This window comes from Taudactylus pleione, unplaced genomic scaffold (genome assembly GCF_031769625.1).
Source record: "Taudactylus pleione unplaced genomic scaffold, aTauple2 ptg000212l, whole genome shotgun sequence".
NCBI classification, from domain to species: Eukaryota; Metazoa; Chordata; class Amphibia; order Anura; family Myobatrachidae; genus Taudactylus; species Taudactylus pleione.
Window position 1 is genome coordinate 4,740,674 of NW_028284614.1, and position 72,089 is coordinate 4,812,762.

The following is a 72,089-nucleotide window of genomic DNA, read 5'->3' on the forward strand; positions in this document are numbered from 1 at the left end:
TAACCGCACCTTGGCTACACTATTGGTGCTTGTGACACTGCTTCAAGACCACAGAAAATATGGAGGGCTGTCACATGACAGGAGAGCAAGGCCAAGAACCACATGTTGTAGCTGCCGCCAGGAGTCAGGATAATGCAAGGCCGTCAATTTCCTTGTCCTCTATGAAGGCCCATACCCCAGGGCTTAAGTCACGCCATGGATATGGTAAAGCTACTTTTACTGTAGTAAAGTAAAAAAAAATCGAACGGCAAGTTGCCTTTACATAAACAAAATATTGGCAATATGCCATTCACTACACGAAGTGGCAAGGAAAGGATAAGGCCTTGGCCTTTTTTTAATGTTGACTGCTGGTTCTGATAGCCCTTCCGCTTGTAGTAGTAGTGGTGGTGGTACCATTAAAAAATGTAAAGTTGTTAAGAAGAGTAAGACAGCTCCGGAAAAACCAACTGTGTGCCCTGAGAAATCGAAATCACAAATCCCTGAGGAGTGTAAGTGTGTCCGCGGTTGACATGTGTGAGCCAGACCTAAATACTGGTGTACTGGTGAATCCTCCAAGTTCCAACATTTGTGTACCCTCTGTAAATGTGGGGAAGGGCAGTCAACATCTTGCAGACGTAGTCAGTGAGTATGCTTCTGTTGAATTGCACATGGAGGAGGAGGATATTTTGTAGTTGAAGGCGCTAAGGATGATGAGGATGTTGATGATGAGGATGTTGATGCTAAGCATGTCCTTTGTGTAAGTAAGGCAACAGCTGTTGCCCATGGATTGAAAAAGCCAAAGCCCATTGTTGTCATGCCGGGGCAAAAGACAAAAAAAATCCACTTCTCACGTGTGTAATTATTTCCACCCCAATCCGATCAAGCCATATGTAACCATTGCCAAGCAAGGGTGAGTAGAGGGAGGGACCTAAACCACCTAGGAACCTCCTCCTTGTTACATCACTTGGAGCACATTCATGAAATATCAATATATGTCGCCAAGTTCCAAAACTCAAAACGTAACAAGTCCAGTGTCACCTACCTGCTCCCTCTCTGTGGGATCCAAGCGCCTTCGATCTCCACCACCAACACCTGCATCATCAACATCCTCATTCATCATCGGGAGTACTGCTCCATCCAATTTTGTTATTCGAAGCATGATTGACTCCTCCCCTATACGTGATTCCTCAGAAGGATACTTGATTACTACGCCTGTTGCTGCTGCTGTTGCTGTGAGTGGATCTTCATCCCAGAAGGGGACCAGTAAGAAGAGTACTTGTAGCATATCCTACAAAAAACAATTAACTGTCAAACAATTGTTTGCAAGGGCAAACAAGTATGACAGCAATCACCCATTTGCACAGCAGATTACTGACGCCATAATAGCTATGCTGGTATTAGATGTACGTCCAGTATCCGCCATTACTGCAGTGGGTCTTCAACAGTTAATTGAGGTCCTGTGTCCTCGCTACCAGATCCCTTCTAGATTTAATTTTGCTAGAACAGCAATTCCAAGTCTGTACAAGGACATTACAAAAAACCTTATTAATGTCCTCAGAAATGCCATTGTACCCACTGTCCACTTGACCACTGATATGTGGACAGGGCAAACTAAGGATTACATGACTGTGACAGCTCACTGGGTAGGTGTATTGTCTACAACAGCAACAGCAGCAGCAACATCTACCAAAAGACAGCTGATACAGAGGCAGGCTACTCTTTGTATAACTGGTTTCACTAAGAGGCATACCACTGAGAACCTCTTAGAAAAACTCAGGGAAATCATTGCTAAATGGCTTACCCTACTAGGAATCTCCTTGGGATTTGTGATTTCGGACAATGTCACCAATATTGTGAGAGCATTACATGTGGGTGAATTCCAACATGTCCAATGTTTTGCTCACACAATTAATTTGTTGGTGCAACATTTTTTAAAAAATTACAGAGGCATGCAGGAGATGCTCTTGGTGGCCCAACAGACCAAAATCTAAAACTATGCAAAGAGCTGTTGGTAAAAAAATTGTCAGTTGTAGCCGCTCGTGAAACGCCATCATCTCCTTCAGTTTCTGCAGCTGCCAGGAAAAAACTACATTTTCCTTACAGAATGCCTGCTGGTCATGCAGGTCGTTCACCAAAAAATTACATCTGGTCGGGCCTGAGAGAACTGCCTACTAGTGACATGTCTTCTACCGTGACTATATGTGATACGGTCTCCATTCACAGAATGGTGGAGGACTATTTCAGAGATAACACCCTAATAGGCATGTCAGACAGTCCCTTTCAGTACTGGCAGGAAAAAGAGGCAATTTGGAGTCCCATACACAAACTGGCTTTGCATTACTTTAGTTGCCCACCCTCCAGTGTGTACTCCGAAAGAGTTTTCAGTGCAGCTGGCAACCTTGTCAGTGATCGGCGTAGGAGGTTACTTCCTCAAAATGTGGAAAAGATGATGTTCATTAAAATGAATTACAAATTCCACGAGGAAGACCTCTACCAACAATTACATAAAAAAATTACAGAGGTGCCTATGGTAGATTCCAGCGGGGATGAATTAATTGTGTCAAGAAGAGGATGTACACACTGGTGAGGATGACGAGGATGAGGAAGAAGACAACTTGTAATGTAAAGCCAGTTTGTGTATGGGATCATTTTTATTTCCATATCCAGTGCACATTGCCAGCTTGTTTTATGGGGGTCCAAAACAAACTAATAATTTCAGCCACAGTTGGCAGTCCTTGTCGCTGAAATGATTGGTTTGTTAAACTGTGAATGTCATGTTTCGTATACAACATAAAGGTGGGTGGGAGGGCCCAAGGACTATTCCATCTTGCACCTTTTTCCTTTTCATTATGTGCTGGTTGGGGCATTGCTGCCTGATATTTTAAATTAATGTTATGGTTGGTTTAGGAACCAATGATTTGTTTTTAAATTAATTTATTATCAATTTTACAGTCAGGGGCTGCACCAATGAATTTCTTTTATTAACTATTCAGCCAGCGGCTGCACCCAATGAATTGTTTTTTATTTTTGAATTTAATTATTATTAATTATTCAGCCCGGGACTGCACCAATGAATTGTTTTTTAATTAATTTATTATCAATTTTACAGCCAGGGGCTACACCAACTATCAACTATCAATTCTTCAATCCTCAAGGGTATCCCAACCATCATCTTTCCATAGTCCTCAACTCTATTAATAATTATATCAATCAGTTTTGAGCCAGCAAGCTGGATGCAATCTTTTGGCCCTTTAACTCAGTGTTCTCCCCAGGCTGTTTTCTGCAGGCGCATCGCCTGGCAGAAACAGCCTGCCGCCCGGCACTTTTCCCCACTGAACCCCGCCGACCCCCGCTGTGGAACACTGGCCTCTGAAGTGACCGGAGGCTAAAGAAGACTGATCACTTCAGAGGCCAGCGTTCCCAGTGATGCACTGCCTGGGTGACGTCATGACGTCACCTGTGACATGAGGAGCCTGCCCCGCGCGCCTGCTGGATCTAGTTAGATCCAGTCAGTGCGCGGCATCAGCAGCGGCAGGCAAGTAAAGGTAAGTGCTGGGGCCGGGACCAGGACCAGTCTGGGGGCAATATTTAAGTCTGGGGGCACTGCATAAAGAGGCCAGCCTGGGGGCACTGCATAAAGGAGCCAGCCTGGGAGCACTGCATAATGGAGCCAGCCTGGGGGCACTGCAAAAAGGGGCCAGCCTGGGGGCACTGCATAAAGGGGCCAGTCTGGGGCACTATTTTAGCCTGGGGGCACTGCATAAGGGGCCAGCCTGGGGGCACTGCATAAGGGACACTTTAAAGCTGGGGGCACTATTTAAGCCTGGGGGCACTACATAAGGGACCAGTCTGCGGCACTACATAGGGGCACTACTTCAGCCAGGGGGCACTGCATAAGGGCAAAGCTAAACTACAGGGGGCACTGTATAAAGGGCACAAATACAGGGGGCACTGCATAATGGGCACTTGTGACTGAGCGCCAGTGGGGGAGCAGCCTGAGAGCATAATTGCGAAGGCCCCAACCCGGCTACTTTTTGATGCCACCCGGCTGGAAAAGCTTTCTGGGGAGAACACTGCTTTAACTAGATGAAAAAAATCAATATTGTGAGCTGTGAGGTGGTCAAAATTGACTGGAAACGAGTGGAAATAAATGTTATTGAGGTTATTAATACTGTAGGAACAAAAAAGGCCCATTTTATGTGATTTTAGCTTTTTTTTTATTTTTTAAGGAAAAATCCAGATCCAAAACCCAAAAACAAAACATGGAGGTGAGGTTTTGGCAAAGCCAATCCAGATCCAAAACCAGGGGAGATCCAAAACCAAAACACGGGGGTCGGCGCACATCCCTAGTAATAATAGCTAAGTGTTTTATAATGCCGCCTAGTCCTGGACCTTACCAATGGATCATCTCCACCAAATAAGCAGCAGCCGTGTGAGTGCTGCACTGCTCTGTCCAGGCGATCCCTGATGTGACTGTTCTGTGCTCCATGACGGCTCTTGTTGCTCCATGGCCTTCTTCCCACCGCCATACAGGATGGCAGCCAAAACATTCCCCATGTATCACCTGTGTGATAAGTGTATTGTACCGATAGTTTATATTATATTTTTAAATATTTTGGATGCTGCAAACGAACATAAGAATAAGCTATGTGGTTGGGCATGGGATATTATGTTGCCATTCACAATGTTGATCGACATTGATCAAGGCAACATTTTTCCAATGTCAACATTAATCTTAACTCTAACCCTAACTCTAACGCTAACTCCAACGCTAACCCTAAATCTACCGATAGCTCTAACACTTACTCTAACCTTAACCATAATGCTAACCCTAACTCTAACCCAAACTCTAACCCTAAGGGCAACCCTAACGCTAACTCTAACCCTAATGCTAACCCTAACTCTAACCCTAACCCAAACCCTATCTCTAACCCTATCTCTAAGTCTAACCATAACTCTAACCATAACTCTAACCCTAACTCCAATGCTGATCCTAAATCTAACGCTAACCCTAACTCTAACGCTAATTCTAACCCTTACTCTAACCTTAACGCTAACCCTAACTCTAACCATAACTCTAACACTAACAATAACCCTAACTCTAACCCTAAGGGCAACCTAACTCTAACCCTAATGCTAACCCTAACTCTAACCATAACTCTAATCCTAACTCTATCTCTAACCCTATCTCTAACCCTAACTCTAACCCTAACTATAACTCTAACCCGGACTCTAACCCTAAGGGCACCCCTAGCACTAACCCTAACCATAACGTTAACCCTAACTCTAACCCTAGCTCTAACCCTATCTCTAACTCTAACCCTAACTCTAACCATAACTCTAACCCTAACTCTAACCCTATCCTTAACTCTAACCCTAACTCTAACCCTATCTCTAACCCTATCTCTAACTCTAACCATAACTCTAACCCTAAACCTAATGCTAACTCTAACCCTAACTCTAACCCTATCCCTAACTCTAACCCTATCGCTAACCCTATCTCTAACTCTAACCATAACTCTAACCATAAACCTAACGCTAACCCTAACTCTTACCCTAACTCTACCCTATCCATAATTCTAACCCTATCCATAATTCTAACCCTATCCCTAGCTCTAACCCTATCTCTAACTCTAACCATAACTCTAACCCTAACTCTAACCCTAACTCTTACCCTAACTCTAACCCTATCCCTAACTCTAACCCTATCCCTAACTCTAACCCTATCTCTAACTCTAACCATAACTCTAGCCCTAAACCTAATGCTAACCCTAACTCTAACCCTAACTCTAACCCTATCCCTAACTCTAACCCTATCGCTAACCCTATTGCTAACCCTATCTCTAACTCTAACTATAACTCTAAACCTAACGCTAACCCTAACTCTTACCCTAACTCTAACCCTATCCCTAACTCTAACCCTATCTCTAACCCTAAACCTAACGCTAACCCTAACTCTTACCCTAACTCTAACCTGAACTCTAACCCTAAGGGCAACCCTAACGCTAACCCTAACTCTAACCCTAACTCTAACCCTAAAGCTGGCCACACACTAGACCAACTTGCATCCAACCAGCCAACTTGTTGATTGGTTGGAATGAAAATCTGGTAAGGAATGAAAGCAAATGACAATCAGCAATTTGCTCCCAATCACCGGAAAATTAACAAAAACAGTAGTTTGAACAAATTGTTTAGATCAAACATTTAACAAACTTGTCTGATGACCATTTTCATCTGTTTTCTGGCATTTAGGAGCAAATTGCTGATCATCATTTACTCCCATTCCTTACCAGATTTTCATTCCAACCAATCAACAAGTTGGCTGTAAGTTGGTCTAGTGTGTGGCCAGCTTAACTCTAACCCTAACCCTATCTCTAACCATATCTCTAAATTTAACCCTAACTCTAACCATAACTCTAACCCTAACTCCAACGCTAATCCTAACTCTAATGCTAACTCTAATTCTAATTCTAATGCTTACTCTAACCTTAATCCTAAGGCTAAGTCTAACCCTTACTCTAACCTTAACCCTAACTCTAACCCTAACCATAACCCTAACTCTATCTCTAACCCTATCTCTAACCCTAATTCTAACCCTAACTATAACTCTAACCCGAACTCTAACCCTAAGGGCATCCCTAACTCTAACCCTAACTCTAACTCTAACATTAACTCTAACCCTAGCTCTAACCCTATCGCTAAATCTAACCCTAACTCTAACCCTATCCCTAACTCTAACCCTATCTCTAACCCTATCTCTAACCAAAACTCTAACCCTAACAGTAACGCTAACCCTAACTCTAACCCTAATCCTAACTCTAACCCTATCTCTAACCATAATCCTAACTCTAACCCTATCTCTAACCCTAACTCTAACCCTAACACTAACGCTAACACTAAGTTTAACCCTAACTCTAACCCTAACTCTAACCCTAACTCTAACCCTAATGCTAACGCTAACTCTAAACCTTACTCTAACACTAACGCTAACACTATTACTAACACCTTCGCTAACTCTTACTCTAACCTTAACCCTAACTCTATCCCTATCTCTAACTCTATCTCTAATCCTATCTTTAACTCTAAGGGCAACTCTAATGCTAACCATAATGGCAACTCTAACACTAGCCCTAACTATTAAGTTAGGCCGGAATCGGTATGTATTACGGCCGGACCTAAGCCCTGCGGATGAAATACAGACGCCGGAAGGCTGGCAGATGAAGATCCCGACTGAGGTGGTATTTACCCTAACCCTCCCCTCTCCTCCCCTAACCCTAACTCTCCCTTAAGGGTGCTTAACACTAACCTCCCCCCTAGTGCCTAAACCTAACCCCCCCTCCCCGGACCCTAAACCTAACCTTCCCGGGGGGGTGCCGAACCCTAACCTACCCCCGGTGGTGCCTGACCATATTTCCCCCTTCCCCTAGCCTAACCTTAACCCTCTTGGGGGGATGCCTAACTCTAAGTCCCCCCAGGAGTCCATAAACCTAACCCTGCCCTCCCGCAACTATGAGCTCCCAACGCCCGGTTTACCTATGTTCGGTATGCCGGGTGTCGGGATTTCGGTATGGAGCTAATTATAGGCGTCGGTATTTAGACACCTATCATTAGTCCCATGCCAGGCTTTCACTGTCGGGAAGCCGGTGGCCGGCATTTCGACCGTGGGCTTCCTGACTACATCACAGTTAACCCTACCGCTAACCCTAACCCTAGCAGTAACTCTTACCCGACAACACTATTTCTTACCCTAGCAGTGACCCTAACGCTATCCCTAACCCTAGCAGTAACCCTAATGCTATCCCTAACCTTAGCAGTAGCCCTAACGCTATCCCTAACCCTAATAAAAAACATAATGTTGCCATTTTAACCATGTCGACATTACCAATGTTGACCTGCTGACTGCATACCCTTAGACACCCCCTGTCGCTAGTCCTGAGTGTGTCGCACCCATTTCCTGGGTGTACTGAAGCCAGTGGCTGGGTCCTTGGATACAGGTTCACTGGCTTCAGCAGCATCAATTCCCCGGCCATCCTGGAGTAATATGAGGGTTAATCAGATGACCGATGCTCACATAGATGATCTGATGCTGCATCTCCAGGCGCAGTAGCAGATCAGAGAAGGCAAACAGAAGGCGTCTATTTAGACAAGACGCCTCCTGCTGCATTAGCATATTATCACACAGCCGCTGCATACAAAGACTGTCTCTGAATCAGGCCCTAAGCACTTTCCCCAGTGAAAACTCTTTCACTGTTAGCGTAATCACTTTGTGATTGAGCATTGTCCTATAGTAAAGCTCAGTATGGACAGTGGTATCTGCTGATAACTAGGTAAACATCTGAGAAATCAGTCGTTTCTCTAGGTTTAAGGTTTTTAACATACCTCCAGTGGTCGAAGTGGGAATTTTGAAGTGGTGGTATGGAAAATGTAAGGTTGTAGGGGGCATGCCCACGCTGAGGGGCGTGTCCACAAGACACGCCCCTTTTATTCAATATAGTGCACCACACTCTAGTATCCCTTAAACACAATATGCTATTCAGTAGCAGTACCCCTTATACATTATGCCCATTGAATTCTCCTCATAGGGTATACATTAAAAAAAACACACATTAAAAGAAAAAAAAAGAAACAAAAACATAGAACATAAAAAATAAAACACATTGGCTTCACATGAAAAAAAAATCACACACACACACATTGTCATCGATAACAAAAAAACCAAACACGTTACCCACAGGGAAAACACACACAGACATAGGCCCCCACTGGAATAAACACACAGGCCCCCCACTTGAATAATTACACACTCACAAATAGGCCCCCACAGGTCACAAATAGGCCCCCACAGGAAAAAACACACTCACATATAGGCCCCCTCGCAGGAATAAACACTCACATATAGGCCCCTTCACAGGAAAAAACACACATATAGGCCCCCCCCACAGGAAAAGACACACTCACATATAGCCCCCCCCAAAGGAAAAACAAACTCACATGTAGGCCCCCCCACAGGAAAAAACACAATCACTTATAGACCCCTCCATAGGAAAAACACACTCATATATAGGCCCCCCCCACAGGAATAACATACTCACATATAGGCCCCCACACACAAAAAACACACTCACATATAGGACCCCCACAGGAAAAACACATTCACATATAGGAACCCCCACAGGAAAAACACACTCACATATAGGCCCCCCCAAAGGAAAAACACACTCACATATAGGACCCCCGACAGGAAAATACACTCTCACATATAGGCCCCCTCGCAGGAAAAAACACTCTCACATATAGGCACCCTCACAGGAAAAAAACACTCACATAAGCACCCTGGACAGTAATATTCACCAGGTGCTTCTATAAACAGTCAGTAGAGCTGAGGAAACCTGACCTGCTCCATGTAGAGGGATCCAAAAGCCATGTAAGACAGTCACAGAAGGAGTGGAGATGAGAAGGGGAGCAGGGAGCGGAGTCCCGACCATAGATAACCCGGACGCAAACCCGGGGAAGCCGGAAGCAGCAGCAACGTGAGGAGCAGGGGAGGTTAGGCACAGAGGGAGTGAAGATGTGGTCGGGAGCAGGGACTTCCATCCAGTGGCAACCTGCACCAACACAGGGGCCATGTCACGTCTGAGACTGGAGAAGAGGACATGGTGGGCATAAGTTGGGGAAAGAAGCGGAGACGAGGGGCCTGGATGTACGTTCTCCTCATCCACAGGTCTTGAGTGTTGGCGAGACCTGGGCAAAGGTGCGGAGTCTAACCCACAGGATGGTGTTCGCCAGTGACCCCCCCAATTGGGATATGGACTTAGCTGCACCCCGTGAGCAGGTCGCGGTCCTTTGACCAGGTACCCAAGCCCTGCAGGGATAGAGACACTACAACCGTGGCCCAGCGAGGATATGCCTGCTTAGGCACCAAACAGTCCCTTAAAACACTGTATAGAAAACACCTTGACACGAGGATCAAATGTCAATAAGGATTTCAAGTGGGAAGCAACTCACGGTTACTTGAGACATCACCAGAGATAGAAGGCACACGGGTAGAGGTGGTATACGTTGTAGCACGGATGTTCACTGAAGACGTAAGGCACACAGGTGGGGATGGTAACACTGCTGCACGGGTATTCACCAGAGACGTATAGGCACACAGGTAAAGGTGGGTACACTGCTGCACGGGTATTCACCAAAGACGTAAAGGCACACAGGTAAAGGTGGTAACACTGCTGCACGGGTATTCACCAGAGATGTATAGGCACACAGGTAAAGGTGGTAACACTGCTGCACGGGTATTCACCAGAGATGTATAGGCACACAGGTAAAGGTGGTAACACTGCTGCTGTACGGGTGAATAGGAACCTGGACCGGGAACTCACTAAAGCACGCTAGGAGACAACCGTTGTTCAGGCAATTTCCCATAACCTGTGGAACAGTTTTATACCCAGGGGAACCCTTAGACAGGTGCACAGCATCAGCTGAAAACGGGCCTATCAGGGAGAAGGGTCCAGTCACATGGGCCGACTGTCATGGCGGCGCCCATGTCCGGATTTGCGATGCCAGACACCAGCCCTCCAGGAAGCCACAGCATGCGGGGAGAATACTCAGCTTCTCCCCCGCCGTCGCGCAGGCCGACCGACCACCCAGGATGAGAGGGGAAGCCGGCGGTGCGGTAAGCGGGCGCCGATCCCCGGCTGAGCCCTGACAGGCCAGGACCAGGGGGAGGCACATGGGGAGATGAGAAGGGGAGTGGGGGCAGTGTCCGCATTTCCGACCATCACTAATCTACAGCTCCGTGGCAGTTGAGCAGCAGTCAATTGATGAGGAAGGGAGGGGACAGATGGAGGGTGTGCTGATGACGAGGGAAGGAGCGGGGACCGGAGATCCATCCAGCCGCAGCAGCAGCAAACCAGGAGCAACAGTAGCGGTAGTCAAGGGCCATCCAGCCTCCAGCCAGCAGAATTTACAGTGGGACACAGCCTTATACAGGATTGCGGCACTGCAAGGGCTCCGGAGTGTGTGGCTGCGTGAGTCACAAATGCAGTGTTAAATCCTCTCACCCACTGTACAGACACTTCTGGGTCAGCGCAAATCGAAGTGTCGGTATATCATACCGCCGTATACCGGCAAACTTCGACCACTGCATACCTCCCAACCATCCCACTTGGCTTATCCCAATTTGCAGAGGGGTTTGGGATAGTGATGTGCGGTTTGGCTTTCCTGAAATACGAACACACCCAAACTTATGGGTTCTGAGTTGAATCGAGTCCCAGTTCAGAATCACTTTGGGGTCCCGAGTGGAAACCGAGTCCTGGTTGGTTTGGAACTCGGATTTAAAAACCGATCTTGGGTTTTGGGCTGCATGTAAACTGGTCTAATTACATGAATTTTGTGGTTTTATCGATTTTTTTTTTTTTTTATGTAATCTGTTTTTATTGAAAACGAAAACAGCACAGTACATATATGGCCTACAACGGCCCACAGAAACATCAAATAAAGTCAAATAACAATATGAATTCAGTGGACAAATATACTCATACAACATGAAATAAAGGAGCAAGTAAGAATAAGTCTTAAGTCGCTTAGTTTTGAACGTGCTGTCAAATATTACTAACTGAAATAGAATGAAAAACAAAAAACAATATAAAAGCAAAAATCAAAATAACTAATCAAATAAAATAAGAAACATAAGAATTTAAGAAAGAAAATAATAGAGAGAAAGAAAGATAATAAAATAATGGGGAAAAGTAAAAGAGGATGTCGCCACATCCTAAGAGGCACTTAAGTATTTGTTTTGTACTCAGCAGTCTCTTTAAAGTTCAGCCAGCAATACCAAATGTCAGTAAAATCTAGGGGAGATGATTTAGACAATGAGAGATCTTCCATATACATATACTGATCTATTCTCTGGAACCATCGAGAAATGGGAGGACAAGTCGAAGACCTCCAATAACATGGTACAGTAGCCCTCGCAGCATTCACCAGATGACGCAACACAGATTTTTTATATATGGATATTGGAAGGTCAGATACATTTAGCAACCAAAATTCAGGTTTATCAGATAAAGGAAGACCAATGATCAATTCCGATAATTGTCAAACCTTCCTCCAGAATTCAGCTATCACCAGGCATTGCCACCAAATATGGAAAGGAGTGCCCACTGCCTGTTGACAACGCCAGCATAAATCAGATAAATTTGGAAACATCCGGTGGATGTGAACAGGGCATCTATACCACCTTGCCAAAATCTTATATTGGGTTTCTAGAACTTGGAGTGAAGAGGAACTAGCAAAAGTAAAATCAAATATTTGTGACCACTGATCCTCAGTTAGGTCCCTCCATAATTCACTATGCCAAGCAGAGACATAAGAAGGTAGAGATGGGTTAGAGCACTCAAGACATATTTGATATATGGAAGAAATAAGGTGTCTTGGGGGGTCTACTGCCATACATAAAACTTCAAATTTAGTTGGAGTCCAGCGAGCTTCACTAGCCTTAAGAGAATTCACATAATGTCTTAGTTGGAGAAATACCCAAAAGGAACGAGCTGGGAGATTATATATTTGCTGGAGATCTGTAAAGGATCGTATTCCACTAGGTGTCACTAGATGGAATATACGAGTAATACCTTTTGTGGACCAACTAGATAGATTAGATGCCATAAGGCCTGGGGGAAAATCCGGGTTATCTACCAGCGGAGTAGGTAATGAAGCGCATGGGCTAAACGAGGGAGGTTTCTAAATTTATTCCAACAGCGTAGAGTGGGGCCTAGTGTCGGGTGAGATAAAGGCGGACATTTAACAATCCAAGGAAGGACATGAGGTGGTTTACCTACTGTGTGACCTACTACACATGTCCATTGTTTGGTTGCAGATAGACGAGACATTTCAACAATCCTAGACAAGTGGACTGCATGTTAATAAGTAAGGAAGTGGGGTAATTGCAAACCACCTCTCAAACGGCTTTGCGTTAATACAGCCTGTGATAGTCTGGATCTACTTGAGCCCCAAACAAAATGTCCCACTAAGCTTTGCAATTCTCGAAAAAAGGAAACTGGTATGGTAATAGGCAACACTTGCATCAGGTATAAGACCTTAGGTAAAATAGACATCTTAACCGTATTAATTTTACCCAACCAGGATAGCTTCAATAGAGACCATCTCTGGAAATCTGTCTTAAATTGTTGAATAAGAGGGGGAAAATTTAATTGGTACAAATTATTATTTGAAGGGGATAGAAGAACACCCAAATATTTAAGACTAGAAGAAGTCCAAACAAAGGGAAAAGCATCTCTAAGACTTGTCACAGTGCTGTCAGGTGCTGATACATTCATGGCAACGGATTTGGAATAATTGACTTTAAAATTAGAGATCCCACTGAATCTATCAAACTCACCGGCAAAGAGATAGTAGCAAGGAGATCGTCAGCAAATAGTGCCAATTTGTACTCATGGTCTCCAATCTGCACACCTTTAATATCCCCGTTACACCGGATAGCCCTCGCCAATGCCTCCATGCAAAGTACAAATATAAGAGGAGACAGTGGGCATCCTTGACGTGTACCATTATTGATCGGGAAAGGCTCTGAAAGGGCCCCATTGACCCATACTCTGGCCGTGGGAAATTTATAAAGGGCTAAAATACGATGAAAACAGTGAGAGCCTAACCCCATATATCGAAGAAGGCCTTCCATGAACTGCCAATTAATCCTGTCGAAGGCCTTCTCTGCATCTGTTGAGAGTAGGATAACAGGGGACCCAGTACCTCTAACAAAATGGATTATATCAATAATCTTAGAGGTATTGTCTTTAGCCTCTCTACCTCGAATAAATCCAACTTGGTCTTCGTGTATCAAGCCAGGGAGAAGAGAACCCAGCCTATTTGCCAGCATTTTAGCATATAATTTTAAATCATTATTTAATAAAGAAATAGGCCTATAGCTAGCACATTGGGCATGGTCCTTCCCCTCTTTAGGGATTATTGAAATATGTGCTTCAAGTGTCTGAGGGGAAAAACCTACCCTATCGGAAACTTCATTACAGGCTTTCAAAAAAAGGGGCAACAGCAACAGCATAGCTCGAAACGTCTTATAGTAACTTACAGGAAAACCATCGGGGCCAGGGCTTTTCCCAAGAGGGGTATTTGATCTAGTTCCTCGTAAGTAAAGGGGCGATCGAGAGAAGTCAGATCACTCTCATCAAGTTGTGGGAAATCAACCAAAGAGAGGTCATTTCTGATCGCTTCATGAGGCGTTAATGAATGGGTAGGCGATTGTTCCTTATGTAAATTATAAAGTTTCAAATAATAATTTTGAAAGGCAGCTGCAATCTGAGGAAAGGTATGGACACATTCCCCCCTGAAACCCGAACATTAGAGACATAAGATTTTAACCTCTGAGTTTTTAAAGCTCTAGCAAGCATTTTGCCAGGCTTATTTCCACATTGATAAAATTTATGCCTGCATTTCTGTAAATCCAATTTAGTTTTATCCTGAAGAAGCTTATTAAGAGCCTGTCTTGCTTCAGTAAGTTCTCTCAATGTAGTTGCATCTAAAGAGGATTTATGGGATGTTTCCAGGGACTTAATACGGGCTAGAAGTTGTTGCCGTTGAGCCATCCTTTCCCTTTTTAATCTAGAACCCAGCTGGATACAGTGTCCTCTAATCACACATTTGTGTGCCTCCCACACCATTATCTTAGACACATCTGGAGTGTCATCAATATCGATATATTCAGTGATGGCTTTGAGAAGATCGTTTTTAGTACAGGGGTCATTAAGTAAGATCTCATTAAAGCGCCATGTCCATGGTCTGGGTGTCGAGTTAGGAAAACATATATTTGCAAAAATTGGGGCATGGTCAGACCAGGTAATATGACCTATTTGACTATAGGGAAAATATTGAAGGTTTCTATGATCTACAAGAAAGTAATCAATACGTGAATATACAGATTGCGAGTTAGAGTAAAACGTATAATTTCTAACCGTTGGATGTTGAGTCCTCCATAAATCTATCAATTGGTATTCAGAAAAGAGTTGACGTACTCTGCGATGGTCCCGCAAGGAGACTCGGGGCGATCCCAAAGAACAGTCTAACACAGGGTCCAAAGACCAATTAAAGTCCCCACCTATTATTACAGATCCCTCTCTCAATGGTTCCAAAAGTTTCAAGACCTTGTTAAAAAATTGCCTCTGTTTCTGATTGGGAGAATAAACATTTACAATAGTGTATACTTGATTATATAACTTACATTTCAATATCTGGCATCTGCCTTCCATTAGAATATGATGAGATATATCTGTAACGGCGAGCCTACGAGAAAGAAGTATAGCCACTCCCAGAGATTTACTCTGAGAGTTATTACTACAAAACACATGAGGATAATAATAATTCCCAAGCTTAGGAGCAACTAGCTGTTTAAAGTGTGTTTCTTGCACAAAGGCTACATCTACTCTCTCTAGGTGAAGTTCTCGCAGTAAAGTGGACCATTTCTCAGGAATATTAAGACCTTTAACATTAAAGGAACATAATTTTATGTTTTCTGACTTAAGGGAGTGGCTGTGGAAGAAGTTAATCATAGATAAAGAGTGAGGCATTATATGAATCTTATAAAGGTTTACATGGGAAATAGAGATGTAGCGACTAAAAAGGGAAAAAATAAAAACAAAAAGATTAAAATAAAAACAAGAATAATAAAAAAAAGAAATAAAATAGTGCAAGAGAAACAGAAAGAGAGTCTTATTAGAAGAAACAGAGAAATATATCCATGAGGAAAAATTTCTGCTATTGGAGCAAGCCGGAGACGATGGTCTTCCCATGCTCCAAGGTCGAAAATGCGGAATGACCCAACTGGGGTAAGGCAGCTATAACCACCCCCCAGGAATAAAGAACTAACATATAGCCTGTAAACGGTAATATCAAAGAAAAAAAAAATCCACATAATAAGAATAACAGTACCATCTACATTAGTATCATAAATGTATGAGGCACATCCATAGAACAATTCTAGAATTTTGTAAAGAAACTTACTAAAACATACACAACCTTACAAAAATCTGCTGTGTGGTGAGAACAAAAAACATAAATAAATTCTTTCCTTTCGTATAAATGACAAATAGAAAACATTAAACTGTTACGTAAGAACCAAGACAATTATAAGAATCTATAATCATCAAATGATCAGTGAGCGAACTTACCCCCAACAATATCAAAAGGATACAATTCCGGACATGTATCCTGTCTGCCTAAGCTCAACAAAGAGGCAAAAAATATCGCAAGTGGTCAGGTGCCCGAGGCTGTCCTTTCAACTCGCGGAGAAGTTGAATTATGCCTCTGCCCCCTCACTGTTGTCCAAGGAGCTTTTGCAACAGGTGAGACGGGTGGGTCTAGACGTGAGAACAGGTGGAACCAATCTTGGAGAGGAGGTATTGAAATAGAGAGTGCGTCACAGAAATTATCCAGGTCTTCCGGTGTCTGTAAGACGAGTTGGCAACCATCATGCATGACTTGGATACTCAGAGGAAATCCCCAGCGAAAATGGACACCTTTCTGTTTAAGAATGTCAGTAAGAGGCTTCAGAAGACGCCTTTGATGGAGTGTATTCCAGGAGAGATCTGGGAAAATTTGAACTTTACTGCCGTTAAATTCAACACCATCCAGTTTGCGTGCTTTGCTGAGAATCTCTTCCTTAAGATGATGGTAGTGAAGTCGACAAATAATGTCTCTGGGAGCCTCAGATTGGAGACCCTTTGGTCTTAGGGCCCGGTGTGCACGATCGAAAAGAATTATATTATCTGGTTCTGCATCTGTGAGTTCATTGAACATTTTGGTTAGTGCATCAACGATAGCAGGACCTTGGACATCCTTCGGGATTCCCCGGATACGTAAATTATTACGGCGGCCTCTATTATCGAGATCATCTAGTCTCCGCTGCATCATTCTCATCTCTTGTGCATGCGTAGATACAATGTCCCGAACTTTTTGTTGAAAAGAACTAACTTCCTCCATGTGTGTCTCCATGTCAGACACCCGGTGAGCAACATGAGAAATTTCCTTTTGAAGAGTAGCAATTTCCGCCTTGACTGTGGCCCCAATTTTCCTATCAAGGTCTAGAAAGTCTTGTTTCGTAAGTGCGTCAGAACCTCAGCCATAGTGGTATCTGATATATCTCTGGAACCAGTATGAGTTGGTGACTCCATAAGTCCAGTATTATCAGACAACGTAGATGGGTTAGAATCAGAACGTGCGTTATCTTCAAAAGCACCACTGTCAGGGGTAAGATAGCGAAATAGATTAGTTGCAATGATGTATCCGCAGTCTTCTTTGCACTAGGTGTCCGCACTGTCTTCCTAGTTTTTCCCATCAGAGAGATAGAGACAGGAGAGACAAAAAATAAAACACACACATGGAGAAAAAGGAAAGAGCAAGCACAGCAGATATGCAGTACAAAAATATTAATACATGGATAGCCTCAGAAGGTACATTCCCAGGATGCGGTCACCACGTACCAATCCCCATAGTATACGGGTGAATCAGGGGGTCATGGCCATCTAGTAGCATACGTGTCAGCCCAAAGAAAACAACATCTATCTTCACAACGATATATAGGAGATATAATAGTAATATTAGGCAATACAATATGTTATAGACACCTGCTATGAGATCAATCAGGAGGACTTTTGTAAATAGGGAGGTGTGAAGTTACAAACGTGGCCACACGGGGGAGCTCCAAGCTCAAATATGTTATAGTATCAATATACACTCATAGGAATGAAAGGAGATATATTGGAAGAAAGTAAAAACATATGGGTTTGCTACTTTGCTTGCACAAGGAATATATCTGTTATCCGACAAAGTGGCACAATATTTTTTGTTGGGTACTTTCCACTGGTTCTCTTTCTTTGTGGTGAGCAATCACAGTTCCTGCAACATATCAGCCCAGATGTCGATATCTCCTCACAATAAAATAATGCAGTCAGTAGTCCCAGTGACCAAACGTAGGATATTAGACCCTTGTAGTAGCTTCAGCGGTCAGTCAGGGAACATATGCATAGAGAGGGAGTCACAGTGAGCCGTATCCCATATGGAAGCAATGCAGCACCTCTCAGGACAGTGGCCTCACCCTCCGGCAATAAGCTGGGGTAGATAGGAAAGGAAGCCAGAGCACCAATAGCGGGGATGTACAAGGGCAGCCGCCACCCGGTTACCGCTCAGAAAGTAGGCGTCTGTCACCTAAGGCAGAGGGATACAGGCCCCGTCAGCAGCTGAGATAGCGTCCTCTGTAATAAGGTAAGGCTGCAAGCAATCAGCAGTCTTAGTGACCACAGTGGGATGCACTGACTGAAGGTGAATAGAAGCGCGCGTCAGCGCTGTAGTAGCGGCGCTCCCATCAGCAAACACCGCCGGACTTGCAGGGAGGATGCGGTGAGAAGGGTAAGCAGTTGTATGCTGAGTATGTGCTGTGGGTCACGCGGTGGGGAGCATCTCCGGTGTCCAGCCGACTTCCGCGGCAACGCTGAGGCGGCAGCGGGTGACGGCCGAAATGGAGGCCGCGGCTTTTGGCGCGGACTAGGCCTCGAGTCTTTAGAGATCAATTCCAGGCCAGCGGGGTTTCCAACCACTCTATGGGAGGGTCTGTGGGGGACAGGGGACTGGCAACCTAAAGTATAAAGTCGCCAATGCCCCTAGTTAGATAAGGAAGATGCTATTTCTGGGCTATATGGCTGGAGCCCTCAGGAAGCACGTCTTGCCCATTCTGCAGTCAGGCCACGCCCCCACCCGATTTTTTTTTTTAATCGATTTTAAAGGAATCCAGAACCTAACCAAAACCAAATCCGAGCCAAAACACTTGAGGGTGGTTTTGCCAAAACATGATGATGAATAAGAACCAAAACTAAAACACAGGGGTCTGCGCACATCTCTAGTTTGGGAGGTGTTGCACTGCTGCACGTTGTACAGCACGGCCATGATGCCCACCATTTTGTAAAGCCCCTGCAAAGCATTAGCCAGCTCAGGCCAGGGATTCCTTGGGAAGTGGGGAACCCCCTTACTGACTATACCCCAGGCCTGGGCTGAAGCCTGGGGTTATCCCCCACATCCCTGGGCAGTAAGTGTGGGGTTGATGGATGTAAAAATTTAATTTAAACTAATTTTGTCCATTACAGTAGGACTACCGTTCCAGGCAAGCTTGCCACGCTTGCTGGCACATGGAGAACCACAAGTGCCATCAAGTCCAAGCATTATAGGCCCACTGATACCTATAGTCCCCTTGTACAGGAAATATTAAAATTATGACAGTACACCCACACCGAATGTTTTATTTATTTTATTACACATTCACGCATTCACCTGCACTCACACTCACCCCCATTCACACTACATACTTACCTACTCCCTGGTGCTGTTCAGTCCCCATGTTAAGTAGGCATCTCGGGAGTGTAATGCAAAAATGCAAAGCTGATCCATACAGACGTAGAAGAGCTGTATGTGTATACATATAGCTCTTCTCCCGAAAGTGACGGGACAAACGTGTGTTCCATCATTTCTATGGCTGTGAGCAAATCAGCAGCCACTACCATGGCAAAAGGCCGCTGATTGGCTGTGAATGGTCTGTCTCTTGTCTGTGAACCAATCATAGGCCAGACCACTCACAGCCAATGAGCTGCCTGTGATGGTTAGACTGTGGTTTGGTTTAGAGTTAGGCTGCAGTTATGTTTAGGGTTAGGCTGTGGTTAGGGTTAGACTGTGGTTAGGGTTAGGCTGTGGTTAGGGTGTGGTTAGGGTGAACTGTGGCTAAATAGTTACAATCAGCTGAAAACGCTATACCAACATGCAGGCCCGCCATCAGGGGGGGACTGTCGGGACTGCAGTCCCGGGACCGGACACTTAGCTGAAAGGGGGGGAGCCCCGCTCCTACTCCTGTAGTTTCTAAAAAAATTTTACGAAGCGCAGCAGCACTGCTGCTGCTGGCTCAGTAGATAAGATTGAGCCAGCGGGCACTAGGATCCACCGCGGCTCTAAAAGGCCAGGTCCGTCCGGCAATGACTGCGCATGCACATCAATGCCGTGGATGCAGAGGAGATAGACAGCAGTGAGCAGCACGCGTCGTGAAGCCGGTAAGAAAGTTTAAACACGCTGCGCTGTTCTGTATGAGGGAAGGGAGGTGGACACATAAGGAGGCTGGCTGGACACACAAAGGGGCTTGCTGGACACACAAGGGGGCTGGTTGGACACACAAGGGGCCTGGCTGGACACACAAGGGGGCTGGCTGGACACAGATAAGGGGAGCTAGCTAGACACATAAGGGGGCTGGCTGGATGCACATAAGGGGTCTGGTTGGATAGACAAGGGAGGGGGGTTGGCTGGACACACAAGGACAGGCTTGATAGGGAAGAAGGGGGGTCCTGACGATTTTATCAGTCCTGGGCCCCACAATTTCTGATGGCAGCCCTGCCAACATGCCTCCTGTAAAGGGCGATTCTCCTGGTGGTGCACAGGACAGCTACACAATTTCAAACGACAAACTACGCCAAAATACCAAGATTTTAGTGGGTCTTAAGTTATAGGGTAAGGCATTGCTACTAAGCAATTAAGTTTTCATATAACAACCATTTCTTAACAGACCAGTTTAAAAGGAAAACAAATTTAAAAGCATGTGATGCACGGGACTCATAGAAAATAATATTTAATTTCAACCTTAACAGAATGTAATGAATAATTCTATGAAGTGTACATGCTTGTTAAATACATTTTCTATTTAAATATACTTCAGAGATTGCTTTGGTATAAATTACATTAAATCATTAAATAACTGTGAAATGTTGTAATTTTTTTTAAACCTTGAGATGCCCGCCACAGTTGAAAGTGACTCACGGGACTTGTGTGACTTATTACGTGTTTTCCAGTCTTGAAGGCTGTGTTTAGTACTTTGGAACAATGATTTGGGCAATTTTATGCTTAGTTCAAAACATAATAGTTAAATTACTTGTTTCTACCTATCCGGATTAACAATGGGGCGGATGGAGCTGTAGCTCCAGGCCCTCCATTGTAAATAGGCCCACAGGTTCTCAAATTGGCTGGCCGAAGTTCCGTTCACCCTACATTTTGTATGTAATAAAACACTGTCTGCCGGCTCCGCCCCCCTGGCCTGTCCAGACTAGTTATTGCTCACCTCAGTCAGACGACTGAGCTGTCGGGTCAATTTCTAATGGCCTCTGCTCTGTAACTCCGCCCACTGACAGGTGCTGAGCTGCGCCCAGTGGGTTGCCCTGCTCTAACGCTGAGGAGATTCTTGATTAGAGCAGGAACTCCTCAGCAGTGCCTGCTGTGCTCCTATTGGCTGAGTTACACATCACGCACTGTCACTCAGCCAATCGGAGCACATACACTCCCATCCCCACACAGTGACTGTCCGACAGGAGGCTGCTGGATTCAATTTCAGGCAGAAGTTCAACATGAACACAAGAAAAATTGTGCCAGCCAATCAGCTCCTAACTGTCATTTTTCAAACACAGCCTGTGAGATGGCAGTTGGGAGCTGATTGGCTGGCACCTTATCACTTTTCACATTTCACTTCTCCTAACACTGCTTAGTAAATAGACCCCTGAGTTTGATTTGTGTGATGCACGGGACACTTTTGTCTTTCTCTATTTTAGAGCAAATATAAACAATTATCTTAATTTGTTCATGGATTTTAGTTACATATTCAGACTACAAAGATGAGCTGTGGTGGTTTTGTTTTGTGATGATTATTATTAGTACAGTAGGAAAATGGTGCCTTTCACAGTGATGCACGGGACGGAGCTGCTTAGCATATTTAAATGTTAATATTTCTGTGTATGTTTAAGCTATATGGCAGATTTCATATTTCATTTGAAAATTCCGCATATTGGGAAGAGTGAACAAAGATCAGCTACTTCCAAACAGTTACAATTTACAGAAGTGTGCTGTGAAAACTTCGTTATAATTGACAATTGTTTTTTATGATTTGTAACTTCTACATTGGTGTATCTAAAATGTAGCTTAAAGGTAAATCAAAGTAGTTTCTTATACTTTGGAATGTGTACATTTAATAAATATAAACAAATTGCTGGTTAGTGAAATTTAATTTTTTTGTAGTTTATGTTCGCTTTCTGGAGAATCGCCCTAAACATGCACAATGTCAACATTTTGACAAGGTCAACTATGTCGACACTGAGAATGTTTTAATTTTACGTGTCGACAGGAAGTCCATGTCATCATCTGAACCATTCAGACCATGGACGCAGGCAGCTTTGTAATTCCGTCCTTGCTAATATGCAATTGCAGCAGGAAGTGTATGACACCCCCTGTATGACATCCCCTGCTGCATTTGCAATCCCAGTACTGCAACTGAGGTCGCAGACTTGGATCACTATCACGAACATCAGTAGACGATGGATGGAGCCGGGCCACCGGACGGCTGAGTCTGCTAGGCCAGGAAACTGCGTCTCCCTGATCTTGCCACTCCCAGAAAACGGGACAGACACTATTTCCGGGAATACCAGCTGACCCAGCCTCTGCACCGCCCCTTATATGGTTCTGTCTGTGAATCAGGCTTCGAAGGGGCTGTGTGCGATTATGCAGGACCCATTCTGCACACTCACATTATCGGGAATCTGCGTTCAGCATTGCACTTGCACACAATGCTGAATCAGCCCTTATGTCGACATTCTGGTGTCAACATTTTGTAGCACGCTCGCCGGTGATGTGTACCTACTGTACAATTGCAGATATTATTTAGCAAACTCAGGCAGCTCCTTGTGCCGACTGCTTAGACCAAGCTTCCAAGTTTCCTAAATAAATACATGGTGATCCATAAGTATGGAAACACCCTTATAAAAAGGAAATGAGTAAGAATATATTAATCCAGTGTCTACACACATGATATGGGAGTGTGAGAAAACTTTTTATGTTACCAGTATAGCGGCCATCTTGAAGTCAGCCATCTTGGATACAACTCAATTTTTTTAATTGGGGAGGTAGTCATGTGACATATCAAACAGATGCAGGAGTTCAAAAGAAAAACAATGGCATTTTTCGTTTTAACGTATCTTTATTCATTCTCAAGCTTTAACATACATTTTAGATATGTTCGAAGTGCTATCCACCATGTTGCAATGTTATGGCTATTCTCGTTTCCTATTCCTGATGACCTTGACCAACATGTCTGGCTGAATCTGAGCACAAGAAATCAACAATTTGTTGTTGCAAATGATAACAATCTTGTATCTTCGCAGAACAAACACTTTCTTTCAGGTAACCCTACAGAAAAAAATCCAAGGGCTCAAAAGTGATTCTAAAATAAAAGTTATCTTATCTTATGGAAAATAGTTTTTGGCCCAGAACAGTTAATGTGAGGTTTGGGAACTGAGTTCCTGCTGAATAATAGCACAGATGGTGTAATGTTTAGCATTACTGCCTCACAGCACTGAGGTCTTGGGTTCAATTCCCATTCGGCCCTAACTGTGTGGAGTTTGTATGTTCTCCCTCACACACTCCAAAAATATACTAGTAGGTTAATTGGCTCCCAACAGGAAAATTAACCCTAGTGTGTATGTTTGTGCACATGTGATAGGGAATATAGATTGTAAGCTCCACTGAGGCAGGGACTGAGGTGAATGGCCAAATATTCTCTGTAACGCGCTGTGGAATATGTGTGCGCTATATAAATAAATGGTAATAAATAAATAATATATAAATGAAGTACTGTAACTAAAGAGTTAAGCTCTTGCCCTAATGTGTTATGTTGCTCTAACTTTTATCTACAGTTTTCCTAAAACTCTGTGTTTTGTTTTTACCTAGTAAGCAGTTATTTATTGTGAGGCTTCAGCTATCACAAAGTGTTATTGTTGTTTCCCCCTCACATGTCTTTTCGCTTCCTCTTCCAAATATATATCTCTACCTCTCGCCACAGGGATCGGTTATTTTACCATCAGACTCCTCAGGAGAATTACACAAGATGGGGCTGATCATCCTATTGTCTGTGCTCATGTCCTTATCTCCAGGTATGCAGGGTAAATATATATATATATATATTATATATATATATATATATATATATATATATATATATATACAGATTAACCATCGATATTGATCTGTCTTGTTTCACTGTCTAGACCACAGGTTCTCAAACTCGGTCCTTAGGACCCCAAACAGTGCATGTTTCCAAGTCTCCTCACATAATCAAGTGAAATAATTAGCTCCATCTGTGGATCTTTGAAAATGTGTCAGTGAGCAGGGGACCTGGAAAACATGACCTGTGTGGGGTCCTGAGGACTGAGTTTGAGAACCTCTGGACTAGACAATGAAAACAAATGTCTGATTGGCTGCTAATGGGGGGTATCCACTTAGCGATTTAGCCAAGTGATTGCACGATAACGACATCATTATCGTGCAATCGCTTGCAAATCACGCATGCATCGTGCATGCATCGGGCATGTTTTGGTCGGAAGCCAGCGATGCACGTGCCCGCTGGTCGCTTCTGACATCCGACATCACCCGTACATGCTGGTCAACCTGACGATCTCATCAGGTTCAGCATGTGTGGGGATGAGGGATGTGCCGGGACTGAACGAGTGAACGTTCAGTCTAGGCACATCACTAGCTATACAAACGACAGCACGATTGCAATGTCGTAATCGTGCTGTCGTTTGTATATCTACAAGCGGATACCCCCCTTAAGGCTTTCAGACCACATGTTCATATATTGATTACTGTGCTAGGTTTTAAGCTGTCTTTGGTTATGAGAAACTATGAATGAAAATCAATGTCTGCTCTCTAATGAGAAAACATGAACATGTCTAAGAATAGGAAAGTTGTTGTGCATTGTCTTTTTTATTGCAGTATTACCTCCTCTGTAAATAAATAAACCTTCTACATCAAACAATTTATCAACTGTGAGTCTATACATTGTGTCTATGTTCTCCAATGTCCGTGTTCCCTACATTATGTAGGAAGAACAACTAGATTAATCAAGTGCAGATTTACGGAACATAGACGGAATATTTTAAACAAAGTACTCACCCATTCTGTCTCACGTCATTTCTTTTACCATCATGATGCTCATATTTTTATTCAAAATAAACCTGATTAGTGATATATAAAACAAGCCTCATGTTCTCTCATTAGAGAGCAGACTTATTGATTTTCATTCATAATTTCTCATAATCAAAGACAGTTTAAACCTAGCGCAGTAATTAATAATATATGTGAATTTTGTGCTTTCAACCACAGATATATCTCTGTGGTCCTAACCCGACCGCTATTACTTGCTGCTGGGTTTTTTTGGCTATTATTATTATATTTATCAACAGCGCCAGGAATTGAGCAGTCTACTGCTTAAAGTATATTTTTGCAATTTTCAGACCACATTTGTATGTTTGAGTGGTTAGTAAATTATCCTATATCCTTGGTAATCAATGTAAAAGGGTGAGGTAAGGTGGGGGTAGGGACTGGCGTCGGGGTTGACCAAATACATTTATTTTCTTATGGGTTTAGCTTGAAGCCTCTTAGATTCAAGTTGACCCTATACTGCAACATTTGTAAGGGTGTTCTGGTGATGCATTCTAAGGTATGTATATATATATATATATATATATATATATATATATATGTATATATATATTCCAAATAGAGTTGTATAAGGTGGTGGACAGGGGAGGTTCTGTATTCTTCCAGTATGGGGCAACAGCCCTGTCAGCTGCAGTTAGTATGTGCCTAATCAACAACTGTGTTTAAATGTTAGAAACAGACCTCGGTAAAAGGGAGAATGACAGGCAGCGCAGTAGTGAGATGCTTGTGATCCAGAGGATTGATATGCTGAATTTCATTTTTCCCAACTTTTGAGTAAAGCTACAATACAATATGTGTATCATGCTTCCTTACTACAACATCTATCGGAGCCTGAGGGAAGCTAATGTGCAGGCGAGTAGATGCCAGGTACCATCTATACATCCATTTGTATGAATATTTTGGGATGTAGTCGGCATTCCAGCGTGCCGGATGCCAACGGTCTGAATACCGGTGCCGAAATCCCGACAGGTCGGGATTCCGTCACCAGTATCCCGACCGCCAGCATCCCAAATGTAAGTATGGGGGTGTTAGGGGTAGGTTAGGGTTTGGCACTCGGGCAGGGGTTCTCCACCACGGTCCTCAAAGCACACTAACAGTCCAGGTTGTAGGGATAGCCATACTTGAGCACAAGTGACTTAATTAGTACCTCAGTTATTTTGATTTAACCATCTGTGCACAATCATGGATATCACTAAAACCAGGACTGTTAGTGTGCCTTGAGGACTCACTTGGGAATCACTGCACTAGGGGGAGGGTTAGGGTAAGGCACCAGAGAGGGAGGGTTAGGAATAATGTGCGGGGAGGGGGAGGTTAGGTTTAGGCACTAGGGGGGAGGTTAGATTTAGGCATCAGTGAGGGGGTGTTAGATTTAGGGTTTGGGGAGGGAGAGGTTAGGCTTAGGCACTAGGGGGAGGTTAGGGTTAGGCACCCAGGACGGTTAGGGTGTGGGGAGGGGGAGGTTAGGGTTAGGCACTGGGGGAGGTTTATGTTAGGGGTAGGAAAACACTTACCGTTAGTTCCTATGGGTGTCGGGATTCTGGCTGTTGGGATGCCACTGTCGATATTCTGACCAGCTTAATCCCGAAAGCCGGTATTTCATACCCAACCCCTCAAATAAATTGCATGAGTTGGACTTAGTATTTTGTGATTCTTACACAGGTGGAGGATTTTGCTGAATTATCACTAATTTCTGCTCACTCCTTCTGCCCCAGGGTCTCCCCCTGTGTCACTTACCAAGGCCAACACATGCAATTTATTTGAGTGTTAGTTGTAAGCAATCAAACGATCATACAGTGATGATATAAGGTCTCTTCAGCCCAGCTTAAGCAAACAAATGTTTGTAGTGGAGTATTTTGTGGTCTGCAATGAGTGACTGAAAAGGAAGAGCAGCATGGATGGTGTCATGGTTAGCATTGCTGCCTCACAGCACTTAGGCCTTGGGTTCAATTTCCACCACACCCCTAACTGTGTTGAGTTTGTATATTCTCCTCATGCTTGCGTGGGTTTCCTCTGGGTGCTCCGGTTTCCTCCCACATTCTAAAAAATATATTGGTAAGTTAATTGGCTCCCATCAAAAATGAACACCCTTGTGTAAATGTGTGTGAGCATTTGGTAGGGAATATAGAGTGTAAGCTCCACTGGGGCAGGGACTGATGTGAATGGCTAAATATTCTCTGTAAAGCGCTGCGGAATGTGGCCCTCATTCAGAGCCGTACGCTCTGAGCAGAGCGCACGCTCTGAATGAGGGCCGTCCTCCATAACTATGGAGCGTCCCCCTGGACGCTCGTATAGCTGTGGGTCACCACCCACAGCCTATACGAGCGTGCAGTTTGATGGCCGCGATGGTCTTGACCATCGCGACCATCGAAACTGCGAGCCGGAGCCTGCGGTTGAGGTTTTCAACCGCAAGGCCCGGAGTGATTTTGGCTCTATCAGAGCCAAAATCACTCCCACTGACATCACTAGTGATGTCAGTGGGCCGGCTTCTGATGGGAGGCGTTCCCGTGGGAACGCCCCCGTCAGGGAGGCACGCCCCCGGCACGCCCACCAAAGGGGGCGTGCTGTCAATCAACATCGACAGCACGCCCCCTTTGATCAGACACAACGAGCGAAGGAAAGTCCTTCGCTCGTCGCGTCTGGCGCATGCGCACGACGGAGCTCCCGCCGTCGTGCGCATGCGCAGACCACAACATCGACCCACTTGCGAGCGGACAGCCACTTGCGAGTGGGTCTGAATCAGGCCCTGTGTGTGCTATATAAATAACTGGTGATAAGTAAATAAGAGTGTAAACGTCGTAGCTGTAGGTAAATATAGAAACTAATTGCAGGAAATAATAAATCTTTCTCGCAGGTCCGAGAACTCAGGGAATACATGCAGAGGAGCAATATCATGTACAAATGTTCTATTGTTCCTAGACCAGGGGGCAATTTCTGGAGGGAGAACTTTGTTAGTCCATATGGGAGTCATGAGTAACAAATTCTGGATCAGACCATACACACCAGCCCAATAGTCCCATGTTGGGAGGGAGGATCTAAGAGAGGGAGAAAGCTGTGCAGATATCTTTCTTGAGGCAGTTTATTAGCAAGTAATTCAGTAATTTAATGATTAACTAATGTTTGTGTTTATTCTAAGATGTTTAACGCTTACTGAGTTTTTGTTATAAGATCTTTGTAAATTGTAGGCGATAGAGATGGAGGTTGGATACTGTTCTAACAATGTTCATGCAACAGCTCTACTTTACTACATTATGGTTTAAAAAGCCATTTATATTTGTCCTGGAAGCTTATTCCACCACCAACATCATCATCACCTCTATCATCACCCACCAACCCCATCACCAATCATTACCTTCATCACCGACTACCATCACCATCATCACCTACCACTAATATCACCACCTTCACCAATATTATTATCTTCGTCACTGACTACCATCACGATCATTACCTACCACCTATATCACCACCTTCACTACCATCACCACCACCGTCACCCTCCACCAACATGCACATCATCTTCACCACTATCATTAACCACCAACCCATCACTATTATCAAAATCATTACCTTCATCACCAACTACTATCATCACCTACCACTGATATCACCACCACCGTCACCAACCACCACCACCATCATTACCCACCAAACCCATTACCAATATCATTAACTTCTTTACCGACTAACATCACAGTCATCACCTACCACCAATATTACCACCTTCACTACCATCACCCACCACCAACATCCACATCATCATCACCACTATGAACACCCACCAACCCCATCACCAATATTATTACCTTCATCACTGACTACCATCACCATAATCACCTACTGTACCACCAATATCACCACCTTCACTACCATTACCACTGCCATCACCTAATACCAATATCCACATCATCATCACCACCATCATCACCCACCAACCCCATCACCAAAATGATTACCTTCATCACCGACTACCATCATCACCTACCACCAATATCACCACCTTCACTATCATCACCACCATCACCCACCACCAACATCCACATCATCATCACCACCGCCAATTATCATTATCATAATCATCAACATTATCACCTACCAACACCACCTTCACCATCACCCACCACCAGCACCACCACACATACTTGCCTAAGATAATTATTGACACTCTTCAAGTGGAGACAGAATGGAAACTTAATTCATTAATGTAGTGTTTTTAATTTAGGATTTTAGGATAGTAATTTAGAGAAGAATAGTAGTTTGGGAACTGCAGTCTGTTACATATATATAACTCAAACTTCACATGTATTTGAAAGCTACACAGGACAATTGCACTCATCATATGAAGTGCAGGATAAATCTGTATTCTTCATTTTAATTTCCCTTAAATTGGAGGCCCCTCTATCTATTTAGAATGTACAAATATAGTAATTGTGAGTTGCAGCATTGCGGTTCAGTGGTTGTGGCCACTATGATGTGATTCACAGCGAAATGCGTCATCAAGATCCCAGATCTTGGAGTTTGGTCTACTCATTCGGAGTGTGAGGGAGCTCCCCAAAATGTGGGAGTCTACCGGACATTCCGGGAGAAGAGGCAACAAGTCTAGTCCCAGTGTGGGGTGGAGAACTCTTAAAGAGTTACCATCATGATGATAGAGGACACAAGCAGTTTTGGCAATATGCTCCTAACCGTGTGCTGAATTGATGGTGGGGATGTAGGAAAGCAGATAATCTGTCATGTGGTCTTTTGAAGACACAATGGATACCTGAGCAGGTATTGTACATGGGGTTCCATGTTTAGTGCAGAGTGTATCTATATGATATATTTAGGTATTACATGTACTGTAGCTCTGCTTAACAATGGGGTATAACTGACCGCCACTAACAGAGGTAATTATTGGCACAGGTTGGAGGGGTACAATGCTCTGAATAGTAATATTTATCGCCATTCCAAGCCTCAACAATACAATTAACTTGAAAATGTTTTCAGAAATGCGTTAGCTGCAGTATTAGTGCTTTGCAGAAATGCTGTTAAGCATATGTCACTTGCAATTTTATTGATCAATTCTTTATTTTATATTAATTGAAATAACTGTTTTTTTTCCCCCTTCAGGCCTGATAACAGCTTATCGTGTGACGGCGTTGGAGGGTGAGGATCTGGTTTTACCCTGTGCTTACCCTTCCACTAGGAACTTGGCGGCCATGTGCTGGGGCAGAGGTGGCTGTTCAGCTGCCGGCTGTAACAATCCAATCGCCAAGGTTAATGCCAGCAGTGTGTCTTGGATAAAATCTGACAGATACACCTTCCCGGGAAACCTAGCATTCGGAGAAGTTTCCATCAGCCTCGATCAAGTGACCCTGGCTGATGCTGGAACTTACTGCTGTTTTGTGAAGATTCCAGGAATGGGTATTCAGCTGAAGAAAGAGATCTCTGTAGAGATACAGTCAGGTTAGTCGCTTCCCTTCTCTCTGATCCCCATACCTGCATACAAAGCACTTTTTCAAACAAGCTGTAGGTAGGGACGGAGCTTTTCCATTTGATACCAGGATTGTGAGAGTGTAAGTAGCACAGCACATTTTGTGCATGTGCAAAATCCAGGCATCCATTGCTCATGCGCACAACATAACCATAGATGTTACCTTGCGATGTTGCAATACAAGAATCGGGACAAATACAATCTTAAAAGAGGTCAATGATACAAGTAGCCAAAGTGGGCCAAATGTTCTGTGCTTATAGGCTGGTCGTTTGCACATCATTACAAAACAAAACCTTCCACAAAGGGCTATAATGTCACAATTTAGCCATTGACTTTGCTTTGCTTTGTTGTAAGAATCTTTAAACATTAAAACTAAGCTGTGCAGTTGGCTGTGTTCTAAATGCACAACACGGGCTTATTGTTGCTAATTACTGTATATTCCCCTTTCCTACAACTACAGTGACATGGCCTGTCTTTCATTTTAGATTAACAAAGGCAAATACCACAATGATTTAGCTATTTATAATGGGTTTGTCTACTTCTGGACAATTTATTTAATATTTTTATCTATATAAGGATATGATATTACATAGTTCATTATAAAGAATATTTAGATTCAGTGCCAGCCATCTCCCTCTGGTTGGAAGCTGCATCCCCCCCTCGCTTTGACCCTACCCCACTGCTCATCTTCCCCCTTATATCAGCTTCATGTTATGCGTGAAGGTGCCGTGGGGGCATTTTAAGCCCTGGATGAGTGACAGCGGGTCTGTTTTAGAGGTGGGCATAAATCCTGTGGCGACTGTGGTTCCATATGCAGTGGGACTGTGAAAATGTGCAAATGTCACAGCCACTGGGAATTGTACAAAGATGCACCATTGGTCGCACTGTCGATCCTCTGAGCAACCCTATGGTTGCTTAGACTGTCGATCGGAAGTCAGCCGCTGGAGCCATTGCAACTGCGTACTCTGGGCCTGATTCAGAGCCGCTCGTAAGCGGCCGCTCGTTCGCTCCGAGCGATGTTCGCACAACTGCGCATGCGTATGGGTCGTAATGCGCATGCATCAACCAGTAATTGCGGTCGGAAATCGTGCGCTCGTAAAACAGCGAGGGGCTGCTAATTTGAGTGACAGAATGAGGCGTTTGTGGGTGGTAACAGGGGAAGGTGCTTGAAAACGGGGGAGTGGAAATCCGAACGCAGGCGTGCCAAACGGTCAAAACGGCGTTTTATGGGAGTGCATAATTAGTAAAGGAGCATCATCGACCACGTCACTTGGTTGTCTTTTAGCCTGAACTGCTCGCAGTGATTGCGGGAAGTAAATCCTACCACAAGCACTGCGAGCAGTTCAGATGCCTTTCGATGTTCCCGATTAATCAAATAAATAGCGGAGATGATGTATGATGCGAATGGCAAAGGGGCGTCTTTACAAAATAGCGAGCGCATTTTTCGGGCGCTCGCACAGACATAGAGGCGTCAACAGACCGCAAAGAACGAGCGCTCAATTTAAATATCTGGCCCCTTTTTCAGAACGAGTGTCCGCAAATAGTGTCCGGCTCTGAATCAGGCCCTCTGATGCAGTTGCTGGCCAAGACACCCTCGGAAAAGGTCACGACACATCTGCATTTGACTCATCACCCTCCTATTACCTCCCTCAAACACACACTGACTGTCAATCACTTTGCATCTAATCCTCACTGCGACTGCCATTGGAGTGTCTGAGGTTCACAGCCAACAAAATCTGCAAAATCCTCACTATACCTTCTGGGTGGTTTTCCTGTGTTGCTCCAAATGGAACTCTTGTTTCTCAATTGGTCATCTGTGTTTATGATTTCAGGGCCTGATTCAGCAAGGAACGTAGTTGCTTATATGCATGCAATCATCGATTAATTTGCACTACGCATGCGTATGCATCACAGTGTGTGTGCATGAGCCAGACGCTGAGATCGGGACTGCGAATGTAGAGGATACGCAGACCCAAGACAGAGTGATTGACAGGAAGTGTCATTTGTGGGTGGTGACGGGGGGGGGGTTTGGTGAACCCAGGCATTGGGACGGCATTGCATGGGCGTGCATAAGTTATAATCTGCGATACCAGATGCAACCTGTGGTCTCAGCGTTGAAGAAAGCAATTCCTTAGTGAGATCTGACCTGCCTTAACTGTGTGTATGGGTTCGATGTTACTTGATGTTACAGATTGTTTCGCTATGTTGCCCTAGTATACGGATGTGAGTAAGGGGAAGTGGGCATTCTTATGTCAGGCTGCGTTCGCAATGCGAATGCAAACATTTATACATCACCGCTGATATTAGCAACTGCATTGCGTGCGTATAAGCAGAATAGTGATCCGTGAATCAGGCCCTCAGTCTGTGACACCAGCTGCAGACATGTCTAGAATCACAAATATTTGTGGTGTTTTAGTATTTTGCTTGACTAGTGAAGTAGTCTTGTGGAACACAATGCCCCTTGACTTTAAAAGTTTTTTGTTACTGATGACCCAAAATCTGTACCCTTTGCTCTGTTGACATTATCCTAGCATGATACATGTGATGGATTTAGAATCAAGTTTGCATCCTCTGTCTTTAGGAATGTGAGTGTATGCTCTATATTCAAATACACGTAAATGACTGATACTTGGGGCCAAATATAATAGGGTGAGAGTTTAGAAAAGTGAGAGTTTCTGACACTTTTTAAACTTTGCCAATGTAATAGAGTCCAAAAACAAAGTAATAGAGCGAACTTGCATGTTTTTTTAGACTTAAAAAACTCTCACGATTTAAAATCTCATTCAGATGTTTTCCCATTTTGAAGATAAAACTCAACCAATGTAAGAGATTACTGCTAAACTCTCACATTTTCTAAACTCTCACCCTATTACATCTGGCCCTTGGTCTTTTTCTGGTCCATGCTTCCAATGGTGTCTTGTCTTTGACTGCCACTGTAGGTAATTGATATTTTTAGATAAACAGTCGTTTGATCTGCTTCTGCCACAAATGTTTTGTCAAGACCTGCATCATCCAGCATAGCTCAAGGTCTCTCAACTGTCATTCTGTTTGTTCTTTCACTCACACCATTTTGCTCTATTGTATAGGTGATAGCTGATTCTCTATACAATTTAGTTTGAGATAAGTAGCTATTTCTTTTAGTATATGTCGCCATTATTGGACCTTGATACTTTCACTTTCAGACTAGTCTGATTCCCTACAAGACCTTTGGATATATGATATTGTCTGTAACTTTACTTTTGTTCTTTAGGAAATAAACATGTGTCATCCGAGTATCATCATGGATGAGCATCATGATATAACGATTCTCACCCATGGATTCCACCTCCATTGGCCCATATAAGCCTGCATGTACTAATTCCAATTACACTTTTGTCCTGGATGCTGATTTGAGAAAGGAGCAATGTGTTTGCTTGTCTTTCACGCAACTTTCACACTCTGATCTTTCAGGAGTATTCACTGATATTCCTGTCACCAGGACTGTCACTTGGTGTGTGTGACCGGTACCCCGCATAGCGAACAGGGCTCTATGGTTGGCACCTTTGCTGCCCCACAGCCCTGGTGTCAGGTTGCGACCTAGGATCGGCCATTACTCACTTCAGCGCCGGCTTCCCCTGACCTCTCAAGCGACGCACTGAGGATTATACCTGGGGTCTGCTAGGACATCCATGTGCTCGCTCTCTGATTTGGTTCCTGTGGTTACCGTCATGGATGCTGTCATGACAGTCTACATCACCTGATTAGCCCTTTACCCAACAATAGCATTGGTTGCCGTCAGCTGACACTATCCTCCAATGGTCTGCTACCTTAGGGTATTTAGCCGGGCTCTGGACAACAGGAAGTTGCCTGTAAAACGTTGTTACTTCCAGTGAATACTTGCTGTTGCAGCATTCCAGGTTCCAAGCTCCTATCTTCTAGTGATATATTTCTAGTGTTTATCCTCGGTGTGTGTACACAGTACGTCATCTGAGTATTATCTCCCAAGTGTCATCCTCCTGTGCCAGTTCTGCATCTGGAGCCACAGTGTATGTACACTGTACATCATCTGAGTACAATCTCCTAGTATCATCTACCTGTGCCAGTTCTGCATCTGGAGCCACAGTGTATGTACTCAGTACGTCATCTGAGTACAATCTCATAGTATCATCTTCCCGTGCCAGTGCTGCATTTGAATCAACAGTGTGTGTACTTAGTACGTCATCCAAGTGCAAAACTCCCAGTATCATTCTCCTGTGCTTTGTCTACGATTGTGTTCTTCCATTTCCCACTTGTGCCGGATACCTGACCAAAGGGCCGCGACCTGCTTGCTGGGTGCAGCCTAAACCCAAATCCTCCTTGGAGGGGTCACTGGCGAACACATCGCAGTAAGTTAGACTCCGAGCCTTTGGTCAGGTCTAGCCAACATCAGGTACTTGTGAATGAGGAAGGCATACATCCAGGCCCCTCGCCTCTGGTTCCTTTCCCAACCTGGGTCCCCGACTTCCAATACTTCTGCAGAGAATCACCATAGCCCAAATGCGACACTTGGCTAGTGAGGTGCGTGGAAGTCAGCATCACTGCAGCAGTGCCACATGTAGCATCCTTTGAATGCTACAGGTAGACACCCTGTTGTGTGTACAGCTGTGCGGAGTGTCTTGAAGATGCTTCAGGTACTGCTGCACTTCTAAGCGTTGGTGTCCCCCTATGTGCACCATCATGACGTCATGCGCAAAGGGGCAGGGGCCAGCACAGGACACTGTTAAACCTTGTTATAGCCCTGCCCATCACCATGCCAACTTAGAAGCTACTCTATATTATCATACCCTAAGTGACATAGGACTTCATTCAGAGTCGGTCGAAGCAGCCACACGGTCATACGCAGCCGATGTTCGCTTAACTGCGCATGCGTACAGTTTGCAATGCGCGTGTGCAAACTAGCGGCTACGATCAGAAATTTCTCTCTCCTTGAACACCACCAGGTCGGTAGTTTGAGTGACAGATTGCGGCGTTTGTGGGTGGTAACATGGGAAGGTGCTTGAAAACGGGGGTGTGGAGATCCGAACGCAGGCGTGCCTCATTATGCGAACGGCGTTTTAAGGGAGTGCATAATTAACAAAGTAGTGTCATGGCACATGTGACAGGGGAGGTTTTACACTGACATGATCGTAGAGCTTAAGAGAGGGTCAGGTCAACCTTTAGCTCTACGACCAGTTCCGATGGTATACGATGCTCGCGATTAATCCTTATGTAGCCGGAGATGACGTGTTATGCGTACGAGAAGTGGGCGTATTTTTTGCGATCCGACCGCATCCACCCCTTGGTCGGCCAGCTAACGATCCGACCTTAGGGACGCAACATGCGTGTGCATCATTTGCATATCCGGCCCCTTTTTCTATATGACCGTGCGGCCGCAACGACCGACTCTGAATGAGGTCCATAGTCTCCTGTCCAATTGCTTCATTGACTGGTTGGATTCAGAAGCTACCATTGCACGACATTCCACTTTGTCTAGGGTTTACAGTTATTGGCACCGGGTTGCTGCTGCATCTACAGTGCCTGTTTGGTTGTACACAACACACTGTCCTTTTGCGAATTGGACACTGTACCCTTGTCTCTCCAGTACACTAATGGCAAATAGATTCATTTCCAGATCAGGCACACTGTTTAATCTTTAACTCTCCAGCATACAGTAATTGTCCTGACTTTTGTGGCTTTTAGTTCTTGGCCTCCCCTTCCCCTGATATTCCCAAACTCACACGGATTTAATGATTTGAACCGGCTCTCATTGCAGCTAAAGTGTCTTGTGACTCCTGAATTCATGTAACAGCAGTCCCTGTGGTGGCTGTCTGCTACATTTAGTGCTTACTCATTCCCATTGTCATGTTTATGTGATGAGGTACCTTTTGATTCACTTACTCTGCACTCTGAGGCCTTATGTTCCAACTTGTGACATTTGAAAAATCTGTACTTTATTTTTTGGGGCTTTGTGCTCCTTGTTAGTAAAACAATATTCTGAGCAATATTTTCTATAGGTATGCACTCTTGAAACTGTAGTAGCTTAGCTCGTATAGTCTCTGTTGATAACTTTGCAGCAGTAGACTCAAACTACTACTAAGAAGTAGAGATGTGCGCTGACCCCGTGTTTTGGTTTTGGACCTGGATTTATCTTCATATTTTGGTTTTGGTTTTTGCAAAACCACCTTCAAGTGTTTTGGTTTTGGATCTTGATTTAAAAAATAAATAAATAAATAGATAGTTTTTAAAAACATCTAAAATCATGTAATTTATGCAATTCAAAACCCGAAATTCGGATTTAAAATTCAAATTCCATACCACGAAAAGATCAGAACCACGACTCAGATTTACCAGGATCTCCTCAGGAGATCAGAAGTGCGACTCGTATTTACATGGATTCATGAAATTCAGATGGATTTGAATTTCTGGGGAACCGAACCATACATCTCTACTAAGAAGTTGTACTCCGGCATAAGGTTTTGCAGCATTGCTATTGCAATCTCCCATCTATTAGGACACCCACTGAAATCAATTGCTTAGAGATGGATAACACTTTATCTATATATTCGTTCATGTTCTTGCATGTACTAAGCTTTATCATACGGGAAAAAGGGGGGTAGAAAGAAGAATGATTGCACAGGAAATAAACAGTCGATCTATTTGTAAATTATTTGTAATTAGATACACATATCTAGGTATATTTTTCTCAAAACAGGAGGTGTATCCCAGGAGTATATATGGTCATAGTTTTAAAGGGGGAGAGAAAGAAAAGACTCCTATCAGGGCACACTCCTGTTATATGTTGATAGCTACAAATTTATTACTGGAAGATTAGACAAACGGATTACACCTATGAGGAGGTCATTGTCACATATGAAAATTACAATATTGTCTCTGTTGGCAGACAATCCACCATATCTTTACCCATTGCTGAGTTTAATATATCTGATGTTAATATGATGCTAATGTTAAAACTCAAGTTTATTGGTATCTTTAAAATAAAACATCAACACTCAGAATCCACCTACATTAACATGAACAGCATGAAAAAATACAAACATTAATGACTATGTATATTGCACTATATCTGTGATCGGTGATCCACTATGTCTATACCATGTGACAATACTGGAGATATAACTGTAGGTATTGTATACTGATATACACAAAATGGGGCAAACAATTCATCAAAGTGTCACCCTAGATAGTATACGCATCTTCACAATACTCATAGATATAATAAACGTAGTAAAGATAGTCCCTCAATATCTTATCAGAACCAGTATATTGATTCATAGGATAGGACTACCTCAAACCTCTAACTACAATATTGTTAATAGGGTATATAATGGTGCAATATACTACTATCTAAGAGAAAATGATCTAATAATCAGTGGATTCACCTGTATACTAAATATACAGATAACGCATAAATATAAAAAACATGTATCACAATTTAACATACAAAATGGAAAACAAAAAAAGGCGAAAATAATAATAAACAAATACAAAAAACATGAAAGGTATAATAATACCACAATTTAAAATGCTTGACACCACGGATACCACCTATATATATGAGATATGGTGGTTTTTAGAGGCGTCCCTCTATTTCAATCTGGGAGAGTACATATAGTACTAAACAATTATCCTGATATAGATACAGGTATAGAGTGGTGTACTTATATGCCCAGGATCTGCTTTTGCCTGTCTTAGATGTTAGAGGACAGGGAATGAGAGTCCCAGGTACTGGCACCAGGAAATTAGAAAGCTGCTTCTGCTGTTACAGCCCAGTCTAACCTGTATCCCTGTTGCCAAGCGGCAGCGCAGGGAATCCAGGCAGCTGGCTATAATGAGAGAGCAGGAAAAAGTGGAAGGAAGTACCTGACAACGATATCTCCCTTCAGTATGATCGTCCGTGGTGCGGGGGTCCAGAGTGCGCACTAAGGAGCCCACCAGCAGGCAGTCCGACGTGCGTTTCACCGGGGCGTTATCAAAGGAAGCACAATGCTGTCATGTGCGTGCCGGGTATAAATAGCGCCGGCTGTTAGCTAATAGGTTGCTATTTTATATTGACAGCATAATCCACCAATGGGCATGTAGTATGGAATAAAGGGGAGGAAAAAGGAGTATATGCTATCCAGCTGGTATCGTCTGTCTCTTAATCAAGGAACTGGCCTGACTTGTCAGCTGTATCTACAGCGCTGCTGATCTATGGCATACTATTGTTCTATCACCCAACACTATATAGGGGATTATTATTATAGTTGTACTTGTTAAACAATAAAACATAACCCACTGTATACTATAATTTGATATGAAACTGGAAATTGAAAAGACGATATTACATTGAACATATAGTAGTGAGTAGTTATCTTCAATTATACTGAGATATCCACCTGTAGAGTCTTAATAATTGATAAAGATAATAGTCTGCAGTTAATTAGGATATCAGCTAAATCCTTGGTGTCAGAATTCTATAACCATACAAATCTTTTATTGAAAAATCCGCTATTCCCAAAGCAGACCCTTATAATAATCATTACCACAAATTATCTTTAAGTGTGTATTGTACTACATTTTATTATTTATAATATTTAAAATTATACTTTTACATTTTTTTTTATTATTATTGATATATCTACAGACCCGCACACATAGATATTAATACCACTATAGTGGAAATACAGTGGGCTAAGTTCCCACATATTATCCTCAATTAATCATTAATTATTGTGATTCTAAGTACTAGTGACCATAGTGCTGGTGTGTGAATAAGGTGATGAAGAGTAAGAGTGAATTCCTTATAAATATAATAATTAAAAAATATTGTTGATATTATAATATAATATAATGACTATCAAAAAGTATAAAAATGTGAAGCAATCATGTTAAGAGCATTCTTAAAATAAAATAAAAATGCAAAAATATGAGAATAAATGATGAAAAATGAAAACAAAAATAAAAGTGATATAAATACATTATGACTTAGTGATATCTTTGATGATATGTGTAACATGACAATAAATTATAGTGCCTTAGTGTGATTACCCTATATTAATAATGAAAATAAAAATAAATATATGCTGGGAATAATAATACAAAAAAATAAAAATTAAATTAAATTTAAATAGGAAGAAGTGATGAAGTATAGTTACATTAAAGACAACTGTAATTATCAATACCAAACTATTTATATCAGGTTCAGAAATAATGTAGAAAAATAGCCTAAATATCAAGAAAAGGGCTGTAATTGATGGTTTCATTCATCCCAAAGGGATTAACTGAGCCCATACGAAAAGTCCATTCGCATTCGGTTTTTAAGAGTTCTCGAGTGAGATCTCCTTTTCTGATATTCATTGATACCTTCTCAAGACCAAATGCTTTCAGGTCTTTATATGATCCATGATGTTGTAAGTGGAAATGCCGAGCTACCGTAGTAATTTTCTTAAATTTTTGTAAGTCACTAGAAGCATGTTTAATATTTCCTATATGTTCTAGTATCCTTTGTTTGAGTGGCCTTGTTGTCATTCCTATATAATGTTTTTTGCAGGTGCATTCAAGACAATATATTACTGCGTTGGTATTGCAGTTTATATATTGTCGGATCTTATGTTTCCTGCCAAATCGATCAAAAACTTCATTCCTTTTTGCCATATTAGGACAAGCTTTACACTGACCACATGGGAAAAACCCAGTAATACCAGGTTTCTTCTTATTCTCTGCAATAAAATGACTATGTACAAGCATATCTTTCAGATTTTGTGCCCTACGCCAGCTTAATTGGACTTTGGGGTCCAGATGTTTGTTAAGATCTGGATCATTCATTAGTATGTTCCCTTATCTCTGTAAAATTGTTCTCAGAAGTCGCCATTCCTCGCAATAATTTCCAATAAAGCGTATTTTATTCATTCCCTTTTCTGGGTCTTCTTGTCTATTAGTTGGAAAAATTAAAGTATCTGTTTAATCTAGATACAGTATGTCATGCTGTTTTGATTGATTTTTTACTGTATCCTATACATATTAGTCTTTGTGCCAAGAGTTCGCTTTGAATGTTGAATTGATGATCATTGGAACAGTTTCTCCTTAACCTCATGAATTCACCCTTCGGAATGTTTAGGATGGTGAGTGGAAAATGACAGCTAGTGTGATGTAGAAAGCTGTTGGTTGAGGTTGGTTTTCTATAGAGGTCAGACATTAAATTTCCCTCAGAGTCAATCCATAATCTGAGGTACAGAAACTTAATAGTTTCTTGACTGATTTCATACGTGAATATCGTCGAGGTATCTAGTCCATATCTAGTCCATAAAGGTACACATGATGTGTACTCCTCATTCTCTTCACAGAGAGGTGGGGTGGTGGGAGCACATGCATGTCTTCTGTGAAGAGAACGAGGAGTACACGTCGTGTGTACCTTTATGGACTAGATACATTGATGATATTCTCGTTATTTGGGATGGTACTGCAGATAAGTTCCATGAGTTTATGGCAAAGCTGAATGTTAACAATCTTAACATGAAATTCACGTATGAAATCAGTCAAGAAACTATTACGTTTCTGGATCTCAGATTATGGATTACGCCTGGTGGGCATCTGCATACACAAAGTAATCGCACGCCAAGACATAGTGGGCATGCTAATGCTTTGCTGTGCCATCACCTGCCTTGCTGGGCGTGCGCTGAATTTGCATACACAGGGTACGAGCGAACGCATCTAGCGAGCTGGCCTGAAAGAGCTCCTATGTGCGGTTGTATTCCTGAGATTAATGGAATATACATGTTGCTCCACATCTAGACCTATTGACCCCATAGCATTGTCTACTACTTCATCTGAACTTGGCTTATCACCAGGATCGCTAGTAACCTTCCAAAGCTTTTCCCGCTTTAACTGCATCTCCATGGTAAACTTCCATATAGCATAATTATCTGAACCTGTCAGGTTCACAAAGCTCATGCTGATCTCTTTACTGTACATTTTCATACATTTGAATTAGGGTTTTTCTGTACTCACTCAGATCCTCTTATTTCGTGTCAGTGCAGATTGTATTCTTTGTATCGATTACATATACATTAGGGCTTCTGGACATGTTGGCAACCAGAGTTATGTACGATAGTGGCCTGGTGCTGGCCTCATAACCTAAAGCAGAGTGATAGCACCAGTGGCCTGGGGCTCTGAACCTATTAGCAGGGTGCTGGGGTTCTCCGCTGTGTGTGCATTGGATGTGCGAGTGGTGGTTAGGACACACAATAAGTAATTTAACCAGGTGGAAAGTTTATTGACCAAGTAGAAAGAGGTGGCATTAGACACTGGTTTATCAAAGGTACAAGTTGCATATATGTTGCTAGATGCAGCCTGGAGCATATAGGGTATGCTAGGTATTATGGGGGGCCGGCTAGTATTAGCGGGTATGCCGTGGTGGTGTGTAACGGTATGCACCCTATGGAAAGTGATGGTCGCACAATGTAGGCCTTCTATGGCACTGTGGAGTGGAAAGTCTCAGGAGCGCATCCACACAGCATAGACCCCAATGGAGAAAGACGTAAAGTAAAAGCACCCATGCGCAGTAAGTGGTTAGACTTCTGGGAAAAAGCTGCGGTGAGTCCTACAGCCCATTAGCTCTTGGCCATGAACAGGGGTAGCCCTGAGAGCTCCTTATCTAACAACCCAAAATGGTAATAGTTCTCGTTTTATTGATATTTAGTTAAAAATAAACAACTGGTTGTCTCATTTTGGCCCAATAATTCTGTTTTCTCCGCAGCCATGAAGAAAGACAACACTGTGAGTGGCTCAGTCGATGATACAGTGACCTTACCCTGCAAATACTCTGCTGAAGAAGGGGTACAAGAGATGTGCTGGGGAAAAGGCGGCTGTGGACTCACCGGCTGTACAAACCCAATCCTTAAAACAGACGGCAACACTGTGACCTGGAGAGAATCTAGTAGATATCAGTTACTGGGTAACATCATACAGGGGGACGTGTCTCTGACCATCAATGGGGTGTCCAAGGATGAAGAAGGGAAGTACTGCTGCCGAGTGAGAATCCCAGGACCTTTCAATGACCTGAAGAAAGATTTAGAACTGGAGATACAAGATGGTAAATTGTTAATCTAGCTGTAATAGATAATGGATAACAGCAGCAGCTCCTACCCTCTTGCATGAGGGGGGCTGCCGCTGCTGGTCTGGCCGGCCGGGTCCCGGCGCCTACGCAATGGTTCAGGCAGGGTCCGGGACTGGCGCTGTGGTGCTGCTCATGTGCATAATGCTGGCTTCTAGGGACTGCATTGGCTGCAATTGCGATCCTTGCTGAAGCATGCCCTATGTGCCAAGATTGCATTCTGGTTGAGGATAATAAATGTTGCCCCTTCCATTGGGAAGAGCTGAACAAATTAGGACATTCCTTGATGAATATGGGATCAGGGCAGAGATCAGTGAGGCCTGGACAAGAAATATTGTTGGGAAACAGCAGCAACTTTGGGCCTGATTCAGACCTGGTCGCAAGCGCTGAGCGCTCGCAACCGGGTCGATGTTTGCCCACTGGGCATGTGCACGACGTCGCTCCGGGTCTCTCACCAAACGGGGTGAGCTGTCGATGGTGAGTGACAGCTCGCTCCATTTGAGAGGTGGGCAGGGGGATGGGCCGGCCAAACTGAGTCGTTCCCGACGGAACGCTTGCCGTTTGGGGGCGGCCCCACTGACATCACCAGTGATGTCAGTGGGAGAGCTTCCGGCTCTATTAGAGCCAGAAGCCCTCTGGGGCTTGCGGCCACAAGACCCTACCACAAGGGTCTCGTCACAAACCCGATGGTCGCAATGGTCTTTACCATCGCGACCATCAACCTGGCCGCTCGCAATAGCTGTGGGTGGTCACCCACAGCTATGCGAGCGGCCAGGAGGCTGCACAAAAAAAAAAAAAAACGCCCTGATTCAGAGTGAGCGCTCGTTCAGAGCATCCGGCTCTGAATCAGGCCCTTTGTGCAGTAATTAATAAAGTATCTGGCCAGGCTGTGCTTGAAAGTGAAGTTTTTGATTTTTGCGGTATGAGGATTACTATATCGGTGCCCAGGTAATGTGCTGGGGAAATTCTTCATGTGGCCAAAAAATACTGAGTGGCTGCAAAGAAATTCTCCACATTCCTCTTATATCTTTATTAAGAAACTTTGCGTTATAGGGTACAAGATGGAGAAGGAAACGGCACATCAGGCGCCACCTAGCGCGCAAATATGTTAAAAGTAAAAGAGCCTGAGATTAGATAAATTAAATCCAACCAAATTGATTCAGTGTTGAAACAATAAAGGTGACTAATTGGTAGCAACCTTTGTAACATAGAGTAAGATGTATCAAACCTTCTAAAGAGGAGAGGAAGAGAAGATAGCAACCAATCAGTTTCTAGCTATCATTTTATAGAATGCACTTGATAAATGAAAGCTTGTTTCCAATGGGCAGCGTCTCCACTTGTCCTCTTCAAATGGTTTGATACATCTCCCACTCTGAGGAGAACTGGACAGTCAACAATAAATTTGCATAATTCTCTCCTCTATGTTCACAGTTGATCTCGTGAAAGGGTCACTTAGGGACAAAGTGATGTTGCCCTGCTCTTACTCTGCTGATAAAGGCCCACATCCCATCTGCTGGGGCAGAGGCCACTGTAGACTGCTCACTTGTGACAACAAGATCCTCACTACTGAAGAAGACAGAGTGACCTGGAAGGAATCTGGCAGATACCAGTTACTGGGGAACGTAGAGAAGGGAAATGTGTCCCTCACAATAAATGGTGCAACTGAGGATGACGGAGGAGTCTACTGCTGCCGCGTGAAGGTCCCTGGACTATTTAATGATGTAAAGAAGGAAATCCGTCTACAGATACATGATGGTACAGTATGCCTCGTGGTGACTCTCAGTTATACCAACTGCTTATATATATACCATAGCTGTAGGAGGGGGCTTGGACTGCACCCTAATTTTAAGCATAATAAGAGGTGCTACCATGCTGAGACTTGTAGTGCCATGCAGGAGAAAGAAAATACAGGTGTACACTTTAAGCACTAAGAGCCTGATTCAGGTCCGGAGGCTGATGTGGGGGCCTCACGCAGTTTTCCGATAATCGTAAAAACTACGCATGCACAGGACACGTTCTGCGCATGTGCAGAACGGGTCCTGAGATCTTGCACACAGATCCCCCAAGCCGCAGCATGATTGACATGCTGTGACATTTGGGGGTTGCACATACATGTTTAATTTATCTCATACCTGTCAATGGTCTTGGTTGTTGATTATGAAAGGTGGGGGTGATCCTCAGGAAACCTTGCGTGGAAGATGTGTGGTCTTGTGAATCGGGAAGTGGCCTGGATTTGAATTGGGAAGCAGAATGGATGTAAATCAGGAAGTGATCTGGATGTGAATCAGGAAGTGATCTGGATGTGAAATGGGAAGTGGTCTGGGTGTGTATCGGGAAGTGGCCTGGATGTGAAGCAGTTATGATCTGGATGTGAATCGGGAAGTTTGTCTGGGTGTGTATCGGGAAGTGGCCTGGATGTGAAGCAGGAATGATCTGGATGTAAAATGGGAAGTGGTCTGGATGTGAATCAGGAAGTGATCTGGGTGTGAATAAGGAAGGGTGTCTGGGTGTGAATCAGGAGGTGATCTGGGTGTGAATTGGGAAGTGGTCTGGATATGAATCGGGAGGTGGCCTGGGTGTTAATCAGGAAGTGATCTGAGTGTGAATCGGGAAGTGGCCTGGGTGTGAATCAGGAAGTGATCTGGGTGTGAATTGGGTAGTGGTCTGGGTGTGAATCGGGAAGTGACCTGGGTGTGAATCAGGAAGTGATCTGGGTATGAATCGGGAAGTGGCCTGGGTGTGAATCAGGATGTGATCAAATTGTGAATTAGGAAGTGGCCTAGGTGTAAATCAGGAAGTGATCTGGGTGTGAAGCAGGAAGTGGCCTGGGTGTGATTCAGGAAGTGGCCTGGGTGTGAATCAGGAAGTGGCCTGGGTGTGAATCAGGAAGTGATCTGGGTGTGAATAGATAAGTGGCCTGGGTGTGAATCAGGAAGTGGCCTGGGTGTGATTCAGGAAGTGGCCTGGGTGTGAATCAGGATGTGATCTAGGTGTGAAACAGGAAGTGGCCTGGTTGTAAATCAGGAAGTGATCTGGGTGTGAATCGGGAAGTGGCCTGGGTGTGAATTGGGAAGTGGTCTGGGTGTGAATTGGAAAGTGACCTGGGTGTGAATCGCGAAGTGATCTGGGTGTGAATCGGGAAGCGGTCTGGGTGTAAATCAGGAAGTGATCTGGGTGTGATTTGGGAAGTGGCGTGGGTGTGATTCGGGAAGTGGCCTGGGTGTGATTTGGGAAGTGGCCTGGGTGTGAATCAGGAAGTGGCCTGGGTGTGATTCAGGAAGTGGCCTGGATGTGAATCAGGATGTGATCTAGGTGTGAATCAGGAAGTGGCCTAGGTGTAAATCAGGAAGTGATCTGGGTGTGAATCAGGAAGTGGCCTGGGTGTGATTCAGGAAGTGGGTGTGAATCAGGAAGTGGCCGGGGTGTGAATCAGGAAGTGATCTGAGCAGATTGGAACAATATTCTATTCAGGAATGTTACAGATTCATATAATCCCTAACAAGAATGGCACAGCCCATGCACACCAAGTGTGTTACAAAATGGTGATATTCAGTATGTCGACATGAGCGTTATATTGACAATAATATAATGACCACATTGAAAGTTGTCATGTCGAAGTAGCATTTCAGGTGATTGTAGCCCTAACCCTACCCTAACCACACCATAAAGCTAACCCTAGACCTAAAATGCACTGTCGACATTCTGTCTGTTGATATTATACCATGTTGACAAAAGGTAAATAGACGGGAAAAATAGGACACATTTGTGTGCATGTTCCATCCTGCAGGATGCTATGAAGCTATATAGGCATTGATGAGCTAGATCTCATGCTCTGTTCCATCTACTAAATCCAGTGGCGAGTTAAGAGGATCTTAGATCCAGAACTATAAGTACGCCATGGGCCCCCACCCCACCTGCATGTCCTGACTACATGCTAAACAAAAATTACGAAGCACACCAATCACCTTCCTTCTTCTTTTCTTAGTTTTATGCATGACAGGGATAAATGGGCGCCTCTAGGCATGAACATCACTCCACAAGAAGATCCGTAGCCAGTCGAAACATTGGCACACATTACTTGACACATTGCTGGATTAAACATAATTTTTTGGCCTGTGATCGTGTGTGTGTATATTATAGATACCTGTGACTTTAAACCCTCCATTCTCTCACCATACAGCCCACCACTCTCCAGTTTGCCCCCCTCCATACAGAGTTTTTATCCCCACTTCTGCCACCAGCATATCTGCCTCCCTCATTCCTCTCCCTGCTTCCCACCAATAAATAAAATATCGTTATTGCATTACCAACATTTATTATTGGTATTACTATGACAGTGTTATCCAACATTTATTATTGGTATTACTATGACAGTGTTATCTTGCCTATCCCAAGGGATAATGGGATCAGAACCATAGGCTCCCCTAATGCTCTACTGCCCTCCCTTATAACCTGTAACTGATTGCATGAGTTCTCCACCTTCACATAATTTTAATTCATTCATTTCATTTACTGTCTGATGATCTAAGCACATGGCGTTGGTAGAACACGATGGAACATGCTGGTGCTATATATAAATAATTGTCAATAAATAATGTAGGTACACAAGTTTACATGGGTAAACAAGAAAGAAATAGATAAATAATTATACTAGCCAATAAAGTAGAGTTATCTTATAGCAAAATAGGAAGTCATGGTCTTGGCACAGGTTCTACTGGAGATGGTCATTGATCATACAATATGTTGTAAATATATATGATGTAAAATATATTATATGTGCGGTAAATCATTGTCTCCTTTCTATTTACACAGGTGATCATGTGAAAGGGCTGGTAGGTGATACATTGACGTTACCCTGCACGTATAATGTAAGTGAAGGCACCACCACAATGTGCTGGGGACGAGGCCGCTGTCCATTTAACAAATGCAGCAATACTGTTGTCTGGACTGATGGCGAAGTAGTCACTTGGACTGAGTCAGACCGGTACAGACTGCGGGAGAAGGACATAGTGAAGGGGGATGTGTCGCTGACCATTGCAAGAGTGACTAAGGAAGACGAAGGAACCTACTGCTGCCGCGTGGAGATCCCTGGAATATTCAATGACAAGATGAAAGAAATTAGTGTGGAGGTCGAGGACGGTGAGTGTTTTCTTTATAGCAAGATATAGAGCTTATCGGAAAAAGAAAGTTGTTTAGCTGTGAAGGCAAAAGCTAATCTTTAATTATCGATATCTTTCCTACACTGAACGATACTCCTGAGTTTTTTCTTTTTCCAGCCTGTGTGTTATGGATGGGCTCACAAAATTACCACTAATAAGGCTCATCAGTGCAGGGCATGATAGTCTGGTCGGCATGTGGAGCTCTATAGAGATCACTGAAACAATAAGAAATTAGGAAGATCTTGCAGCTAAAGGGTAGATCTGCTGAAGCTTCTGAAACAGACAAGTGGTGGCGTTGCCTATAGCAACCAACCAGCCTCTGTCTATCACTTTCTAGGATGCAAAAGAGAAATGATAGCTAGATCATTATTAATTATATGGGTAACCATGTTCTAGCATCATGACATTTTTAGAGGTTTTCTACTATGTCTTTGTATAGTACAATATACTATGTATCCTTCCTGCCTGGATAAAAATGATTAAAGAAAGACCTTCAGAGTGTTTCATAGAATGTGTGTGCCATACTCTATATAGGGGGAGATGTATCTAACTTTGGAGAGAGATGACGTACCAACCAATCAGCTTCTGTCATTTTACAATGTAAAATGGCAGTTAGAAGCTGATTGGTTGGTTCTTTATCTCTCTCCAAAGCTTGATACGTCGCTATTATATTATGAACAGCAGTGAAATATTTGCTGTTCAGTGAGGGCTGTTTGCAACCAGCAATAGTTTAAAGCTGGGTACACACCATACGATGTATCGTATGACATGTCACCCAGACGCAGATTGGAATGATATACTGCATGTATCAATATCGTACACATCGCATAGAGTGTACCTCCGATCACATTATCCCATCTGCTGTTCTCTACAAAAGATGGGACGATGCGATGAATGATGCGGTGCTGTAACGACACATTGTGCTGACTCCAGCCACATCACCCCAGAGCTACTATAACTGTGCGTTCTGTGGCGGGGTCTTCATGAACCTTATAGCTGTAATAGTATATAATACCTGAATTCTTTTTTTCTGAATTTATGTTTAATGCAGATGGATTCCAGAAAACATAACATCTGAGTAAAAGGTAAATATGTAATCCTAGTATGGCCCCTAAATACCATTTCATACTTGCCGACTTTGGCCAGTGTCAGTCCAGGAGGTCCGAGGGAAGGAGGAGACAGGTGGGTGGAGCACCGTGAATCACGTCCTCGCAGTTCCCGGCTTGTCAACGCTGGGGGTGAGGCCACAATGATACGATTCATAGCGAAACGCGTGTTCCGTCCACTTCACAGTCGGCTGGCAGGATGCAGGGATTTGCTCCCTTTTACCTGGAACCAGGAGACTTTCCCCCCCAATTTGTGAGTTTCCTGGAACTCTTGGGAGAGTGGGCAAACATGCACCATGTAAAACGGAGCACTTACAATTTGCTATATGGAAGCCAGGCTTAGACAATCTGTGGTTCTCTCAAATGTGGAAATACAGCTCATTATAAAACAGTGTCAGATGAGGCAGCTGCCCAGGGCTCAGGGCTTTGAGCAGTAAGGGGTGCCCATGTCTAAAGCCCTATTCACCTAGGTATGTGCGTAGCTGGAACATCATCTCTCACTGGACCTGTTCTTGGTGCCACCATAGTGCTGCTGTTTACTAGTCAGCAACACTGCAGCAAATCAGAGGTGGATGTCACATGACCCCGGTGACGGGAGGAGTGAGGCTGATGGGTCTATATATTAATAACTTAACTAGCTAATAGGTTTCCCAAAAAATGCTCAGTAATGTTTGTGTTTTTTTTATTTAATTAAGAATAATAATTTAAAAAAATATATTTAAATAAAATATTATATGAAAAAAAAAAATATGCCCCCCCTGTGTATATAAGCCCCATTATTCCACCTGGCCATTCTGCATGGACGTGTGCCTCAGAGCATATTCGCTTGGTCAGCGCAGCGGGGGATGTGCGTGGGGTATGACACAGCACAGGTGGGTGGGTAACGGCACGGTAGAGTCATCGTGGCTCCATCCCCGCTAGAACTGGCCATGATTACCAGCATTGCAAAGCTGGGGGGGCGTGGCTGCAATGATGAGCTTCAGCAAAGTGGCCAGCCCAGGGAGGATGCGGCAAAGGTTCTGGGTGACTTGAATGCTTTTCCGGATGGCAAGGAGTACGACCCGATTCAGAAGCCTTCAGGCCATGCCGGGAGATTGGGCAAGTATGTCTCAGAGGTTACATTCCCCCCCTGCGGCAGCGAATCTCACAGCATAAAGTGCTCAGTAGGGAAATTAAGTTCCCATTCTCATTCGGCATTCTATAGGTGCAAATTTAGCAGTGCTGTCAGCAATCACAGACCAGATGGAAAAGAAGGAGAAAATCTATTCTGCACATGGGCAAAACAGATTTCCTCTTTAACAGCCAGAGGACGGAGCAGGACGGCACGGGGGTGTGACACTGTCAGTGTAATTTTTTAAATTTTATTTTTGTACTCTTTTGTTTTTTCTTGTTGCAGTTTAATCTTGAACTAGAAATAGAAGACCCAGCGTATAGTTCCAGCTGGAAAGCCGTCTCATGTAATTTACTTCTGCAGGCCAGAATGGTCGTAACTAGGGATGTGCGAGCAGTGGACCCTGTGGGTGGCACCATCGCTGCATCTGGCTACCAGGGACGGCACCCTGTAGACAGAATCGCTGCTGCGGTGCTGTCCAGTGTGTCCTCTGGCTTCTCCAGACACTGCAGCCTACATAGACCCCTCAAGCAATCGAAGATTTTCTATCGCTACATAGAGTGACAGGAAATCTTCATTTAGGAGGGGGCTTAATAATTAGACCCCTTAAAATGTAAGTTATCGTTATACGGTGTGAACGCCCCCACGCCATTTATCAAAAATTGCGTATTAGTGCCTTCACTTCTAATGACTATGGGGGAATTGTATCAAACCTTATAAAGACTGTAGAGTGGAGAAGTTACCCATAGCAACCAAACAGCTTCCACCAGTCATTTTATAGAATATATAGATTGTACTTTGATTAATGTTAGCTAGAAGGAAGTTAGGAAGTTGGATACAATTCCCCCTATGTTACCTTAATGTTTAACATAACCTTTGTCACTATATCTCTCTGCAGACTTAGATGACACTTCGGATGAGCCAAGGAACTAAACTGTCTGCAGAGATGATCCTGCGGAGCATGAATAGACCAGAGAACGGATACTAACCCCAACATGAGCAGCGATACCCTGCAGATCCATTATACTACAGATTCACGTTTTTCTGCCTCGCAGTATAATAGCAACAGGATGACTAATTTGCTATATATCACATTGCATCTGATTACATTGTGTCACTGGTGTGTTACTGAGTCTCTCTTTTATAGCAGATATAACCTCAACCACTTTGTTTTTTTTGGCTTTAATTCTAAAATAAATAATGGATGTGTTGGTTCATCACTGCAATTAAAATAAAATAAAGAAATGCAAATAGAAAAGATTATTTCACTTTTCTGAAAACCTAAATTACACATGAAACAGCCCAGTACCTCCCTAATATTGCCGGCCGGCCACTAAACCGCTGGATCCGTGGCCACAGTTGTAGGTAAATTATACATACCTTACAGCTATGAGCATCAGTGTTTAGGACACAGAATTGCATGGGGGACATTTGCGGTGTGAGTACAAGCAATAAGTACTTCTTTGCACTATTTTGCAGCAGGAATGCTGTTCCTGAACCTCTCATGATAGAATCAGGTACAGCGTTCTTGAACCTGTCCTAGGCCAAATGTCATAATGTCTGTGTGTGAGAGACAGGCTGGCAACCAATCAGAGGGCAGGAAGTGAACTGTTCTGTGAAAGACAAACTAGACTGTCTTCTCGCCCGTTGTGTAATGGACGTGGGAAAGAGGGACACTGTTGCTGATAGAAGAACGAGCAGTGGGGTCATGATCTGCCCCCCCCCCCCCCCACATGTTGCTGAGCCATAAAATAAGTTTTATTTTAAAGTCCCTTTTGAGATCCTTCTTATTTTCTACTCTAAGCACGAGTAGGATATTGCAAACCATTCTTTACATGAAGCAATACACCACTGACAGTATACCACTATTTCACTGACCTGGAAACCCAGGTTATTGTATGTGAATGTGCATCAACCCGGGATTTTTGTCAGCGGAAACGGCTCCACCCAGGTCCACTCACCCAGGAAGCCAGTCCTGCTAGCAAGTTGGGTTTTTCCCAGAAAGGACCCGGATAAGGCTCAGTGTAATTGGGTAACAGCAGTGGAGAGCCGCATTCCGGTGCAAAGAGATGATGTCATCTCCAAGCGCTGGAGCAGCCACCTGGGTGCAGTGTGAATGGCCCCAATCCGGGAATAACCCTGATCAGCACTGCAGTGGAAAAGGGGTCTGTCCTGGGCCTGAGCCGGTCTGGAACTGTGATACAGCAAAAAAATTATACAATTAAACATTAGAGAAAAGTAGGGATTGATAACCGTTCTTGCAGATTTAGCAATAAGCAAGAAAAGTCCAGCACTAGAGTGAGGGCACCAGCTGGCTTGAAGCAGGCCTGCTCAACTAAATGAGCAAACAGGGTTTTAAAGCTGGCCATAAACTAGACCAGTGGTTCTCAAACTCAGTCCTCAGGACCCCAAACAGGTCATGTTTCCCAGGTCACCCAGCAGGTGCACAGGTGTATTCATTACTCACTGACACATTTTAAAAGATCCACAGGTGGAGATAATTACTTCACTTCTGATTCTGTGAGGAGACCTGGTAATCATGCAGTGTTTGGGGTCCTGAGGACCGAGTTTCAGAACCTAAAGGGCCTGATTCAGCAAGGAGTGCAGTTGCTAATACACACGCAATCGGTTTTATTGAGTGTGCATTTTACTGTAAATAGCAACTAGCAAATCCTTAAAGCATGACAGAAGAACTCAGTAGAAAACATTAGCGTGAACATGACATGCATTTCAATATTAGTAGGCATTCGGTAGCACTACAGGAGATACGGTCATAATACTGACCGTGGGTATTCCGGCGTTCCGGAATCCAGACACTTGTCAGAATACCGGCACCGGCATCCCGACTGTCAGGATCCCAAAGGTAAGTACTGGGGATAGAGGGAGTGTTAGCGGATAGAGTTAAGCACTAGGGGGAGGGTTAGGTTTAGGGTGCGGGGAGGGAGACTTAGGGGTAGGGAGAGGGGGAGGGTTAGGATACCAACCGACAAGTGTCGGTATCCTAACCCTCTTGGGATGCCGGCATCAGGATTTTTACGACAAGGAACCCGAGCATCGGCATCCCGTACCCAACCCACTTCAGGTATGACTGAAATCTCAATAACTAGCAGAGTAAAGAAACACTGTTGAGGTTTATAGTGACAGGCAATTCAATAAAGTAGAGGTTCCCAAACTCTGCCATTACAGTCCACATATTAAGGAAATCCATGCTTAAGCACAGGTGACAATTTTTACCTCAGTCAATTTGATTTAACCATCTGGACTCAAGCATGGATATCCTTAAAACCTGGACTGTGATAAAACATTGATAGACACACTGTAGCGAATGCACACTGTACTTTGGGCCTGATAGCGTGCACTGCGGAACTCAGATTCCAGATGTTTGGGAATCTGCGCAGGTGCCAGACCCATTCTGCGCATGTGTAGAACGGGTCTGCGAGTACGCTTGCAAACTGACAGTCTGCTGCCATTTGGGGGCGGGGAGGGGGCGGCGACAGCCTCCATTACCTGAAACGGAGGCGTGTCGCCGATGTTGGGGGGGAGGGAAGAGGCTAGGATTTCCATTGGGTTACGGAGATTTCCTGGCCTCTTCCTCTAAACTGTGGCGGTCGGCTGCGGGACCCTATGGGTCACCGCAGCTGGCCGATGGTACGCAGATTAACCAATGCTGCGTTGAATAACGCAGCTTAGTTAAGTAAAGCACAGGATGCATGATGCCTCCTGTGCATTACAATACCTGCAAAGGATTGCATTTACAAAGCTGCCTGAGTGCATACATCACATATCTATAACCAGCGTGCATACATCATATATCTATAGCCTGCGTGCATACATCATATATCTATAGCCTGCGTGCATACATCATATATCTATAACCTGCATGCATACATCATATATCTATAGCCTGCGTGCATCCATCATATATCTATAGCCTGCGTGCATACATCATATATCTATAGCCTGCATGCATACATCATATATCTATAGCCTGCGCGCATACATCATATATCTATAGCCTGCGCGCATACATCATATATTTATAGCCTGCGTGCATACATCATATATCTATAGCCTGCGCGCATACATCATATATCTATAGCCTGCCTGCATATATAATATATCTATAGCCTGAGTGCAGTTTGCAAATGCGATCCTTGCTGAATCAGGCCCTTTATCTACTTCCAGCCACCACAAGCTCATCACCAGAGAAAGCACTCCCAGAGCCAATATACAGTTTTGGCCCACTGGGTTTAACTGTAGCAAGGATAGATCATCTATAACTGCCAAGACCTCTCAGTACCACTTTAACAACTGGGGCTGCCGGCAGAGGGCTGCAAACCTCCAACTCCAAGGTCCCATGCTGCGATGTGCAAACGACAGGTGGCATCTACAGTCTGCCAGCAGGATAACTCCACTACTTTTACAGCACCACTAGTGGGGGTGCCCTCTGGGACAGCGCCCTCTCCGGACACACTGTCCTCCGTAAGTACCATCTCTCAGCCACTTTTATTCCCCTGACCACCGGTGGCCTGCCTCAGCTGCTTGGAGCCCTGCTTATTTATTGATCACTGGTCCTCCACTTCCAACCTCCAGGGCCCTTTATCCTGCAACTCTGGCCACCAATCTGGTAATGGGAAATGTTTTTGGGCTTAAGCTGTTGCTGGCCAGCCCAGGTCCAGTCTGCCCATCCAGCGCATCTTCCTTAGTAGTAACAGTAAAAGTTCAACTCCTTGCTGCCATAGGGTTCAATGGACCATGCAAAAAAATAAAAATAACGGGGTGCAGGCTGGTAATGCTGGCACTTATCGTAAATATGTTTAGAGACGACAGGCATCAGCTGGGAATATGGGGTGTTCCTGACAAGCTGAGGGGTGACCCCATATTTATGGGGCACCACATTTTCTAATACAGATCAATTAATAGATGGCAGTGGCTTGAAAGCTGCGAATACCAAGCAAAGTAGGTTATAGGATAAATGGTCATAAAATGTTAAAAACCCATTGCAAAAACATATATGTAGCACCTTATAAATAAATAAATACTAATAAACTTCATCAAGCAACATCACAGGGATTTCTTCCATGTATAGAAGACCCTAATAGATGCATAGAAGCCCTAAGCCAGGCCTCCCATACAAAGACACACAAAATGGTGGTTGCGCAAATCAATATATAAGCCCATCACAGGTCCATGTAAGGGAGGAGGGAGGGTGGTAATCTAGAAACAGAAAAGTGACAAAATATTCTCCCAGCACCCTGCATATAGCAGGGATGTGCGGTGAGGTCAATGGATGGATAGGCACTAGCTAGTATCAGAGCTAGATATACAAACACATATATGAACCTGTCCCCTTCACAAAGATCCCTCCCCCACACACACACAGATTCCGCGTAACACAGATTCCTCTCACACATAGCTCCCTCTAGCACAAAGGATCCCCCCCTAGCACAAAAGATTTCTCACCTAGCAGCGGACCCTCTTCACCTATTTTTCCTTAGTGTGTTTCCTCTGCCTGTATATGCCAATTTTCTTCCCTGCTCCGTGCTGCTGCTGCAGAGCTCCAATGAGTACTTCCTGGTCTGGTCACCTGATCATCAGAAGTATCTATCAGAGCTCATGGCATGCCCCCTCACAGTGAGGCATGCCTCTATTAGCTCTTTTTCTCTGTGTTTTATTGGCTGCTTTGTGGCCCAGACCCCAGCTCCAGGCAGTGTCTCAGCTATCAGAGGTGAGGTTCTTTACTGCTTCATATCTCCTGTATTTCCAGGGAGTGCTGCAATATTGGGGAGTTTTGCCTATAAAACTGATCTGTCACAAGCCGCCGCTCTGCGAATGCATGACGAGACGAACGCCGGACGAGCCTTCGATGAACTCCTCCTACCTCTTGTCCATCATCCCGGGATCAATCTGGATTGTTGGACTATTTCCTGCTGGTGTGAAGGCTGCTCTGATGCTGGTGGTGGCGTTTCACGCGTTTCCGGTTCTGGCATTGTGTCCTGTTCTCCAATCGAGTACCCAGTCCGGGAAACAGTGGGGAAGCCGGCGGATGCAATGCCGATCGCCTGCTTCCCGACTGCTTAATCCCAGCAAGGGTTAAATGACAGGCATTGAAATCTCGACGCCTGTCATTGTACCTACGCCTGGAGACCGGCGCCTGGCATCCCGATTGAAGGGATGCCGGGCGCCAAGCATGGACAGCCGTGGGGGGGGAGGGTTAGGTTTAGGGCTCCAGGGGGGGACTTCGGGTTAGGCACCCCCCCCCCGAGAGGTTAGGGTTAGGCTAGGGGAAGGGAGGGTTAGGGTTAGGCACCCGCGGGGGGAGGTTAGGGTTAGGCTAGGGGAAGGGGAGGGTTAGGGTTAGGCACCCCTGGGGGGAGGTTAGAGTTAGGCACCCCCCCAGGGGACTTAGGTTTAGGCTAGGGGAAGGGGGGGATTAGGGTTAGGCACTTGGGGGGAGGTTAGGGTTAGGCACCCCTAAGGGAGGGTTAGGGGGTAGAATAGGTTAGTTTATACTTACCTTCCGACGTTCAGGATTTCCACCTCTGTCAGGCTGCCGCTCCTGGGATTTGAACCGCTGGCCATGCATCCAGCAGTATTTCATACTGAACCCCCCAGTCCTCCTGTCAACTTTGTTATACAATTATACATGTCATTTGTCTCATCTAGGCGGCACGGTCCGCATACCTACTACATGCCGTTTGTGTCATCTAGGTGGCACGGTCCGCATACTAACTCTCTGCCGTTTATGTCATCCAAGCGGCTCAGACCGCACTCAGTGTCCAGATTGCGCAGTCAAGCATCCAGCTGCTTGTGTCAACCCAGCAGCACAGATCGCAATCCTGCCTCTAGAGTACGCAGTCCAGCGTACCACCGCTTGTGTCAACCCGGCGGCACAGACCACAATCCAGCGACTACAAGCCAAGGCTGCTGCATGGCCTAAAGGCCGCATCTAGCTCTACGGCCCACAGGCCACAACTAGCCAAGGCTTACCAACCCTCAAGGCTGCTGCATGGCCCAAAGGCCGTATCTTGTCCTACGGCCCCTAGGTCACTACTAGCCAAGGCTTACCAGCCCTCAAGGCTGCTGCACGGCACAAAGGTCGCATCTAGTTCAACGGCCCTCAGGCCACAACTAGCCAAGGCTTACCAGCCCTCAAGGCTGCTGCACGGCCCAAAGGTCGCATCTAGTTCTACGGCCCTCAGGCCACAACTAGCCAAGGCTTACCAGCCCTCAAGGCTGCTGCACGGCCCAAAGGTCGCATCTAGGTCTACGGCCCTCAGGCCACAACTAGCCAAGGCTTACCAGCCCTCAAGGCTGCTGCACGGCCCAAAGGTCGCATCTAGTTCTACGGCCCACAGGCACGACTAGTCAAAAAAACTCACCAGCCCTCAAGGCTGCTCCACGGCCGCAGCTAGCCAAGCATTACTAGCCCTCAAGGCTGTTGTGGGACTTTTCTATCTCAGACAATACCTCAATTCCTAACATGATCAGCATAATACAAAAAAGATATTTATAAGTTATGAATATCGTCTTTGTATTATTCTATTACAGTCTGACTTGGGTGATGACAGGGGAGGGTTTATCCTGACTGCATGTCCCTGGCATATAGGGCAGTAATGAGATTTGCATCCAATATAATAATAGCAATTGCAGAGATCTCACTACATATATTTGCAAACATATGGTATGTATCGCATTCCGGAGCTTGTTACATATGGATAATGCTGCCAAATTGTGAAAATAGCAGTTTGTGGATTTTTGACGCATATTCCACCCTTAGGCAAGGCTTCATTTATTAATGAGTTTTATCATTCACAGAGAGTGATAAAACTTGTTGCATATGATAATGTTGCTCCAGCCAAGAGCTCCCAACTGTCATCTGTTTGAAAAATGACCGTTGGGAGCTGATTGGCTGGAGCACCGTTTATCAAACACAAAGAGTTTTATCACTAGTTGTGAGTGATAAAACTCATTGATAAAATGGCCCTTACAATGATGACATCACAGCCCAGTGTGAGATCACCTGTTTTTCCATTGATTTCACAAGCATCACCATTCCCAGGCTGTATATAGTAATAATGATAAAGTATTAATACATGTCTTTTTAATATAGAGGCTGACATCAGTGGTTACATGGTCATGATGTTGGCGTGTTGACACTGATGAAATGTCAACATGATTAGAATGTCGGTAAAATGTCCCTGGTGGTCTAGTGCTGACTTACTTGGTATGGCGGCTTCATAAGTGCCTTCTGGGTCCGGGAGAAATGTCCTGATAATTTCAGGTGGATCCCGTGCGACTTCTGGTGGCGAGTATTGCTAATGCTAACCCCTAACCCTCCCCTTAGTAGTGCCTAACCCTAACCCTTGTAAAGCCTAAACCTAACCCACCACCTAGTGCCTAACCCTAACCCTCTATTCCGATAAACTAACCCAACCCCCTCTAGTGCCTAACCCTAACCCTCCCCTCCCGCAGCCTACTCCTAACCCACCCCTCCCCTACTTGTGCCTATCCCTAACTCTCCCCTTTCACAGCTTAATCCTAAACCTCCCATCCGCAGCCTAATCCTAACCTTCCCTCTAATGCCTAATCCTCCCCCTCCCCGCAGCGTAATCCTAACCATCCCTCTCCCTGCAACCTAATCCTGACCCTCCCTCTAGTGCTTAACCTTCCCCTCCTGTAGCCTAAACCTAACCCTCCCCCTTGTGTTTAACCCTCCTCTCCTATAGCCTAACCCTAACCATCCCCTTTAGCAGCCTAACCCTAACCCTCCCTCAGTGCCTAACCTTAACCCTACTCTTCCATAACCAAACCATAACCCTCCCCTTAGTGCCTAACCATAACATCCACTATTGTAGCCTAACCCTAACCCTCCCCTAGTGCCTAACCTTAACTCTTCTCTTCCATAGCCAAACCATAACCCTCCCCTTAGAGCCTAACCATAACATTCCCTCTTGTAGCCTAATCCTAACCCTCCCCCAGTGCCTAATCTTAACTCTTCTCTTCCACCTAATCTTAACTCTTCTCTTCCATAGCCAAAAGATAACCCTCCCCTTAGCGCCTAACCATAACATCCCCTCTTGTAGCCTAATCCTAACCCTCCCCCAGTGCCTAACTTTAACTCTTCTCATCCATAGCCAAACCATAACCCTCCCCTTAGTGCCTAATCATAACATCCCCTCTTGTAGCCTAACCCTCCCCCAGTGCCTAACCTTAACTCTTCTCTTCCATAGCCAAACCATAACCCTTCCCTTAGTGCCTAACCATAACATCCCCTCTTGTAGCCAAACCCTAACCCTTCCCCAGTGCCTAACCTTAACTCTTCTCATCCATAGCCAAACCCTAACCCTTCCCCAGTGCCTAACCATAACATCCCCTCTTGTAGCCTAACCCTCCCCCAGTGCCTAACCTTAACTCTTCTCATCCATAGCCAAACCATAACCCTTCCCTTAGTGCCTAACCATAACATCCCCTCTTGTAGCCTAACCCTCCCCCAGTGCCTAACCTTAACTCTTCTCATCCATAGCCAAACCCTAACCCTTCCCCAGTGCCTAAAAAGTGGTAAAAAAGTGAAATATAAGCAAAAAATTATGAAATAATGAAAAAATATATAAGAATTAAAAATGTGCCACAAACCAACAGAAGCAATTCTGATAGTAAATATCACAATGTTGTTGGTCACTTTAAAGGGGGAATGGAGAACACCTTAATTATGTGAAAATAGGACAACAGGTGTCGCTATGATATGCACTATAATACAGTCACTGAGAGTAGACAGAGTCTGAGCACTTGTGCACTTTGAGATCTGCTTTCCCCTGCTGTACCTGAAGGTGTGGGTTCAAAGATCTACACTGTTTACATAAACATGTAGAAGATTGACACCAACTGATTGACAGGCAATAGGTCGACAGGTACAAAATGTCGACACAGGAAAGGTCAACATGGATGAAGATTGACAGGTACAAAAAGGTCGACATGGTCAGAAGTTCGACATAGAAAAGGTTATCATGGATGAAGATTGATAGGCAGAAAACATCAACATAGTCAAAAGGTCAACATTGGGATGGTCGACACAAAAAATGGTCAGGGTGTGCTGTCAGCGGGAATCACTAATGCCCTAACAAATCCTCCTCTGTGTTCAGCACCCCTGCCCTAAAAAAATACTACAGTGAACACCATCTAATCCTCTACAACCGCTAAGCCAGGGCTTGGTTTTTGGGAAAATGCCTTTCCTTTTCTCTGTGTGTGACCTACACCAAGGAAGTGCCAGCTTTACCTAACAGAACCAACCAAATACCAAATGTCTGACTATGGCACATGTTTGAATTCCCTACAGGATTAGCTTAATACAGATAATGATATACAGTACACTTGTATGTTGTTCTAATATTCATTATATTTGTAAAAACATAGACTAAGAAGTAGGAGGAGTCAGGAATAATAAGGGGAGGAGTCTATGTCAGGAGCCAGATGCTGATGGGAGGTGGGCCTGTGCACTTTAAATGTCAGGGCCTATTTTTAGTCCCAGTCCAGCCCTGATTCCAAGTCACAAGTGAAAACACACAATAGCACTATAACACCTTAGACATTAGTGAGTGAAACATGTGAGAGAATAAGGTGTTTGACATAGGGAAGGTTTAATATAAAATGTTTTCATTTTGACAAAGTAAAAGTTTTTATCAAACAGGGACCTTATCAAGATGGGGGCTCGTGTCTGTGTGAACAGTGAAATCTTGGTGACTACAGATCTTTGCAACTGACATAAGAGTAGACAGTATCAAAAGGTGAGCTGATAGGAAATAGGCTCTTTCTTTCTTTCCAGGTTGTAAAAGTAACCCCGTAAATAGAATCTTAAATAAATGTAAAGTCGTGCTTAATTCTTATCAACCGGCTGCTAAAGGAATTATTGCTTTTGAACAGACAAACCCAATATATAGTTTAATATATAACAGTTAATCCGATTCCTCAGCAAGTCCTTAGCGGGCTCCCTCGTAACAGAGGAGGATTTACTTAACCGTGACATGCCAGTCAGTATACTCATGTTACAAATCTTGATCTAGAATCTTTTCATAGCTGAGGAAGCCTTATTTAACCTCAGAAATGCAGACCTTTGTTTGTGATAACTGGAGTGCATAATGTGTGGAGTCCTAGCAAATACTGATCTGAACTGCCAAATGTACAAAGATAAATGTGCCAAATTTTTCTGGAACAATTTTCTGCTTGCGTACTAACACTATTCCTGTGTATTGTACTGATTTGCAGATGATATAGAGGATGATATGTACATTGTGTGATGTGTGTTGCATTCAACCAGAGATTGAGATATCAAAATATTTGAAGCTTGATAAAGAAGGCAAAACGTGTTATATAAATATTTAGCCGTGATATCTTACATAAACTCGCCCATGTGTAATTAAAGACCTGACACTGTTGCACTGGAAGTGAGATACAATTAAAGCCAAAAGGGCGCGGGCAGAAGCAGTTGCCCAATATTAGGATTGTGACGGAAGTACATGTCACTAGTGATGAGATACAATAGAAGCAGATGTGCCAACATTAATAAATAGAGGTATATAGAAGTGCATAAATCTATACAAACACATATACTGCCAGGTGCTATGAGGCAGAACTACCCAACCAGTTTCAGTATAATACAATATTCAAATGGAGCACCTACTGCTCACCTAAAAAAACTGGGTGCTGGTCCCCCAACAACTGAAAGCAAGTACAAAAAAGGAAGGGATAAAGAAGACAATCAATTTAATTGGATATAATTAAAATCAAATAAAAATCAATAAAAAGAAGTATCATAATAAAAAATGCATACGATATAGACAATATATAATCACAAAGTGCATACCAGGCTGTCAAGAGCCACAGGATATTTATGAAAAAAATTATTGAATATATATATATATATATACTGTGTCACCAAAATAGATGACACAGGTATATATCTTTACTAAGAATAAAAAGATAAAACAGAAAGCTGCTGCAATGGGAAATGAAGGAGGTGAAGCAGATATTTTAGGAGGTAACAAGGCACCCATAGGAGCCTGTGCAGTCATGACAGGTAAGCATGGGGAGATTTGCACTAAGGGGGTGATTAAGCTGCGGGCGCAGGAGCTAGCGCAGCTGCGATAGCTATAATATGGTAAGGCAGCAGGAAGCGTCACGCCTCCAGCAGGTATTACTGATCTGATCTGCATCCTTGGGCGCAGTACCGGATTATCTGCGTGTCACTCAGCCATGGGAGTCACGCAGGACGGCCAAAGGAGGCCAGGAAATCTGTGTCTGCCAATGGAGATCCTGGCCTCACCCCTCCCCCCCAATGGCAGCGACACACCTCCATTTTGGGAAACAGAGGCCATCGCCACCCCCTCATCACCCACAAACTGCAGCAGGCTGTCAATGGCTGACAGGCTGCTGCCGCTCTGCGTGCGATCATAGAGGACCCGTTCTGCACATGCTCAGTGTGGACGTGCGCACACGCAGATTCCTGACTATCGGGAATCTGCGTTCAGCATTGCACTTATGAGCAATGCTGTATCAGGCCTGAGTCAGACCTGCCTCAAGGCCAAGATGGCCGCTGATGTTGCAGTGATGTTACCGATATTTATAGAGGGTATACGTCATCGCACGCATAAAGCAAGACACCAAGTTATGGATGGCCATCACGGCCGAGGAGAGGCTTGTGGCTACGCTGAGGTACCTGGCTATGGACCGCTCCTTTGAGGACCTAATGTGTGGGACCCGCATCTCAGCTCAAGCTTTGGGACGCATTATCCCGGAGACGTGTAAGGCTATCGTGAAGGTGCTGCAGTTCTGTCTTAGTAAGTGTCGAAGCTGAATAATTGGCTGAGACAAGTTCAGTTTAAAATTTAATCGCAGCGATGCCATCTTGCGAATGGCCGCAAGACGCCATCTTGAAAATGAGATCGCAAGACGCCATTTTGCGAATGGCCGCCTAAGCGCCATTTTAGATAAACTCACATTTTAGTACATGTGGCGATAATACTAATAGCACCATGTGATTGCATTTTTCATCATTTCCCATACGCACATTAATACATACAATAGCGCTGTTAACTAGTCGCTTATTAGCGAATGCATAGGACTTTGTATGAAACCGCTGTTTTATTAGCTTTATGCGCATGTATCTGCCCCAAGTTAACTAGCGTCCTTATATCAAACCCTCAATACCCACACATTACATATTCACACATAAGGTTCAATAAGCTTTAAAGTGTATAATTTAAGTAGGTTCAGTTAGTTTAAATGCTGAGAAATAAAGATATTTGATAACTAAGGTATTATACATGCTAAACCAGTCGTGTTTGGAGTTGTACTGATGCATACTCTTTTCACAGTATTCCGGTGTTATCGGTGGGGAGATCGCATCATGCATTCCCGAGTTATGGATCGCAGAGCCTACAAGCAACAAAATGTATATTTTAGAAACAACTGTTAGGATGCTGATGTAGGCGTGAAGAGGAAGACCCCCAGCTGTTAGAGGCAGGGAGAGTCTGTTTGAACCAGCCTGTTAAATGTGCTGTAACAGATGCTTCACCCCTGAGAACCAATGATATCAGCAACAGACTTCCCTTTTGTCCGGTTTATTCTGGGGGGGTATAAATATGACTGCACGAACGCTGATTCTCAGTCTTCGTGCTGAATGCTGAATGACGAGGGGTCTCTTGCTGAAGCCTATCTCTGGGTCTGGAAGCGCCTGCGTATGTATACTGTACTTGGGTCTGTATAATTTCCTTTTGCACCTAAATTGTGTCTTGATCAATTGCGTGTAACTGTCTGAACTTTTACCTGAATATCACTTGTGCTTTGGAACCACAGATTTCACGTCTAAGTCTTTATTTATGGTGTGACTGCATACGCAAATTAGCGTCATCCTTAGAAGGTATAGGCAGGACATTAGAAGGTATAGGAAGGTGTGTATAGAGGTTCAGATCCAGTATCGTTATAAGGTAAGATCAAACACACAACACATTTTTTTTATAATGAAACTGGAACAAAGTTTTATTTAAACTTTATATAGTTTGTTAGTTATGTGAAATATTAAATACTCAAACTTTTTTTTTGTTTTTGTACAGTTTTTTGCAGCCAACATGGTCTAAAAAATTTATAAAACACAAATAATTATATATAGATGTCTAAAATGCTAAAAGTATCACCAAGCTATCCAATCCCTGATAAGTATGGTGTGGTATGAGCTCTGGTGTTTGCGGGCCAGATTTCAGGGGTGCAAACACATGCAGAAAGTGCAAAGTCAGTGGGCCCGGTCCCATTGAGATGCACTTTCAGCATGTGTTCATTAGCCATCTGAGAGTCTGGGTCACAAACACCATGCTGCAAATAGCACCATACTTATCAGGGAGTGTGAAACTTCATTAGACTGTTCCAAAATATGCCAACATGGTGCTTTTTGGGTACCAAACAAGTGTCTTAAATGGCTGGGGAACCACATAATAAAAACAAAATTGGGTGGTGATGTAGTTTGGTCGGAGGCGGTGGATGGAGTAATATTTTGGAAGGAGGAGGTGGCTGGGGGAGTTGTTTGGTAGGAGGAGGTAGTTGGGGGAGCAGGATGGTAGGAGGAGGTTGGTGGGGGATGAGGTTGGAAGGAAGCAGTGGATGGGGGAGCAGGATGGTAGGTGGAGGTTGGTGGGGGATGAGGTTGGTAGGAGGAGGTGGTTGAGGAAGCAGGATGGTAGGAGGAGGTTGGTGGGGCATGAGGTTGGAAGGAGGCAGTGGATGGGGGAGCAGGATGGTAGGTGAAGGTTGGTGGGGGATGAGGTTGGTAGGAGGAGGTGGTTGAGGGAGCAGGATGGTAGGAGGAGGTTGGCGGGGCATGAGGTTGGAAGGAGGCAGTGGATGAGGGAGCAGGATGGTAGGTGAAGGTTGGTGGGGGATGAGGTTGGTAGGAGGAGGTGGTTGGGGGAGCAGGATGGTAGGAGGAGGTAGGTGGGGATAAGGTTGGTAGGAGGTGGATGGGGGGAGGTTGGTAGGAGGTGGATGGGGAGGAGGTTGGTAGGAGGAGGTGGTTTGGGGAGCAGGATGGTAGGAGGAGGTTGGTGGGGGGTGAGGTTGGTAGGAGGTGGATGTGGGAGGAGGTTGGTAGGATGATGTAGTTGGGGGAGCAGGATGGTAGGAGGAGGTTGGTGGGGGATGAGGTTGGTAGGAGGTGGTTGTGGTAGGAGGAGGTTGGTGGGGGATGAGGTTGGTAGGAGGTGGTTGTGGGAGGAGGATGGTAGGAGGAGGTGGATGGGGGATGAGGTTGGTAGGAGGAGGTGGTTGGGGAAGCAGGATGGTAGGAGGAGGTTGGTGGGGCATGAGGTTGGAAGGAGGCAGTGGATGGGGGAGCAGGATGGTAGGTGAAGGTTGGTGGGGGATGAGGTTGGTAGAAGGAGGTGGTTGAGGGAGCAGGATGGTAGGAGGAGGTTGGCGGGGCATGAGGTTGGAAGGAGGCAGTGGATGAGGGAGCAGGATGGTAGGTGAAGGTTGGTGGGGGATGAGGTTGGTAGGAGGAGGTGGTTGGGGGAGCAGGATGGTAGGAGGAGGTAGGTGGGGATAAGTTTGGTAGGAGGTGGATGGGGGGAGGTTGGTAGGAGGTGGATGGGGAGGAGGTTGGTAGGAGGAGGTGGTTGGGAGAGTTGTTTGGAAGGAGGAGGTGGTTTGGGGAGCAGGATGGTAGGAGGAGGTTGGTGGGGGGTGAGGTTGGTAGGAGGTGGATGCGGGAGGAGGTTGGTAGGATGATGTGGTTGGGGGAGCAGGATGGTAGGAGGAGGTTGGTGGGGGATGAGGTTGGTAGGAGGTGGTTGTGGGAGCAGGATGGTAGGAGGAGGTGGATGGGGGATGAGGTTGGTAGGAGGAGGTGATTGGGGAGGAGGATGGTAGGAGGAGGTGGATGGGGAGCTGTTTGGAAGGAGGATGTGGTTGGGGGAGCAGGATGGTAGGAGGAGGTTGGTGGGGGATGAGGTTGGTAGGAGGTGATTGGGGGAGCAGGATTGTAGGAGGAAGTTGGTGGAGGATGAGGTTGGTAGGAGGAGGTGGTTGTGGGAGCAGGATGGTAGGAGGAGGTGGGTGGGGGATGAGTTTGGAAGCTGGAGGTGGGTGGGGTATCAGAAGGGTAAGGTGGGTAGTTTGTCATTGGTGGATGGTATGGAATAGTGGGTGGGTGTTGGCGTGGTGAGTGTAGGGGGGCTTGGAACTATTGGTGGGGTAATAATGGCAGTGTCTAATGTCAGTAGAGAGTGCCTTGCTTTAAATATGAGTTTGGATGTCAGTCTTTCAAATTGTATTCTTTAGTCCTGCACCATTACTCGCAACGCTGCACTGACATAGGCTGTAAAGTGGTCATGTTCGTCTGGCGGTTTCCTTAAGGGCTCTCTGGCCTGGCGAAGTAGTGGGTCTTCTTCAATTTCTTTATTTTTAGTTTTCCACCTTTGTTATTTGGATATTGGTGGGGTAGGGTTTGGAGTCGCAACACTGTCTTCTCCACTGTGTAGATTTGGGTTGCTGGGAATATCAGAAGTCTGTAAATAGAGAACATTAATTAAAATGTCATATTTTAAATTTGATTTAAATTTCTTTCACAGTTCCCTACAAGCACGGAAGAGTGGATAGCCATTGGGGATGAGTTTGAGAGCCGTTGGTATTTCCGTAACTGCGGAGGAGCTATTGACGGCAAGCATATTAGGATTAACCCACCTGCCAACACTGGGTCCTACTACTACAACTATAAGGGGTACTTCAGTGTTGTTCTGATGGCTGTGGTTAATGCAAACTACGAGTTCCTGTTTGTAGATGTCGGGAAGAATGGCCGTTCTTCCGACGGTGGCTCCTTTCAGAAGACGGCATTCTACGAGAGGCTCACCACTAACATCCTTCATTTGCTGTCCAGAGAGGCTACCAAACATGGCCTGAATTACATTTTTGTTGCTGATTAGGCTTACGCCCTTCATGAAAATTTAATGAAGCCATTCCCACAGAGGGCCTTAACTCATGAGAAGCGGGTGTTCAGTTACCGGCTATCTCGGGCAAGGGGTATTGTCGAGAATGCATTTGGGATCTTGAGCAAGCGATTCCGGATTTTGCATACCCCAGTAAATTTAAAGGTGGAGAAGATTGACTGGGTAGTCACGGCTTGCTGTATCCTGCACAACTTCCTGTGCAAGAAAGCCACCCAGCAAAGGTTATTGGGAACACCTGCAGTGGAAGACCTAGAAAATCCAGAAGAGGTTGCTCCCTTCCCCTCAGTGGTGGTACCCGTGGTTATGGAAACTGAGACTTATATGGCCTATTTTAATGGAAATGGTGCAGTGCCGAGTTTATCTGAAAATGTTGGAACTTACCAAAGATTACTCTGCCGATTCACCAACATCCTCTTCCAGCAGGCTACACTCCTCTAACTCATCACCTGTACAGAAGGTCGAACCGGATCTTGCTGCACCAGGAACAGGAGGAGGTCATAATACAATAGCGTGGGTTTAAAAACGCTGTCGGTCCCGGCTCACGAACGCTTAGCATCCTCCACCTTCTTGTACTGCTTGATGAAAGTTGTAAGCAAATTCTGTATCTTATTGCGCACCCAAACTAGGGACGATGCATCATTGTGATATGGCATACTATACTCTGACAAGCCTGGTTACGCTTCTGTCTGTTGCTGTATATTTTTGACTTAGTACACTAAAGACAGTCATGGTGCCTGTATAGCTCGATAAAGCCAGTTATGAATTCTGGTTCACGATCCAGAGACATTCTAACGGTGAAAAAAAATAAAATGTAATTAATGGAGTAAAATGGGCATATTAATTTGGTGGTTTTTAATATGGCCACCCCCAAAAGTGAGTGTCCACTGAACTGTGTAAATGGGCCCCCCAGTGGACTTATATTCTGGCCACCCCCAACATTGGGAGTGGCCATTGAACTGTTTAAATGGGGCCCCCAGTGGACTTATATTCTCTACACCCCCAACAGTGGGGGTGGCCATTGAACTCGAAATAACGCCCCAAAATGGTGTATTGAAAAGTTTTAGTAGAATTGTTGATTTGTTATTAATAAAGTTGCAGTGTAATTTATTTGAGATGCATATAATTGTCTATGGGGTAAGGGATAGATATAATTCATTTTCACAATGTGCTTTCCATGAATTAATTAATAAAATATGGCCAGTGGACGGCGGGGTGGGCGATGAGCATTGGTTCCAAAACATAGGTGGGCACATAGGTGGTTGATGGGCATTGGTTCCAAAACATAGGTGGATCCGAACCCCCCGAGCCCCCCCGATCCGAGGCCGATCCGAGTCAGGCTCGACTTTTCCCGCCTGACTCGGATCTGAAATCGAGGCAAAACTTCATCATCCCGCCTTCTGAGTCTCGCGGGTTTTGGATCCTATATAAGGTACCTGCGTCGGCGCCATTTTCTCACTCGGCTGTGGACAGTGAAGAGGGAAGGTGGGAGTTAGGGCTGGCTGGGCTGTGTAGTGTAGTGTAGTGTAGTGCAGAGTAGTGTTGTGCTGTGCTGTGCTGCGCTGTGCTGCTGTTGTCCACTACTTCAAAGTCCATAGGGGCTGGCTGTGTTGTGCTGTGCTGCTGTTGTTAATAGGGGCTGTGTCCACTACTTCAAAGTCCATAGGGGCTGGCTGGACTGTGTTGTGCAGTCAGTTCTCCATAGGGGCTGTGTCCACTCCAAAGTCCTGTGCAGTGTCCCAGTCCTAAAGGGGTGCTGTAGTGTTGTCCAGGGGGTGCTCTGTCCATCAGGGGTGCTCCCCCCAAGTGCTAAAAAAATAATATTTTTTGTGTGTTTGTGAATTGTGTGCGCAGTAGCCGCACGTGCATCAACAAAGTAGTGCCAAGCGTGCGCCTGTGTCATAAGTAAAGGGCCGGCTGGCTTGACCGTTAAAGGGTGCTGTAACCCCCAAAGTACACTCCAGTCCAAACCAAAAAAATATATATTTTCTGTGTTTGTGAATTGTATGCGCAGTAGCCGCACGTGCATCAACAAAGTAGTGCCAAGCGTGCGCCTGTGTCATAAGTAAAGGGCCGGCTGGCTTGACCGTTAAAGGGTGCTGTAACCCCCAAAGTACACTCCAGTCCAAACCAAAAAAAAAATTATTTTCTGTGTTTGTGAATTGTGTGCGCAGTAGCCGCACGTGCATCAACAAAGTAGTGCCAAGCGTGCGCCTGTGTCATAAGTAAAGGGCCGGCTGGCTTGACCGTTAAAGGGTGCTGTAACCCCCAAAGTACACTCCAGTCCAAACCAAAAAAAAAATTATTTTCTCTGTTTGTGAATTGTGTGCGCAGTAGCCGCACGTGCATCAACAAAGTAGTGCCAAGCGTGCGCCTGTGTCATAAGTAAAGGGCTGGCTGGCTTGACCGTTAAAGGGTGCTGTAACCCCCAAAGTACACTCCAGTCCAAACCAAAAAAAAAATTATTTTCTGTGTTTGTGAATTGTGTGCGCAGTAGCCGCAAGTGCATCAACAAAGTAGTGCCAAGCATGCGCCTGTGTCATAAGTAAAGGGCCGGCTGGCTTGACCATTAAAGGGTGCTGTAACCCCCAAAGTACACTCCAGTCCAAACCAAAAAAAAAAAATATTTTCTGTGTTTGTGAATTGTGTGCACTGTGGCTGCACGTGCATCAACAAAGGAGCAGCGCCAAGCGTGCGCCTGTGTCCCATAAGTAAAGAGCCGGCTGGCTCATTTCTTAAAGGGTGGTGTAACCCACAAAGTGCACTACTCTCCAGCAAAAATAAAAAAATATTTTCTGTGTTTGTGTGCGCTTTAGCCGCACGTATATATCAATATAACATAAATGGAGGACCAAACTTTCTCCGATAAAAATAAAATAGGGAAAGATCAAGAACCACTTCCTCCTTGTGCTGTTGCTGCTGCTGGGAGTTGTTCATCATCCCAGAGAGGAAGTAGGAACATCACTACATTAACTAAACAATTGACCCTCCAACAGTCCCTAGCGATGAGGATGAAGTACGACAGCAGTCATCCTGAAGCAAAACGTATAACTGAGGCCTTGACTGCTATGTTGGTGTTAGATGTACGTCCGGTATCCGCCATTAGTGCAGTGGGATTTAGACAATTGATGGAGGTAGTGTGTCCCCGGTTCCAAATCCCGTCTAGATTCCACCTGCATCCTCAAAGCAGCAGCGACAAGCGTGCGTCTGTCTGTTAAAGGGTGGTGACACCCTCAAAGTGTGCTACACAAACAATAAAAATATTCTTCTTTTTTTTTCTGTCTTTGTGAATTGTGTGGGCTGTAGCTGCACTTGCATCCTCAAAGCAGCAGCGACAAGCGTGCGTCTGTCTGTTAAAGGGTGGTGACACCCTCGAAGTGTGCTACACAAACAATAAAAATATTGTTCTTTTTTTTTCTGTCTTTGTGAAATGTATGGGCTGTAGCCGCACCTGCATCCTTAAAGCAGCAGCGACAAGCGTGCGTCTGTCTGTTAAAGGGTGGTGACACCCTCAAAGTGTGCTACACAAACAATAAAAATATTCTTCTTTTTTTTTCTGTCTTTGTGAAATGTGTGGGCTGTAGCCGCACCTGCATCCTTAAAGCAGCAGGGACAAGCATGCGTCTGTCTGTTAAAGGGTGGTGACACCCTCAAAGTGTGCTACACAAACAATAAAAATATTCCTCTTTTTTTTCTGTCTTTGTGAATTGTGTGGGCTGTAGCCGCACTTGCATCCTCAAAGCAGCAGCGACAAGCGTGCATCTGTCTGTTAAAGGGTGGTGACACCCTCAAAGTGTGCTACACAAACAATAAAAATATTGTTATTTTTTTTTCTGTCTTTGTGAAATGTGTGGGCTGTAGCCGCACCTGCATCCTTAAAGCAGCAGCGACAAGCGTGCGTCTGTCTGTTAAAGGGTGGTGACACCCTCAAAGTGTGCTACACAAACAATAAAAATATTGTTCTTTTTTTTTCTGTCTTTGTGAATTGTGTGGGCTGTAGCCGCACTTGCATCCTCAAAGCAGCAGCGACAAGCGTGCGTCTGTCTGTTAAAGGGTGGTGACACCCTCAAAGTGTGCTACACAAACAATAAAAATATTCTTCTTCTTTTTTCTGTCTTTGTGAATTGTGTGGGCTGTAGCTGCACTTGCATCCTCAAAGCAGCAGCGACAAGCGTGCGTCTGTCTGTTAAAGGGTGGTGACACCCTCAAAGTGTGCTACACAAACAATAAAAATATTCTTCTTTTTTTTTCTGTCTTTGTGAATTGTGTGGGCTGTAGCCGCACTTACATCCTCAAAGCAGCAGCGACAAGCGTGCGTCTGTCTGTTAAAGGGTGGTGTAACTCTCAAAGTGCTCCAAAAAATAAAAAACTATTTTTTTAATGTGTTTGTGACTTGTGTGCGATGTAGCCGCACTTGCATCCTCAAAGCAGCAGCGACAAGCGTGCGTCTGTCTGTTAAAGGGTGGTGACACCCTCAAAGTGTGCTACACAAACAATAAAAATATTCTTCTTTTTTTTTCTGTCTTTGTGAATTGTGTGGGCTGTAGCTGCACTTGCATCCTCAAAGCAGCAGCGACAAGCGTGCATCTGTCTGTTAAAGGGTGGTGACACCCTCAAAGTGTGCTACACAAACAATAAAAATATTCTTCTTCTTTTTTCTGTCTTTGTGAATTGTGTGGGCTGTAGCCGCACTTACATCCTCAAAGCAGCAGCGACAAGCGTGCGTCTGTCTGTTAAAGGATTACATCGGTGACAGCATCCAAGTAGGCATGTCAGACAGTCCATACCTGTACTGGCAGGAAAAAGAAGCAATTTGGAGGTCCCTGTACAAACTGGCTCTATTTTACCTGAGTTGCCCCCCCTCCAGTGTGTACGCCGAAAGAGTGTTTCGTGCAGCTGGGAACCTTGTCAGCGAAAGGTGTAGGAGGTTGCTTCCACAAAATGTGGAGAAGATGATGTTCATAAAATGAATTATCAACTCTTCCAGGGAGACCAGCCTCCAGAACGTACAGAGGGACCTGTGGTTCCAGCAGGGACGAATTAATACTCTGTGAGGATGAGGATGTACACACTGAAGAGGGTGA

General features: G+C 44.5%; 1 protein-coding gene across 1 annotated transcript; it reads left to right on the forward strand.

Moving 5' to 3' along the window:
* Positions 1 to 23,950: 23,950 nt before the first annotated feature.
* LOC148517705 (polymeric immunoglobulin receptor-like) lies at positions 23,951 to 50,953 on the forward strand. Its single transcript, XM_088478324.1, has 8 exons — positions 23,951 to 23,996; positions 30,172 to 30,507; positions 42,288 to 42,623; positions 44,076 to 44,399; positions 47,457 to 47,783; positions 49,831 to 50,024; positions 50,306 to 50,366; positions 50,919 to 50,953. The coding sequence occupies exons 1-8, from the start codon at positions 23,951 to 23,953 to the stop codon at positions 50,951 to 50,953; spliced, it is 1,659 nt and encodes a 552-aa protein (XP_088334450.1).
* The last annotated feature ends 21,136 nt before the right edge of the window (positions 50,954 to 72,089 follow it).

What these genes read in the sequence shown, in the direction of transcription:
- LOC148517705 (XM_088478324.1), top strand. Translation starts at nt 23,951, where the DNA reads ATGGGGCTGATCATCCTATTGTCTGTGCTCATGTCCTTATCTCCAG. An exon ending in CCGTCTACAGATACATGATG is followed by an intron (nt 44,400 to 47,456) that starts GTACAGTATGCC and finishes CTATTTACACAG; the next exon opens with GTGATCATGTGAAAGGGCTG. An exon ending in CAGCTGGAAAGCCGTCTCAT is followed by an intron (nt 50,367 to 50,918) that starts GTAATTTACTTC and finishes ATCTCTCTGCAG; the next exon opens with ACTTAGATGACACTTCGGAT.